At 38.5% G+C, this 72,089-nt stretch overlaps 1 long non-coding RNA gene across 1 annotated transcript; it reads right to left on the bottom strand.

Annotated features, from left to right (window-relative positions):
* Window positions 1-38,755: 38,755 nt before the first annotated feature.
* LOC132646788 (uncharacterized) lies at window positions 38,756-46,851 on the bottom strand. The gene is made up of 2 exons (XR_009585041.1): window positions 46,581-46,851; window positions 38,756-42,475 (listed from the first exon to the last, which is right to left on the bottom strand). It is a non-coding gene; the product is annotated as an uncharacterized LOC132646788 (long non-coding RNA).
* Between the last annotated feature and the right edge of the window lie 25,238 nt (window positions 46,852-72,089).

Below are 72,089 nucleotides of genomic sequence, written 5' to 3'. Positions count from 1 at the left end.
AAGGAGGAAGTAGCCACACATATACCTAATTTTGGAATAAAAATGAAAATATGTGCCTGCAAGTGCATATGTCGTGAGTTTGTATGTGTGTGTGTGTGAGAGAGAGATAGAGAGAGACAAAGGGACAGAAAGACAGAGGGACTAAGAGAGAGTGAGATAAAGAGGATCAGGGAAAGTAAGTAGAGCAGAAGAGAAGGGAGGTAAGGCAGGTAAAGTCGGGTAGATGGGGAAGAGGGCCGCACCAGAGTTTCTAGGAATTTTACGATTTATTCTAAATGATGCAGGGAATGGCATGAGGGACTTCAGAAGAAAAGTGATATGATTTGATCCATGTTTCAAAAAAAAAAACAAAAACAAAAAACAAAACAAAACAACAACAACAAAAAAAAACCTGACCAACTGGTATTTAAAATAAAACTGGAAAAGTGTAGACATGAGTTAAGTTGGTGAGGTGGTCCATGGGACATAGTAACTCCTCATACAGGAGCATCTGAGAAGGGGTGGGAAAAGCCAGATTCCAGTTAACATTTTCAGATACAATCAGAGAAGTTTTTGATATGAAGGATATGATCAATGAAAGAAAATTATAGAAAGGAACAATTTTAACTTTCTTGCTTTGAGAAATGCAAAGATTTTCTTGTTATTCAAGTAAAATGGCGATGATATTGGTTGTATTTTAAGTTGGTGAGGGTTTTTTTGAAACACAGGTCAAATCATATCACTTCTTTTCTGAAGTCCCTCATGCCATTCCCTGTATCATTCAAAATGAAGTGTGAAATTCCTAGAAGCCCTGTTTTTGAGATGTGGGATGTTGTGTTTGTGTTTAGACATGTTAATTTGAAATGACTCGGGTCCATGCCACCCCAAATGGAAGGTAGCCTATACTGTGCTTGGTCCAATAGTGTGCTTCCAAATATGTCCACTTCCAAAGATTGAATATGACTCTCTTTGCAATGAGAATATTCAGATATATTATCATTTAAGATGAAATCATATTGTATTAAGATAGATAAATATACCTATATGTGTATATGTATAAGATGGACATATACATATTTCTCTGTTCTTATTTCTAACATACAACTCAAAAAGCCTATGGAATTTCAGTGTGATTGTAGAAGTTACTTGGTTGGTGGCTGCTGGCTGAAAGTCCCTCAGAGGACCATGGTCAGCCTGACACACAGGGTACCTCATAAGAAAGAAGGTAATAATTTGCAACCTTATTTCACAACCTCCTAAGAGGAGAGAGAGATTAAAGGTTAAGTTTCTCTCCAGTGGCCACTGATTTAATCAGTTATGCCTAGGTAAGTAGGAATCCATAAAGCCCCAAAAGCACAGGGTTCAGAATCCTTCTATTGAGCTCAACCTGGAAGGTGCTATGTCCAGAGAAGGCAGGGAAGGTCTCTTTCCTAAAGAGTACCTAGCCCTCTGTTTATCTGTGTCCTTTTAAATACTATTACGACTGAACATTTGCATTTAACTGGATTCTGGGAGCCACTTAAGCACATTGAACAAATCCAGAATCAGAGTTAAAATAACCATAAGCTAACAACTCTCACAACTAAGGCAGTAAGTGTTTGTTTGGATGACTGAATCTCCAGTGTATAGGTTTTGATCTATGAGATAGTGATAGATCGTGTTTCAGATGAATTGAATTAGCGGTGATCCAGTTGGTGTCTACTATAGAGCTGACAAATTGCTTGGCATGTGGGACAAATATCCACACCGTTCGAGGTCACAGAAATGTTAGTTTGGAAACTCAGGAATAAAACTAGTTAGTTTTTCCTGCACAAGTGAGCCCTAACACTAACACGTATACTGATGTGATGAGAACAGGAGAGTTGGGGCATAGGGAGACAGGGCCACAGTAGAAAAGGACGGGAAAACGGTTAGAAGCAATGGCTCCACAAGAAAGGAGTGCCAGATATTGCTGGAGGAGGCAAAGAAGGATTCTCTACTAGGGACTAAAGAGAGACCTAGGGCTCTCCTGGCCTTGTATTTCAGATTTTTATCCTTGTATGAAAGAATAACTGTCTGGTGTAATAAGACACCCACCCAGCCTACAGAAGCTGGTGATAGCAGTTCAGGCAGCATGTTTTGTGTCACCTGCTCAGCCCTCAGGCTAGATTATTTTATTCTTTTCTGTCACATGTTATATTCTCCTGGGTTCACATGACTCTTATTTTTTTAAGAGACCCTGATTTGGTTTATCTCTGTGGTTAGTCGATTTTTTTATGATTCATGTAGATGATTTTTCTCAACATAATCTATATTTTCAACAAAATCTATATTAGATTTAACTTTTATGTACATGAGACTGATGTACTACCTCCACATATTGAGTATGAAATATAGTTTTAAAAAATAGAGTCCACTAACAGCTGAGCTTATGATATAAAAAATAACAAAATTTCCATAGAGACTGAGAAGAGATTACTAAAGCCAGTCAATTAATTAAAATAAAAATTGAGCTAACATTGCCTCAGGTTCATGAACTGTAACTCATGACAATTTGAACATTTAATTCATAAAACAATCCAATAAAGCTCTTTGGAAAATTCCAACAGCCCTTTTCTCCTCTTCTGATTGCAAGAAGGTCTAAGTTCTCACCCTACAAATGACAGCATCTTATTCAAGAGACCTTTCGTGTCTCCTGTTTTGAAATTCTGTTATCTGAATTTGCTTATGTCTGATAAAAAGGAATAATGCCCATTTATCTTTTCTAGCACATCCTTGTCATTTTATTCTTTGTCATTTATCCTCATCATTTTGAGTTATCTGCAGCTGTGGACAGAATGAAGCAGGAATAGTATCCCAGAAGTGGCAGAAGCTCTCCGAGGGTCAGAATGACAGTAAGCTTTTCGGGATGGTGATGGGGGATTCTCACATGGTGAGGATACAGTGATAGGCTGTGCTGAAAGCTAAGCATCTGGCTTATGAAATTTTTGCTGTCGCTGCTGGAGCCAGTCAGCATTATGTAGTCCCTTGATCACTAGGGACTTTACGATCTGTCTTAAGCTATTTGCACACTAAAAATAACTCTGTCTTTCTTCCATGATTTCTACTGTTTGTAAGAAAAAAATGTAAATGGTGCCTGAAAAATATGAGCATATAGATGTTAAAATAAGGAGTTTGTATGTTAAAGCAACAAACAAACAAACAAGCAAAATGAAAAGAAACACCACTCCATGCAAGAAATCAAGTGCCTTCAGCAGGAGAGAGAGAAAAATAGTCAACACAAAACGGAACTGAAAGATGCCAATAAATAAGTAAATTCCTCATTCAGGATGCATTTAGAGGCTGTGTTTCTTGGCAGTTACTGCTTCGTATTTTCATGTTTCCAGTTCCCCATCTCCTTTTGTCAGTTTATTGAAAGCTTGTTAAAATCTCATTTGCTTTTTTCGTTCTTTTGTTATTGTTGTTATTGGGGTTGTTTTGCTTTAAATTTAGTATTAAATCATAAAGATGTAAAATGTAGTGAGAAAAAGGAAATAAACCCAGATAGTTACTTCAGTAGCTGTGTTTGTACATATTTTATACACTGACCAGCTTAGGTTTTATTCAGATTTGATGAAATGAAATTGGGAAATAAAGAAAAAATGTCTCCCTTACATAGTAACTTGCAACATTGATGTAAAAATAAGCATTTCCTAGAGAGATCTGATAAGGTTTGAAAGGGAGATTAGAATAGAAAAGTAACCTGGCTCTCTGTGGTGGTAAGAAAACAAACCCCCAAAAGTTTGTACCCTAATCCCCTGTTGGTACAAATTATCTCATACATATTTCTATACATATAAAATGTCCTTTCATTTGGCACTTAGCAAACCTCTAATTAAAAGATGGTGATGGTGAACAAGCATGCCAATAAATAAACCAATGAAACCAGTATATCAGCCAACCTGATAAAACTGTTATACTAGATCCTGCAGTTTCTTAAAGGACAGCATCAAAGGCAAACTGCTCATATTCACCGCCTGGCCTTCAGAAGGCAGCAGTTGTGTATTCTGGAAAACAGCACAGCCTCTGAGTTCCCCTTTCTTTACCAAATGCAATACAATCTGAAGATGTGGCTTTGAGGAAAGTGAGTGATAATATGTGTTCTTCATTACTATAAACTCGTGCTACTCCAGCTACTCATAATTGACATCACTGTAAATAATGGTGCTCCATCTGAAGGCAAAGCTCTATTCATGTTTTTGTTGTTGTTGTTTTCTTTCACTTTTCAACTACATCCCTAAAACTTTCTTGATTCCCAGGATCCTCTAGAGATTTTCAAAAAATTATCTCCATTCTTGACTGGCTTTCATTATGTGAGTCCATCATGGAGGACCCTGATTTACTTTATGTGTTCATTCTCTTCTGATTTCAACCCCAGTGAACTCCATATTGCACTGGGACCCTGAGGAGCTGCAATGAAGCCTTCCTGTCCATTTTAATCACACATGTGGGATCCTATTAGAATATTAATGCCTTGCATGTGCTGTGTCTGTGCTCAGGATGTATTATGAATCCTTTTATTGTCTTTACTTTTGTCTACCTTTCAGCAAGTGAAGACTGATTCACATGTCTTATGGATTTTTTGTTTAGTTTTTTATTGTTCTGTTCTTGCTCCATTCTTATCCACCTCTTTTGCAGACCATAAGATAAATTCATTGATCCCTGGTGCTGAGGTCTAAAAATCAGAAATCCCAACCTCATTCTACGAGAACATCTAGGCAGCATCTTACAGTGAAATATTTGCCAATGAGGTGAATTATTTATTTTACTAGGATAATGCCAGGATGGGTTTTTAGAAAATAAACAGTAAATACCTTTTCTTACTGAAACTCAATAGAGTTAGGCCTAGCCTTCCTAATGTAATTGGAGGAAATGAATCTAGCAACTTAAGATTTCTTCTGCCTCACCTTTCCCTGGCTCCATCACCATTCCCTGCAGCCTGCTACATTGGTACTAAATATAATCTCTTACCAGTGTGTGTGCTGAATGCCTGAAAGTCATACAGTTGTGATCCTTAAGGTATCCTCCTTCTTTTCTTTATTAATGAAAAGGTTTTGATTTGTACCCTCTGTTACTCCCAGAAGTACAACACAAAACAAAATAGGAAATCATGATTTATCTTCTATTTGATAAAAACATCTGCAGAATAAAATGAGCCTCTTGATGCCGGAATTGTCATCAATGATGACTTTGACAAAATGAGCAATACATAATTTGCTAGCTCCCTTGTGAAGCTGAAACAGATTGTCAAATAAAACACTAGAGGAGATGCATATGGGCTGAGCAGAGCAGCTCTGAATAGGAACACACGCAGGTGGTAGTTTAGTAGTGGCTTGAAGAAGGAGGACTGCCCTAATTTGGAGGGTCATTTGCATTTGAAAATGCTCATTGCTAAATAGTGAGTATTCCCTATAGCAAAAGAGAATGGATCCTGCCAAGACCTCAGCTATTTTTGTTCCTGGGTAACTTGAATAAACGCAAAAGCCCAAGGCAAAGGAGAGCATGGGTAACACTCAAACCCGCCTGTAATGGTGGCCTGATAGAATACAGATCAGTAATACATGAAAGAAACACTTCTGAAATCAGTTGCTTTATGGCTAAGGATGGAAATCCCGTTGACACAAAGCATGAGAAGTGTACTAATGGGCATGTGCTTTGTGCATTTTAAGAAATAGTGATCAAATGCTTTAACTGTCCTTGTTTCTGAAAAGTAGGCTAAATTTGTATATTGTCTTATAATGAAATTTTATGTGCAATACCTATTGCTCACATAAAGCAAAGTTTTTATTATATAACATGAAGATTTGGGTTCTCTGAGAGATCCTGTTTCTGAGGATTCCTTGTTGAATATTAGACAGAAGGCATTTCAATTGGAGTTTGAAATTTTCTCAGTTAGACTGGGGTTATAGGAAATTAGGAGGAGGAACATGAAACAAAAGGACAATTTTCATCAAACACATCAGCAAGACATGCTACTAGCAAACATGGCTTATGCTGAATTCTATTTATTTTCAGTGGGTTAGTTAATGCTCATCAGCACCCTCCACTGTAGAATCACTATTTCTTCTCTCTTCATTCACTGCTATGTAGAAACAAGTCACTTGTACTGTCCATGTGCAGAGTAAGGGTTTAAACCTGACTAGCAATGGGAACAGGGGCTGTCCCTAACATGAACTCAGTGGTCAGCTCTTTGATCACTTCCTCCTGGGGGCTGCAGCCTTGCCAGGCCACAGAGGAGATGATACAGTCAGCCTTCATGAGGCCTGATAAGCTAGAGTCAGATAGAGGGATGAGGGAAAGGGGCATAGGGCGAGAAGAGAGATTGTGGGTGGGACTGGGAGGAGACAAGGGAGGGGGCTGCAGTGGGATGATACAAAGTGAATAAATTGTAATAAATATATAAATAAAATTAAATAAAAAAATTAAAAAAACCTTGACCCACCAGGGAGAAAAGTATTAACATCAATTATTTGAAGTTCTCTACTATGAGAGTTTTATATTATCTGTCCACTCCATTTATTTAATTTTTAAATAATTCTATGCATTTATTTATTTAGCACATATTAAGTATACAAAGGAGGTTTTATTTTGATACCTTCATATATGTACGTAATATATTTTGATCATATTCAACCCTGATACACTCTCTTATCTGCCTCCCTCTCCTACTCATACTAGTTTTTCTTTTTCCAACTTGTCAACCCTCTTCAGGTCCTGAAGTGTGCACTGTGTATGACTCGTTGAGTTCCGTCAAGGTTGTTTATGGAAGCCCGGACATCTTGTAAGTGGCCACACCACTGAAGAAAATGTCTTTCTCACCTCTATCAATCATTAACTCTATAGAAATCCTCAGGAAGGAATCAGATCTCATCATCTCCTTACCCATCAATCTTGTGCATGTAATCATAGTTGTTGTGAGTTCAAGAGTACAACAACCATGTAGTGACATCAAATTGATGTTCAATACAGCTTCCCTGCTCCATTCCTCAAGATCATGAATCCTTTCCACCCCTTCTTTTCTTCTCTCTGAGTCTGAGAGTGTGAGATAGGTGTTCCATTTTTGGGTGGAGATTTATTATCAGTTCTTTCCTCAGTTATGGGTCTCTGCAGTCATCAGTGAGCACTTCAAAATTAAGCTTTTTCTTACCAAACTTGACAGCATCACTAGTGTATGAGCATAAAAATAGCTACTTGGAAAGCAATTTGATAGGTGTATCATGTCCACTTAGCAAAAGAACAGCAGTAGCTTCTTCTCCACTAAGCCCAAAGTCTCCCCAGCAGAACCAGGTACAAATTTCTTCCTGTAAAGTAGACATCGAATCCCATGAGAAAGCAGTTGGTTGTCCCATTAGCAGATTTACCTCAGTTGTGCCATTGGCCTCATTTTACTTGGCTGTGTGTGTTTGTGTGTGTGTGTGTGTGTTGGGGGGGGGGTCTCTGCAATAACCATGGCCATGAGAATGTTGATTCGTGAGAGGCAAGCAGGAAGTCTGATTCAACATGACTCAGTAGTCACTGTCAGTTCCAACTTCAAGAGTCTGACCATAGGCAATTTATTTTAGGTGTATTTAGGCACAGCATGATTTAGGAAAAAAAATAAAAAAAAACTTTTCTTGTGATAATTAACTCAATCCTGAGTGTACAACATAGCTTAAGATGTGATTACAGTGAAACTCTTTTCCTAAGTACATTTGCCTTCTTCCAGTTCTATTAACTGAGAAACAGTGCTCAAGATAAGAGTCTAGGGAGTATGATTGAGATAAATGGGAGATTCTCAGGGAGCCAGGTATAGCTTGGCCCTACAGATAGCCCAGAAATCACAAGACTATTAACCATATCCATTCCCAGCCTCTGGACAGAAAACAGGTTATATATCTATTCCTTTGAAGAGGCAACACTGTGTTTAACTTTCCTGGTTTCCCTAGTGCTTATCTGTGTCCCCAACATTGTTATACATGGAGTTCACAACTGAGTAAAACTGTTGATGTCAGTTATTTCCCTTATTTCCCTGTGTAGGAACTGCTAGAACTCTAAGGATTAGCCAGCAGGGAGACAGCTTCCAACTCACTTCTAGCATTATTTCTGTGTCCTGTGACTCAGGCATGTTGTGTCCTCAGCAGTAGGCTCTTACCAACTGGGTCTAATGGGCAACCTACAGCAGGTAGCAATTGTCTATATAATGTGATGACCTCAGAAGCCTTCCTGACCAATGATTCACAAGGAAGCACCACATCCCTGGCACTGCAGTTTTCATTTAATAACATGTGGTTTGGGGCAGGCGTATCTTGCTCCCAGCACAAAGTAAAAAACTTCCATTAAAAAACTTTTTTTAAAAATTAATTTACCAAATGTGAGATTTCCAGGTGGATTTTTCCATACTGTTAGGTTCATTGACTCTCTCTCTGCAAATCTCTTCTTTCTCCCCATTTTCTCTGCCCCCCCAAAACCTTTTTTAATCCTGAATATTCCCCTCTCCACTTTTCTATCATATATATTCTATAACACTTGCCAGCTCTTCAGAGCCTAAGAACCTGTACTTTTTCCCTCTCTGGGACATGTTTTTAGGGTACCATAACACTCATTCATTATACAAAAGAAACTAGGATCTGCATTTGAGAGAGAACATACAATATTTGTCTTTCTGATCCTGAGTTATGTCATTTAATATAATGTTCTAAGGTTCCATCCATTTTCCTGAGTATCTCATAGTGTGGTTTTTGTTGGTGACCTATTAAAATTCCACTGTGTATCTATACCATAATTTCACTATCAGTTTTCTAGTTGGTGGGCATACAGAGCTCATCCTCTTGCCACAGAGAGTAGAGAAGAATTGAATATGGGAATATGGGACATAAAGTCCTTGGTATATATTCCCAGTAGCATAGATGGTCATATCAAAGTTCTACTTTAAGCATTTGAAGAAGCTTATACACTGTTTTCCATAGGAGTTACACCAGTTTACATTCTCACCAATTGAATCATTTTTCCCCTCTCTCCACAGACTCAGCATGCACAGTTAGTTGTCACTTGTTTTCTTGATGAGAACCATTCTAATGGGTGAGATAGAATCTCAAAATACTTTTCATTTGCATGTCCTTGGTGGCTAAGGGTGTTGAACAGTTTAAACAAATATTTGTATTGAAATCCTAACCCCAAAGGTATTTGGGAGGTGGCCTTTGGAGGAGAACTGGGTCGTGAACAACTTACCTCTTATGTGGAATTACTGTGTTTGCTCCAGCTACTGCCCACAGACATTGTAAGATCAAATACATAAGCAAGAGAAGATGGCCCTGGCCAGAAACCAAATTTGCTTATGCCTTCATCTTGTACTTGGTAGCTTTCATTTCTAGAACTAATAAATTCCCTTTGTTTATGAGCATCCCGTTTTTGAGATTTTTGTCACAGCAGGCTGAACGGACCAAGACCAGCCGCTAGCGTTCCAATCTATTTGATTCTTTAAGGCATCTGCTCCCAGTGAGCAGGTCCAGGCTGTGTCTTTGCAGATTCATCTTCCTCTGAGAAGTACAGAGTGGAGTGTTGCCCTGCAAACCCAGTTAAAGCTTGAGTTGCCCGAATGCCTCTTGTAAGGATTGTGAGCAACTACATTCAATTACTTCATATATCAGGGCGGAAGCTGGCAATCTGTATCGTCAAGACTAGATATAAACTTTACTGATATTTTGTGTAATTCACACTGCTCTTCCAACCTTGAATTTTTGAATGACCATGTCATCGAAATTGCCTATTACCTTCCTCTTCAGATTCACTCTTGCTGTGAGTGCTTATCTAGCAGTGTTCCATCCCTGTCACTCTATCTTTAGCTACTTTCGATAACTTCTTCCCTTCTCTTCATCTACTACATGAGTCATGCCAGTTCGCCACTGACAACCAAGGTTTAAAGATATTGATTCTGGGTGAGAGTTGAGATATAGCTCAGTAGGAAAAAAATGTTTGACACAAAAACAGAACATAAATTGGATCCCCACAAGCCATGTCAAAAATGCTCAGTGCTTCCACATGGACTTGTAACCCCTATGCTGAGAGGTGGCAAGAGGAATATTACTGGGGTTTGGTGTTCAGCCAATCTAATCTACTTGGTAAGCTCCAGGGAAGTGAGAGACCCTGTCTCAAAAACAGAGTGATGGGTAATGCCTAAACAATGATGCTCAACAGATGCACACAATGAGGATAGGATTTTGGGTGTCATTCTCTAGTCTTATTGCAAGTTGGTATACTATATTTGGTTGATATTCCTGGGAGACATGCTCTTTCCTGAAAGGAAACAGAAGAGGAATGGATCTGGGAAAGAAGGGGGCGGAGCTGAGACTGAAAAAAGATAAAGGAGGGGAAACTGTGGTTTAGATGTCATATATAAGAGAAGAATGAAAAAAAAATGAGAATGACACCCAAAGTTGACCTCTAGCCTCCATTACATCCATACAAAACACAAACACATACATTACAAGATACCAATCCTGGCTTTCTTATGGCATAGTGAATAATCAAGCCAGGTAACTAATGACTAACATTATTCCAGGTGTCGCTCACCAACAGGACACACTATACTAGGCAAACTATAATTACAAGCAAGGAATCTTTTTAAAGGCATCGCGTACTCCCTGGATGTTGCTACTGCTGTATCCCGTTCCTCCTCCTTCTCCTCCTCCTCTTCCTCCTCTTCCTCCTCCCCCTTCTCTACCTCCTCATCTTCTTCTTCTCTACTTTCAACTGTTCTGTTGTCAGCTTTGGTGTCACACCTCTTTCTGCATCTCACTGTGTGTCTCTGTATATTTGTGTGTCTTTGTCTCTCTGTCACTGTCTTTTTTATGGTTTCTCTTTGTTTCTCTCCCCCTCTCTCTCTCTCTCTCCCCCCCCCTCTCTCTCTCGCTGCCTGTCTCTCTGATATGTCAGTGATGTTTTATAAATTCTGAAATTGAAAGCTGAGTCTAGACTAACAAATGTGTCCAAGCACAGGACAAAGTGCAACCTGATGCTTCCTGACAATAAAGATTTAATCTTCATTCCTTGGAGACTTCAGAAAACTCTAGTAATTGAGGAAACAAGGATATCTAACCCTGGAGTCCAACTCGTTATACACACTGTGTACTGTATGGCACACAAGGGCTCTTTTAAGAGAAGACATCAGTTCAGTAAGATTACCCTTTGACAAATGATTGCTTTACTGTATGCAATCCTCCCTACAAAAATTTTACTACTATTACACAAAAGGGTAATAAAATGAGATACACCTTCCCCCTCTCTATTTGCTTGACTGTAACCAAATATAATGTTTACCTGAGAGGAAAGTAATAATTCCTAAGAAGCCCTATGTGGCTTGGATGAACTGATCACTGAGCCTGTCTAAAGTGCAGTTTACTGTCTTGATGCTGAAGGAGCAGTGCCTTTTCAGTGTCTGTCACACCTACCCCACCCATAATCTGTCAGTCTGTACTCAGACATCAAGGGACAATGACCTTGCTGAAAGGATTATTACTCAAACTCAATAAGAAATTCTCTGTATGAAGATCAAGGGGTATTTCCTTTTAATTATTATTTGACTTCACATTCTATTAGAAAAATTATTCAGTACTGATGCAGAAATTTAGCAGTGTCGCTCCCCTGCTTTTTTCACTCCCACACTGTTTGCCCAAAACAAAATTCGTCCTGAGATGATATCAGATGGAAACAACAATACACCCCATTAATTACTCTCTCTAAGGAAGAGGCATGTGACACATCTTACAGAATCAGCTCAAAAGACAGAAAATCCAGAGCACTCATTATATGTTTTCTCCTGACACAGCACATTAAAATTTGAAGAAAGAAGACCATCTCATAAAGTCAGCAAAAAGGAAAACAAAACAAAGCTCCTATTTGCACACCTCTGGCCCTTGGAAGATTATGCATTATGCTACAAATATTGCTTTCCAAAGATCCCACAGTGTGGTGGAGGGAACACTGAATCACTAAATGAAAACCAATCAAGTCTCTCATGACTTCCTCTTGTTGCTTGAGCCTCTCTTTCCCTTATATGTAAAATGCCACCTCCCAAGAAGGGGTACAAATAAATTACTTATGAGACTAAGAAAGACCACTTTGCAATGATGTAGAATCACCCCTCTCTCTTTACCAGCAGTGTAGTACAGCCCACAGACACTAATTGCAGGTTTCAAAACACGGCCTATCTCAAGGTGGCGACCTGTGACATCTGAGCACATCTCATTTTAAGTAACTCTCCTTTGTTTGCTTGCTTGTTTGTTTGTTTGAGACAGGGTTTCAGTGTGTCCCCTTGGCTGTCTTGGAACTTATCCTGTAGACCAGAGTTGCCTGGATATCACAGACATCCTCCTATCTCTGTCTCTCAAGTGCTGGGATTAAAGGTGTGAGCCCCCACATTCAGGCTCCCTTTTGCAGGAACCTACAGTTGTTACCACCATGCCTATAGCTCCATCTCCATGTGTCTTTGAGGTTGTCCCCATTCATCTAGTCAAGATCTGATGCTTTAAATACATCTATGTTTCTCTTTGCATCTATTTCTACCTTCCAAGTTGACTGCAGATCAAACAGCAAAACAATCTTAGGATAAATTATATAAGTCCACGTGATCCTAAAAGTCTCTATTCACATACATACAAGTTATTAAAAGGGCTGAAGAAGTGCTACAGTGATCCTGGAAGCGTGTCTCATTTATGAAAACTGATCATGTTTGTTTGTCTTAATTATGAAAGCAAGCACTTCAACGCACACATAAAATATCACAGGTAAAATGCCAGAGTTCAAGGAAAGTTACAGTCTCTTTACACTTTAATTAAGCAGAATTTTTTTCTCTCTTTAGGTACTCATACTGTTAAATGTTCAGGGTTTTTAATTGAAATCAAGTGACCCTACAAGAGAAATGATTTTTGTACTCTCTAAACTTCCCTCCAAAAAACAGCAATCAAAAGCCAAACCCAGAGGTGCCTCAGGCAAGTAGTGCTTTGAAAAGAAGTGAGAAATTTTCTTAAGATGGAATGAAGAGGTGGCTCGGGTTCATATTTTTTTTCAAGGTCTTTACTAATTCTCCTGTAGAGCTAAGCTTCCTAAAAACTGTATATGATAATCCTACCTAGGGTTGAATAGCAGAATGTAGGATCCACAACGTATTTGTCAACAGCAACTGACTTCTGAACTCACATTGAGGAAAACTCAACTCAAAATCAAATGGAAAATGAAGAGCGGTGTGTCTGAAAGTCTTTCCATTGTGCCACTTCCCAGAAGCCTTGATTCTGAACACAAAACACATACACTTGGCAATATTCGTGCCTCCCACCAGACTCCTGAAACACCTTGGCTCCCATCAGTGATGACTATATATAAGGAATGGCAGTGTCCTTGCATATACGAAAAGGTTCTGCATAATTACAGAAAAACAAGGTTCTGGTATAATTACAGAAAGCAAAGATCTCTAATCTTTCCCAAATATCATTGCTCAGCATGCAGGAACTTAACTCTTGTATTTTCAAGTTGTGTTTTGTTAGAATGTTTGGTTTTACATTTTTCTGTTTGAATTACTGACTTGATTTTGATTCAAAATCATTAAATGAATTTTGGCTTGGGATTAGGACAGAATTTCCAGCAGTCTCTGAAATGGCTCTACATACACTTCTGCCTTTTTAAAATGTGTATTTATGTGAAGTTGTATTCTCAGCACTGACAGTTATAAATCAAAATATTAATCAACTCAGAAAAACAGTGAATCTTCTCTGTATTCTTCAGTATCAAGTATTCAACCAACATTTAATTCTGTATGCAAATTTGGTTCATATTTAATAAGTGTGAGATTATATGTATGCCAAAGAACTAATAAATTGATTTGTGATTTAGTATGAGTAAATAAATTATTTATTTAAATGCCTACTTTGTATGCCTATATACCCCAAGTTGCATAGAAATTGCTCACAAAGTCCTGGGCCCTTCACGAGGTGGTTAGCAACTTGAATCTTGCTCCTAGATTGAAAAATGCTCAAAATGCCTCAAAGCCCATGCATGTTCAGTACTCAACTCTAAGGACAGTGGGAGCAGATTGGCTTTAAAGGCAAAGAACAAAAAAAAAAAAAAAAAAAACTCATGTTACAGTGCACCAACTCCATGCTGTAGGCATCAAGTTATTGTATAATTCAAATGCTGACTTCTGCATCCCCTGTGTGTATCTAGTTGCAAACCTTCTTCTGAGAATCTCCTATCTCATTGTTGTATAAGCACTGCTTGCTGATGTTTCCCTGCTGTGTCATTAAAGCAGCTTAAAGCCAATCACTAAGCAGAGTAGAGAAAGGAGTTGGATTTCCTGCCAGCCAGGAGAAGAGGAGTTAGAGGATTGGTGTAGGGGATTCAGCAGGGGATTCACCCTCAGGCAAAGGTCAAGGAGACATCAGAAGAGCTCAGCAGGAAAACTACAAAGTACAAGTAATCTGGGATATGCACAGGTAGGAAACCACGTTGGCCTGGAGGGTTAAGAATAGAGTAATAACTGCTCAGTTCTTGTGTTGTGAAGCAAATTATAAACAAATATGGAGTCTCAATTATTTATATGCTACCTGGGTTAAGAAAAAAAAAACTAAGAGAAACACAGTTCAATAAAATAAATATAATACCATGCTGTGATCTTCTGCACAGATCTGTGTTCCTAAGCTTCACTTTAGCTGTATAACAACTGCAGCTAACCCCAGCTTCTCCATGTTTTTAATAGAATGTATGATCTGTGTATAAAGAATGCAGTGCAGTTTGTGACATATAGGAGGTACTCAATAAAAGCAGTTGTGACTCAACAAGCAACATTAAGCATTTGTGTGTGCTGGGTGCCATCCTAAACGCCAGGCTTGAGGACAAGTTTTTTTTCTCTATAAGACCTTATCTTCTGGAGGCAAAACTAGCTAACAAGTTAACAAGGAACAAATGAATGCATGAAGGCCTGAATGAATACATGCATGCATGAATGAATGAATGCTTACAGATTGTGGAAAAGCCCATGAAAGAGTACAATAAGACTAACACATTGGCAAGGAAAAGAGATGATTTACTTTTGCATTGACAAATGATAAGGATTGGCGTCTAGACAGTAATACAACTCAGACAGGAAAGAAAGATAGTTATAAAAGCCCCAAGACGCGTAAAAGCTTGGCTTCTAAAGAGCCCTGAGACAACTAACATTAAAACTCAACTTTAATGAACAGGCATATTTGGGGAAAAAAGATTGAATATGAACAATAGAAATGGGAAGCAATAGTTAAGAGCCTGACAGAGTTCTGAACAATATAAACAAAACTATAATCTGTTCTGAGTAAGCTGATGTGTGTCAAATGAATATAAGGGAGTGAGGTTGAAACAGGTTCAACCAGCTGAAAAGTTTCCATTGTAGGCAGTCAGAAAAGATGGTGACTTACATTAATGTAGAAGTCATGAAATTAGTCTCTTTGGACAAACACACCCTTATGTATTTTACCTTATGTCATCATTAGTGTCAGTCATACCACATCAAGTTCTTAGCTATTAGCACCTTCAACTTTCAACTGCTCCTACTTTTATCTTGTTTGTTCACATTTCTCTTCTTAGATCCAAAGCGCTTGTGATAGCCAAGGAATACAACACCTATCTCTTGTCATTTTTTTTCATCACTTCATTTTTATCCTCATAACAAATGTATTACATTTGTGCCGCAGCAACAACAATTCAAATAAATAAATGACAAGCCTCCAGCAAAGCAATCTGCAAGAACAATAATCCTCTGGGATTGTCTTCTTCTCTAGAGAAGTGTTTATCTAAGACTGACTTGGGGGTGTCCTTGGCATTCTTCGTAATTCTGCCTGTGTCAGTGTGTGGAAAGTTCTGCCCCATTGTTCTCCTGTTCAGAGAGAGCTTCTTTGTATATCCCATCATGATCAGAGGTGAGCTTCCAGCTTGGGAACCACGGCTGGCCATAATTAGCTCTAGTTAAACTGCCTCTGTTCATCCTGGCAGGCAGATCACCTACATCAATACTGCAGCCAGCTTAAGCTTGCTCTGGGGAGAGATTGTGTGTGACAGACTTTATCTTCAGGGCAAGCTGCCATTGGATGCAGTTGCAGAATCCATTGCTCTGCCCAGTTCAGCTGGAACAGTCTATGATGGATGAGCTTTATGGGTGAATGTCAAAATAATAAGGACACTAATCATTTTCAGTCACATGGTACAACTCATCCTGGGATCTCATAGAACTTCATCAGAGTTTATTAGTTCTGACAGTATCCCTGTGAGTGAGATGTTATTATTCCCACTTTACAGATAAGGACACTGAGTAGTGGAGAAATTATGCAGGATCCCTAAGGTCACTTGACAGGGAGAGGAAAGTTTGTAGAACACCTCTAATCCCAATCAATTACCACTGCCTCTTTTTTGTTTGTTTGTTTGTTTTTAATGTGTATTTTAAAGCAGAAGTCACTTATCATCCAAGATATGGTCACCTGTCAATCAAAGAGAGTAAATGCAGTTTACAGCAAAGGCAAGAGCTACTTTAAAAGGAAAATAAGGATGCTTCTCATTGCATCATACATCCTTGTTTAGAAGACTTATTTAGGCTATTTTTGTTTTTGTGTATGTTTGTCTCTCTGTGTGTATGTGTGAAAATGTGTGCAGGTGCCTGAGGAGGCCAAAAGAAGAGTTCCTACTCCTTACAGCTTGAGTTACAGGCTGCTATAAGATGCTTAATATGGATCCTGAGAACCAAACTCCAATCATATGGAAAAGCATTTGTAGAAGGAATATCTTGTGTATTCTATGGATGTACCACCTCTCAAACAAACAAGCAAGCAAGCAAACAAATGGCCTGTAGAAGAGAAGGTGGTATATCCAGTAGGCAGAAAGGAGTCTGGGATAGAGCAGGCGTGGGAGGTTCGCCCTGGAAAATGTGAGGAAGGTAGGCTAGACACATGGTACCTGAACACAGGTAACTAGCCAGGATAGCAGAATTTAGATGAGAATAAATGGGTTATTTTAAGTTATGCGCTAATCAGAGAAGAGCCTAGCTATATAGTCAAGGTATTTGTAAATACATTTTGAGTCTCATGAGTCATTATTCCAGGAGCTTAGGACCAGGAGGAAAAACCACCATAGCAAGCACTAATTTCTCTTAACCACTGGTCCATAGGCCCAGCCTCTAGATGACTCCTTACTCAGAAAAAAACTCTAGTCCGAAATGTTTGGTAAGATATGTTAATCTCAGAGTACTTGCTGTTAACTACATGTGACATGGGCAACCAACATGTAGTTGGAACGTTATTCAATATAAGAGACAACTGGCTTGCTAACACAAAACAAAATGAAAAAGTAACTCATTATTTTTTATACCCAGAATAGTACAGTTACTGTTTTAAAAAATGTGGAAATTTCCATCTTCATTTCTAAGGATGCTGAGTAACAAATTTAGAAATTTTGAAATGAAGAAAAGTGCCTGGCTAGGAAGTTTTAAAGCCCTTACTATGGTCAGCATGTGATCACATTTCTGTTCTTTGTAGGATTACAGAGTTAATGGAAAGGTGAAGGGCAGAGAGAACAAGCCTGAGACAGATGTGAAGAAAGAGAAATTTGTTTTCAAGGCCCTGCTTGACCTTCTCTCCATTTGCTTTCTTGTACTCCTATAGCATGTGGATCCAAAATATCTGAAGCTTAGGGGTAGGAAAATATTTTGCCATTTAAAAAAATTATTTAATTTTTTTTTCTAAATGCCCTTGTCCTGGTCAGTGAATGCAGGATATTAACCATATTCTCAGAGTAGAGAGCTAATGTGAAAGTGTATATGAGTGTCTAGTATGCAAATTAACCCCTGACAGATCCTAAAAGATAGGCAGGCAAGTTATCTGGCTTGGTTGGGTGTATCACTCAATGCCCTAAACTGCCCTGATATCCTCAACCCTCCTTGCATACTGCCCTAAACTGCCCTGATATCCTCAACCCTCCTTGTATACTGCCCTAAATTGCCCTGATATCCTCAACCCTCCTTGTATACTTTCTTTAGTATGCCCTTTATTGGTCCAAAGAAAACAAATTCTCCCATAGGCTATACCCACTTCCTACTTTCCCTTTTCTCTACTCTCCTCCTATAACTCAGTCCTCTAGTATGTCCCTGAACTACCCATTGACAACTCAGAGCACCCGAGTTTCCCTCTGTTCAATAAGAATATCAGCTTCCTTCTACCTTCCTCATCTTTTAAGATTATTAAACAGAACAAATAAGGGGAAAAACCAAATTGCACTGGAAATGTTAGCATGCAAGAAATTTTAAGTGTCTCAACATTGCTTCTATTATCTCTTAAGGCTTCACTGAAGGAAGAAGACTTATTTTAATTACTCACAGTAAGATATTAGCGACAAAGAGTAAATGCTTTACCCCTGCTAGGTAACATTGATTTCTTTTAATGAAAGCCTTTAATGCTTTAATCCAAAATTAGAAATAATAGTGAAAATTTAAGGCACAGGAATGAACAGGGAGGGGAATTCATATGAATGAGGACACCTCTAAATTATCCTCTGTGAGTTTAATTTTCAAACAAGGATCATCTTGTCCCATTTCTGCATGTTTCACAGCATTCAAAGTTGAATCTGATGAAGGGAGTGTAAAAGAGAAGTTGAGTACACACCATGTGTGTCTTTCTGGGTCTGAGTTATCTATCTACTCACTTATAAGTAGATTTTGCCATATAGTACAGGATAAACACACCACAATTCATAGACCGAAAGAAGATAAGTAACAAGAAGGACCCAAAGGAGGATGCTTAAGTCTCTCAGAAGGGGAAATAGAATAGACAATGGAAGTGGTTGAAGAGAGGAAACAAGGTAGGAGACAGAGTACAGAGAGAAATGAGGGTGATGATCAGACCTTGGGAGAGTGGGGGCTGGAGGACAGAGGACTGGTAAGAAAGATTCCCCTTTTTCTGAGGAATATGAGATAGGGAAGATGGAGGGAGGGTGGGGTGGGAGAGAGAGGAGAGGAGGGAGAGGGCTATGATCTATAATTGGGATGTAGAGAGAGTAAATAAATTAAGTAAAAAAAAGAGAGAGAAGTTGATTTTTTTTGTCACTAAATAGCTTGTCCTGTTTCTGCTTGCAATATTAAGAAGATTCTCCCAAACAGCAACCTTCATGTATGCCTGTTATTGTTCTACCTCCACAGTTAAAGCAAGCTGTCTGTTGCAAGTTTCAGGGTCTGGGAAAAGATGCTGGTCCTTGTCATTTGCAGCATGGTAGCTTTGCTGAGTAGTGCAAAATATGCTAAGAGCCATCCTTTCTCCAACAGAAAATGCTATCCAGCAAAGGTCTTCTATCATAAAAGAAAAATGAAAAACAATTTTCTTGGTGTTTCAGAGGAAGCACAATACAAATTTAAAGTCTAGGTGCTAATGGGCTGATAAAGGGTTAAGATCTTGGTGCTGATTTTCAGTACCTTCAAAGATGTGCTAAGGAATGCCAAGTCATGCTCAGGAAGAACATTAGGCTTTTCCTATAAATGGCACCAAAGGATCAGCTAAAGCAATAGAGCTTAATTACTATTATTAATAATAGGAAGACTATATTAATTTCACCAATCAGCAAACCAGTGTAATGCTGACCTTTCTTTCAAAGACAGCTACCATGATATTACTTACTATCCTAAGCATTTTATTATATTGTAATAATCACAAAACCGTTTCGTGATGCACTAATTTTCTTTATTTCTGTTGCACAAAAGGGTGGCCATGTACAATAATTGAAAAACATTGGGGTCAACTCATAAGGAAAATGGGGTGTGAACAAATGGTTAGTATCTAAGAAGACTAACTCCAGCAATTAGTTATTTTTCTTTCGCTGTGAAAAGGCATTGTGACTAAGGCAACTTAGAGAAGAGAAAATTATTTAGAGCTTATGGTCAGAGGCAAAGAGGATGGATGGTGGAAGGGAGGAAGGTGGCAGAAGGCTGGAGCAGCAGGTGAAAGCCACAAATAGGAGGCAGAAAGAGCACATTGGGAATGATGGGAAGCTTCTGAAGCCTCCAACCCATGTCCAGTGGCATACTTCCTCCAGCAGGGCCATACCTCCTAAACCTTCTAAAAATAGCCACCAATTAGAGACCAAATATGCAAGTTACCAAGATTTATGGATACATCCTATTTAAACTATCATAATTATCAATGCGGTATCTCACATTTATCCATCCATTCATCCATCCATCCATCCATCCATCCATCCATCCAATCTCTTTCCTTCTTGCTATTTTTTCTTTGTTTTGTTTTTGTTCTTTGAAACAGGGTCTTCTGTATAGCCCTGTTTGGACTGGAACTCACAGATACCTACCTGCTTCAGGCTTCTCAGTATATGACTACACCCAAAGTAATCCATCTTTCTTAACATGAATTTGGGCTCTTATGCCACCAACATATATATTGAAAATAACTCTTTGACACTACATCCAGTGTTCTTCAACAAATATGAGTATAGAAGAGATAGTTTGGACCCATTAACTATTCTATATTCTCATATATTTCTCATGGTGCAACAATAAAATTTGTGTGTATCAATAAATTGAAAAAAAATAATTTTTTTTTTTTGCTCCAAAGTTAAGGCACATAGAAGGCATCAATCCTATGTTAACTTTCTGTTGCTACAATGAACTGGTGAAAATAGTTTACTTATAAAAAGGAAAGCTTTATTTTAGGCTTATAATTCTGAAGCTTCCAGTCCACTACATGTTAGCTCTATTGTTTTTGTTTGTGTCACAGCAACAGGTTTTGGTAAGACTCTATCTTGAAAGAAAATCACTTGTCTCATGGCCAGGGAGCAAGGATAACAAGGAGATGGTGGGGGGTCCACAATTCCCTGGCAAAGCATAATTCTGGTGACCTGAGAATTCCACACATTATCCCAGCTTTCAAAAGAACAAGAGTACTACCATGGAGTCCAAGCCTTTAATATATGGGCCTAAGGGGCTCGCTCATTCAACATCCAAACTAAAGCAATCTCAAACATCTTCACCTGCTAAAACAGTTTTAGAAGCTATGTTTTTCTAATAACAAGCTTCCACTATGATAAAGAAGACCTGATACCCAGTTTCACATGGAAGAAAAAGGACCCGCCGTCCCACATGGAGTCACAGATATTCTGTTCATCTATCTAACAATTACCCTCAATTTTCCAGGCCAACATACATTCTCAGCAGTGGCTTCACTTTGACCTTTGGACTCTTTCCTTACATACAAAACAGATCAGCCTACTCTCTGTCATTCCTCAGCTCAATATAAGTTCTTTGTACATATAGGGAAAAAAAAACTTTAATTACTGAGCCTAGAATATACTTTTTTTCACCTGTACACAGCTATATTTTCCCATCATTGATATTCTCAGACTTTTGATGGATGTATCTTCTGTAGAGTTTTTTCCCCCACTGCATTGTAAATACATGTTTATACATCTTTCTGGTTTTGCATATGATTAGGATCTCCTTTGGGGGAAGGAATGATCATTTTTGATCACTTTATCATAAGAACCTGGGACAGTGTTTAGCAATCAATATTTTTTTGTGGTTGTTGAAATGTAGTTGTAAGTCTTGAAAAGAAACTTTGCAATAGCTCATCTGTCTCTTCCTTGCCACCATGAGGAAAAATAGCCATATAGGCTGTATCAGGGGTGTTAGAGAATGGAAGTACATACGAAAGAGGAACAGGGGCTGAGGCAGAAGAAATGAAAATTCAATTGAGAATACTGGCAAAGAGAATGGAGATAACTTATTGATGTCAGAGGGAGCACAGGGAAAACTTGAGGGAGTTAAGCCACATAACGTGCTCTAAAAGTTCAGTTCAGAGCACAGGGGTCACTCCATAGCAGAACACATAATCACTTTTTGAAGCAGAAAATCAAAAGTGGCTGGGAATTGAAGGTTCACAGATTGGATGATCATGTCTCCAATATTGTGGGTTTCTTTTCTTTTCCTTATAACCAGGGCCATGCATTGTTGGGACTTAGGGAGAATGAAAATTTGAGTTTTAACGGCAGGGCCTCAACTCTCCAGATGTCTGGGCCAAGAAAGACATGGCAGGGTGAATTGGTCAGGATGCTGGTGACAGTTTCAAACTTGTTTGACAAGTAGAACAAGACAGAATGATAGGCCTAGGTGCCAAGTGGAGAATTGGGCCTCTGGTATTGTCTCAACTAATGTAATCAGTGGAAGAAAACATCCTATTCAGTCCATCACTGCAAATCTCTAACCAAGGTTAAGAATCCCAATAAAGCAGCTACCTTTCTCCATCATGGTCCTAAGAAGGCCATTTCTTCTCCTAGTGGTTAGCAAGTGGGCTTTACCTGAGGCTTCCTGCCAATGAAAAACAAACCCTAGAGAATAATTCCTACCAGTCTCTACTTGCTGATCCTCTGTTGAAATCTCACCTTCATTAGGACTAACTCAAGCCAGACCAAGCCATGGATCTCCCTCCAGACTGAGTGTTAAGTTGTAAGGTTACAAAACAAAACCAATGAGCAAACAAAAAACAGTCTATTAGAGAAAAAAGTGTTTATGAAGTGCTGTTGTGCTGAAACACAGATGTATGCCCTGAACCCAGAGGCAGAAATAATAAATAAAATTCAAAGTCAGGAGACAGTGGCACTAGAACAGATGAGAAGGGGTCAGGATGGGCTTATTTCCCTAGATGTTACAACAGAGATGGGTCTTTTTAAAGTTCTGTCTCATTGGGCAGAGCTGTGCATGACTGTCATTGCAGGAATTACAACACAGAAGCAGGAGGATAACAAGTTTGAAGCTAACACATGCTTAATAATTAGATGCTAGATTAAAAAAGAAAGTTTTGCTTCTGTATATTAGTTCCAAAAATCTTGTGGAATTTATTTTTGAAATAAATTTTGAAATTGTCAATCTCTATTTTTGCAATTTTTATTCTTGAGAATTTCATGCATATATGCAATGAAATATGATTATATTCATCCCATGTCTGCATCCAGTTTCCTTCATATCATTCAGACACATCTCCCTCCCAATTTCATGTATTCCTTGTGTGTGCATGTGTTTATGTGTGTGTTTGAAAATTTCATCCATAGTTATAGTTATTATAGTTATATAATTCTGACTCCTCCTTCATTTCCTTCCACCCTTTCTGTGTCGCCTCCTTCAAATCCATAACCTCATCTTTTAAAATTATTGTTGACATTCGTACACATGTGCATTAATACATACTGCTGAGTCACTTTAATATGGCGCATATGCATACACGCAATATATGCATTTAAAGACAACATGAAATGTTTCCCTATGGCCTTTTCATACAGACTTAATATTGTTTATTCTTGATGTCCTTTCCTCCTCTCCCTTCCCTCCTCCAGTTAAAGTGTCTCCTTTTACCCATTTTCCTCTTACCCACTTTTCTAGACCCCTTTCCCTTATGGTGTATTTTTGCTTAGTTACAAGTTATAAGCACACATCTATAGTTTACAGTCATACCACCTGGAACAGGACTAATTTAAAATCTCATTCTTATTTGAGTTTTAGAAACTGGATAGTTTAAACTTCTCTATAAGTTACCCTGCAGGGATGTCTAGGTGTTGCCTGATTCTCTATCTTTCATATATTAGCAGAAGCTTCTGGGACCTCTTAGCCGTCTTCAATTTGACTCAACTATTCTATTCCAGAATTGTTCCCTTTGATGCAGCTGGCTCAGTGAGTTTTTCTGTCCCAAAGAATTAATTTCAAAAACTCAAGTGATAACACATGCTGGAGAGGTTGTAGAGAAAGTGGAACCCTCCTCCATTGCTAGTGAGAATAGAAACTTGTACAACCACTTTGGTAATCAATCTGGTGCTTTTTCAGACAATTAAGAATAGTGCTTCCTTAAGATCCAGCTATACCACTCCTAGGCATATATTCAAAAGATGCTCAAGTACACAACAAGGACATTTGTTCAACCACAATTGTAGTAGCTTTATTTGTAACAGCCAGAACCTGGAAACAACCCACATGTCCATCAATGGAGGAATGGATACAGAAATTGTGGTACTTTTACACAATGGAATACTACTCAGCAATTGAAAACAAGGAAATCATGAAATTTGTAGGCAAATGGTGGGATCTAGAAAAGATCCTGAGTGAAGTATCCCAGGAGCAGAAAGACACACACAGTATATACTCACTTGTAAGTGGGTACTAGATCTATAAGATAGGATAAACATACTAAAATCTGTACACCTAAAGAAGATAAACAAGAGAGAGGACCCTGGGGTAAGATGATCAATCCTCGCTTAGAAAGACAAATGGGATGGACATTGGAAGTAGGAGAAAACAAGGAACAGGACAGGAGCCTACAATAGAGGGCCTCTGAAAGACTTTACCTAGTAGTGTATCAAAGCAGATGCTGAGACTCATAAACAAACCTTCAGCAGAAGGGGGTGTTAGTATTACCTGAAGAGGACAGGAGCTCACAAAGACAAATATATCAAGGCACAGGGGTCTTTTATGAGACTGTATCTCCAAACAAGGACCATGTATGGACATAACCTAGAACCCCTGCTCTGATGTAGCCCATGGTAGCTCAGTGTCAAAGTGGGTTCCCTAGTAAGGAGAATAGGGACTTTTTCTGACATGAACTGAATGGCTGGCTCTTTGACCTTCCCCCACCCCCTGAGGGAGGAGCAGCCGTGCTATGCCACAGAGAACATTGCAGCCAGTCCTGAAGATACCTGATAAACTAGGGTCAGATGGAAGGGGAGGAGAACCTCCCCTATCCGTGGACTTGGAAAGAGGCAGGAAGGAGATGAGGGAGGGATGGTGGGATTGGGAGGGAATGAGGGAGGGGGCTACAGCTGGGATACAAAGTAAATAACCTGTGATTAATATAAAAATAAATAAAAATTATTATAAAAAGAATTAAGTTGTGGTAGCTCTGTTCCTTGTTACTTTGATTAAATGGAGATATTACTAGGATATCAGTACGTCTGGATATGTCTATAGAGTGTTTTCAGAGATACTGAGTAATTAGGAAAAACTCACCGTAAACATGGCAGAAATAACGGAAACCTCTTCTGTAACACAGAAGACATTCCTGTCTTCCAGGAGGTAGATAACTTCCTCTCCCTTACACTTCTCTCATTATGGTAGTCAATCCCCACAAAAGACTGTGACTTTTGAAACTTTTGAGCCAAATAAGCCCATCCTTGATATGTTTTTTTTTTTTATAAATGTTTGTTACAGTGACACAAATTTGCTAACATATAAACTTTATTTTTTTCCTTTCTAGCTAATTTCCATTTTTAAATTCTGATTGCTATTGTCATTTGAAATGGCTCAATTTATGGTTCCTAGGCCATTAGTCTATTATTTCTGATTTCTACATCATTTAAAAATATTTTTCCATTTGTTTAACCACATTTGATAGTATAATGAACTTTTCAAGTTTAATTTGGAAAGGAAAATATGCAGCCAACAGCATCTTGAGTTCTCCTGTTGTTTAACTGTCCACAGTGTGTTTGACAATGGGATATGATGTAATGATTGGCTTGTAGCTCCGTGATCCATTCTGAGATAAATACTTAATTCCAAAACAGCAAAGTAGAATTTGTTAGCAGAGAACAAAGGATTCACCGTGGAAGAAACAATGGGAGACACTAGCTATCTGTTTATTTAAACACTATCAAGTAAGTCAAACAAGAAAATTATGTAAATTAAAACTGTGGTTTCATTAGTCTTCCAACAAAGTTATATGTTGTTACTCTAGGAACAACACAGAAAAACTCGTTTGACCATTTGAACACCTATTATAGATTAAGAGCTGAAATTGACGCTCTGTTCCTGTTCCACAGTGGGGGGATAACTAAGTAGTATAGTATAATTCTGGAAGTACTGGATATGAGGGTAAAAGAAGGTGAGAGACTCAAATTCAAACTAGCTCACCTTGTAGCTTCAGAGGAACTTACAAGCTACTGGCTAGTTTTTGGATATGGTTTAGGATTTTGTTTCCCTCAAGTTTCCATCATTGCCTTCCTGTTTCTGTGAAAGAGTTGGTGTGCTTCAATAGCATATGTTTGTGTGGCTGAATATTAGAAGACCCGGCTTCCTGTGAAGCTTGGTATCTGAGGAAAATATGGGTTCCTTGTCTGTGAGTATCCTTTAAGGGAGAATTTGAGCCCTGAAGCCCTTTGTCCTCAGATCTATTTCTACAAATGTTAAGAGTCATCTCTGGCTCCATTCTCAGCCATGAGAAAAGTGATGTCCCCATCCTACAGTTTGGTGAATTGCTTTCCTGTGCTTCTGCTTTCGTGTGGTAACTCCACTCACATTTCTACTAATACTGGTCCTCCTGGAGAGCAAATGGTGGGAGCTTCCAGGAATTGCAAAACCAGAGAGACAATCTCACACTTGGTAGCTTAAAAAATTAGCTCTTTTTCTAGGCCTGTTATAGAAATTGCACCCTATTGACCTTCGAGTCCTCATGCGGTCCTCTCTTTCCTTGAAGGATATCTCTATCTGTGTCTGGTTTCTCTGTTTCTGTTAGCTTCAGCTGGCACGGTTTATGCTGGTATAATCTTTCTCTGCACCTAGCTCCTGCTATAACAGATGATGAGGTTCTTAGTTCCCAATTATACTACTTTTATTAATGGTTGCTTAGCTACATACGTAGAGCAGTCTTCAGACATGCCTGTTTTATCATTCTGCACTATAAATTGCCTGAGAGATTTCCAAGTCTTTAACATTTTTCTTAATAATGCCTTCTTCAAAGCAGTTTTCTTTTCTTACTTTCTACTGTAAGCAGTCAGGAAAACTCAAGCCCCTCTTTTAACATAGTGTTTGGAAATCTTCTAAAAAATATTCAACTTTATTGCCTATGTTCTGTACATCCCAGAACAAACCAGAACAGTAGCACAATTGATTTAAGTTCTTCCTTGATTTACAATAAGGCTTGTCTTTTCTGTACAGCTAGTAAAATGTTCATGATTTCTGTCTTAAGCTGTCAGAACCATCCTTCATGTCTACCTTTATACTGATATCCTGTACAAAAAAAAAAGTATGTCTTGTAAAAAATTAGAAATGTTGTACTGAGTGTTCCATCTTTCTTGAACCCTCTGTTAATGCAAAATCAGCTTTTATGTCCCCCATAGAAGTATCAAGCTCTGTTATGTCCCTCAATACTCATATAGCCCCTGAGCAGTGAAGAGAGAAGAGAGGAAAGGAAAGGTTCAGAAGATGACTGGTTCAAGCTCTCCATGTGCTAGGAGTCTTTGATAGGGTTGCTCTTCTAGATTTCATGGAGTTGCCATTGCACTAGGTTTCTATATCATCGTCGAAAATGCCCCCCAATTCTAGTCCTTTCTTTCATTTTTCTCCCTCCTCCCTCCAAACCTGGTCCCTCCTGTTCCCCACCCCACTGACGTCCAGTCCACCTTCAAAATCTATTCTATTTCCCTTTCTAAAGTAAACCCTTGCATATCCACTTAGTCCTTTTTGTTACTTAGCCCCTCTGGGTCTATGGACCCACGGTTGTCTTTTAGTTTAAAGCTAATATCCACTTACAAATGAATACATATGATGTTTGTCTAACCAAGCAAGTAAAAGACCCGTATGATAAAAACCTCAAGTTTTTGAAGAAGAAAAATAAAGACGCTATCAGAACATGGAAAGAACCTCCATGCTCATAGACCAGTAGAATTAACATAGTAAAAATGGTCACCCTCCCAAAAGAAATCTACAGGTTCAGTGCAATCCCCATCAAAATCCCAACACAATTCTTTACAGTTGAGTATTGAAGGAACAATACTCAACTTACAGAAAGACAAAAAAACAGAATAGCTAAAACAATTCTGTACAAGAATTTTCAGAGGTATAAGCATCCCTGATTTCAAGCTGTACTACAGAGAGATAGTTTTAAAAACCACATGGTATTGGTATAAAAACAGGCAGGTTGATCAGTGGAATTGAATCCACATACCTATAGACACCTGATTTTTTTATTAAAAAAATATCCAGAAACACACAATGAAAAAAAAAAAAGTGTATCCTCTTTCTGTTACTTTATAGCCTTCGGCTGCCAGAGTAAAGGGATAGAGCAAGCTTTCTCAAGGAAATCACTCCATTTCTCTGTCATATTATGCTAACGATATCAGATTAGAAACAGTACGTTATCACATTAGAAACAGTATGTTCAGACTCCTCAGTTGTTGGTGTGTACACACACGTTGGTGTGTGTGTCTAGATGTGTCTGTATAAGTACTTGGAAAAGATGAATAGAGTAGAAAAGCAGGCACTAAAGAAAACATTTGAAGATCATTCCCAATTTTAGCCTTTGTGATTTTCATGTTACAATATCTAGGAAAACACAGAAAGACACAAGAGTGCATAATAAACCAAGAAAGTAAGATTGACAAGTAATCTACTGCCAAAATCTTAGAGGAATTTCCTCTAATTACAATATTCATGAAGTGGAAAAGAGAAACACAATTGTCAGCTGACATTAGCACATAACTTGTCACTTGCAGAAGACCAAAACTGCCAATGTGAAGGACAGAGCAGAAGCAGGACTCCACGTTTTCTTTGCTTTGGATCAGAAATGCAGAATCCACGACAGGCAGCAGGCACAGAATGGGTGTCAAACCATAGCTGTACTAGACAGAATGTGAGCACTGGTCCTAAAGCAGCCTGGGCATTTTATATGTGTATGTGTATCTATGTATTTTTGCATATATGCATTAGAAATGAACAAGCTCACACATTTGTATCCATGCATATGCATAGATATGTATGTACATTTTATTTCAGAATCCCCAATTTGTATTGCTTCTTCCAAATACAAACGTAATAATTTTCAGGAATGCTTTAAACCTGAGGGCAGCAGAGTTTTATGATGACATATTTATATTTTGGAGTAAAACCTCAATAATAATTGGCAATATTGATTCAGAAAAGAAAAACAACTCACTATTTTAGATCATCCACAAATAAATTTTTTTTCAGGTCATAATTATAACAAATATTTACTATAAACGTTGAAAATGGAGAACTTGATGGCAGTCATTATGCTTTAATTCTAAACCTTCTCCTACAATTTACAAGCCATGTGTCCCTGCATGATTAACTTATTATAGAAATCTGTCAATTCTTTCATGTGCAACATACAAATGTATGTTGTCAGGCCAGGTGTAGTGTCACATATCCATAATCTCAATGGAACCTGAAATGAGAAGATGGTGAGTTCAAGTCTGAGCATGGTGACATAGCTAGAACTTGCTCAAACATAGTTTTATAACCAGGGAAATCTGCATGTTGATGTGTTTAAAGCCCTTCAGTCTGTCATATGCGTGATATTAATATCAAATCTGCATGTTTGATGGAGAATTAAAAAGCAATTAAGATTCAGAAAGCAAACACTTAAAAAGTTACAAAGGGAAACAGAAATTGGAAATGTCTTCTTTGTAATCTCAATAAAATATAAAAACTAGTCTCTAAGTAAAGAGATGAAAGATGAGATTATATGAAAATAAGTTGAGATAAGAAGGGAGGGGCCTAAGAGGCAGCTAGAAGCAAAATAGGTTGGGATGATAAAGATTATAAGGAGATTAAAATTGCAATAAAAGAATAGAAATCTGCATTAAACGCAATAAAGAGAAACATTAAGACTGTAGAATTAATGATGATGAGTTTAAACTTCAGAATAAACAGAAGAAATGCAGAACCAAGAAGAAAATCTCACAGACACACTTATTGCTGATAAGGATGAAGGGCTGCAAGAAAGACCAAGTATACTTGTCTCTTATAAAGGCACACAGTTACAAGAAAAGCGATTAGTAAAGATTTGATCATTCATATTATATGAATGCAAAGAGGCAGTGTTTGCAATAAAAGGGTTATTAATGTGTGATATGTATGTGACTGGCATTTTTATTTTCAATATGTTTGATCACTGTTCTTGAAAAATTCAGTGAAAGAAAAATACTTTTAAATTTCCCACATTATGTTGCAGAGGAACAATATTAAGTGTACTACTAATTAATACTACATTTGAGACAGAACATGAATGTTAATGAAATCATTCAAACATAGGAAATATTAATGAGATTTAATAATGAATAACTAGTCTATAATTTTGCTTGTATACTTTCTCCTCAAAAGCAGGATTTAGGACTGGTGATATGCCTTAGCAGCAGCATGTCTACTTACCATGTTCACGATGGTAAGATTTTGGGTTTGTTATACAATAAACAAGCCAGAAACACAGGTATCATCAGCTGTAGTCTGAAGCAAAGTACTGACCATTTAAAAATGTCAAATAATTGCAGAAACTTATGAAAACTGGAATTTTTTTACATCATTCCATTTCTTATTAATACAAAAACAAACTCTACCATCATTCTGAAGAATATTCTTGAAGATATCTTTCTATGCAAATAGAAATCAATACAAACAGGATGATATAGAATTGACCAATGGTAAATATCGAAACAACTTGACATGAAAATATATTTAGTGATATCTTTTTATATAATCAATTCTACATTAATAAATTTAAAAATTTTAAAGTAGTGTATAATTTTCATGCCAAATAATATAGATTTATGTTGTCATATAACATTATGTTATCATGTAGGTCTGGGCCTTGATTTTCTTAATTCATAGCTTAATAATGAAAAAAAAAAAACTTATTTATTGGTAGAGCTCCCACCATCAGTTTTCCCATGTTTTAATATGGATAAATAATACTACACTTGGGTTAAATGGAAACCTGAAGTGGTATGCTAAGAGCACATGTGTAAGACATAAAAAGCATTGAGAACAATGTAAGAGCTACATTAAGTAGCTGACATTTTCTCACATTTAGATTATACTTTATCTTTTCAACAAAAAATATGACCATTCTGAAGAGAATGAAGATTTATTTTGTAAATTAAGGTTTTTTTTGTTTGTTTGTTTCTCAACAATGTGAGAATAAAGGGCTGAAAATGTCATCTTTAAGAAATAAAATTTAAAATTAGGCAATGAAGTATCTAAGATTCGTGAAGACCACACAAGCGAGGAAAGGAAAGCAGTGACAATACCATGTATATTTAAGATCTCTCTTAGCACCATCACAGGAGCATGTCAAACTCTTGGTAAATGCTACATGTGCAGTCCCAGAGGGCTGGGATAGGAGAGAAAGAACGTCTGAAATAATGCAGCTGGAAACTGAATGCTGAGATTTATACCGATATAAGGTCCTCTCTGAAATGAACAAAGGTACTCACGTTTGCATAGTGTGCACGTTTCATTTCCTCACTTTTGTTTTACAACACTGAAATTGATGAAGAATCAAGTCTTCAACCTCCCCCCTTCTTAAATTGAAAACAGTTGTTTTTCATACGGTATATTCTGATCATAACTTCCTCTCTCCCCCAGTTCCTCCCAGCTCCTCTCTACCTGCCCACTTACCCAAATCCACAACCTTTCTCGCTCTCTCTCATTAGGAAGTAGCAGGAAACTAGAGACAAACAAGCAAACCGAATAGAACGAAACAAATAAACACACTGTAAATCAAAAACAAGAACAAACAAAACACAAGAAACACAGATATGTACATACAGATGCATGAGCACATGCACACACACATATACACACATATACACATACACACACACCCAGAAATTCCACAAAAACACAAAATTGGAAACCACAATATATAAGAAAACAAACAGCAGTGTTTCTTTTTTTTTTTTAGTACCTCGACAAAGCATCAGGAGACAACATCCTTCCAAAACTGACATTGACTTTCTCTTTTGTTGGGCAAAAAAAGAATCCCCATTGCTGGGCATGGGGATTTTCTTAAGTGTGGTTTGTATGCCCACCAACACTCCATTGAAAAAACTACTGTTTTCCTTTGTGAGTGCCTGTCAATTGGAGATAGCTTCTGGGGTAAGGATGGGGAATTGTGTCCTTCTTAGCATTGGGACTTCACCTGGCTTAGACCTGTGCAGGACTGGATCATGCTGCCACCGTCTATCTGAGTTTATATGCACGTTGTCCACACGGTCCAGCTGTGGGTCTCTGTATTTGTTTTTATCTATTGCATGAGGAAGCTTCTCTAATGATGGGTGAGCAAGGCACTCATCTGTGAGTATAGCAGAATGTCATTAGGAGAAATTTTATTGCTATGTCTATGGCCTATTTAGTCTTCTGTTCTTGGACATCAGAGCAGTTCCAGGCATGGATTCAATCTTGGGGGGTGGGCCGGAAATCCAATCAGATAGTGATTGGTTACCTCCATAGCTTTTATGCCACTCTTGCACCAATGTATCATGCAGGTAGTTCACCATTGTAGATCAAAAGATTTGTAGCTAAGTTAGTGTCTACTTTTCTCTTCTGGAAATGTGCAGAATGCCTTTCAGGTACTAGTCAGTAAGACGGAAAACTCTAGATAGGCATTCTGAATTCACTGAATTATATAGGTGTTCTTTTCAGCAATATAACCTTACCCTCAGCTTTGAAAGAGCAACCATTAAAGTTGGTAATAGCCTGGGCTTTCGGGGGTTTCTATGGGGCCTGTTTGGCCAACAACTTAAATATATGTAACCCAGTTCTGGCACTGAGGTTTCCTTTAGTGGAGAGATGTCTAGTTAGGGCTTTTCTTCCCCGTTATTTGGTGATTCCATTGATAAATTTCTTTATTTTATATTCATAGATTTTCATTTGATTGTATATGTTTATTTTTATTAGGTGTGATCTTTTGTTTTAACAAATGGTCTTTCACATATTTTCAAGTATATAAGACAGAAGAAAGCAAAAAACAAATTGCCCAACATCATCTTAACCATCAGAAATATGCATAGATTCTCAGTGGGAAGTAAGTTAATATAACTACAAAACAGAGCTGCCTTATAACACAGCTATCTCAGCTTCAGGTGCACATTTTTATGAAAATGAAAATAAAGTCAACATACCAAAGAAATACCTGCTGTCTAAATTTATTTCAGCCTTATTCACAGTAGCTAAACTATGGATTCAAGTAGAGTGAAAATCATCAGATGAATGCTATTTCACCATAAAGAAGAATTAAATCCTGTCACTTTAGCAAAATAAATAGAACCCAGTGTGTTAAGTGAACTAAGCCAGACACAGAAAGATAAAGTCTGAATGTTCTAACTTGTGTTTGAGACCTTCATGAAGGGTTCCTTGCGTGACCGGGAAAGGCTGCATGGATAAAACACTGCTGGTTTGATTACAGCATGCTATAGGCCATGGTAAAATATGATGCTAAACCCTAATAACATGTATAATTTGTGTACATTAGTCACATTTAAAATAAGATAGGTTTAAAACCTGACATTTATTTAATCTACTTAAACAGGAAATAAAGGAAGGCTAAACATACTGATACTAGCATGTTCATGATAAATTTTGAAAGATTTAGTTTAACTTTATCTAAATTTACAGACGCTAGCAGGGGTGGAGAAGTGGGATGGGAGGTAGTGTGAGTGAATACGAGCAAAGTCCAAGTGTAAATACATATATTTACATGTGCATATATGCATCATATAAATGAAAATATCATAGTGTAGCCTACTGTTTTGTATGCCGAGCAAAAAAAATTAACAAACTGGTAAAGTAACAGGGAAAAAGAAAAGGAGTCAATTTAAAGGAATTAATATACTTTAAATATTTTATTTGATTTTTAAATTATGAGACATTGAAACTTTTGATTCTTTGGGGTAAAGCAGAAAACACCGACAATCTTCAAGAGCTGAGGTTGTGCTTCATCTGAGAGCATGGCTGATGAGGAAACCTTTGTGAACTGCTTGCTATGAAGGATAACATAGCGTTTGCTATGAAGTATAACATAGCGTAGCAGAGTTTCCCACAAGACATCCATTTTTAGTGTTTGTTTTAGATGCGTATCCTTTGTTTCAGACTCGGTAGCATTTACGCCGTGCTCTGTCATCGCACTTCGCAATCAACTTTATTTGTACATTTAATTATCCCATGTATGTTCTTGAATGTTTTTATTATCATGTAACTATTGCATCTTGGATCAGAAAGGAGACAGATGAGTGCAGGCACTTGGCTTCCTTTCTTCTGTTAATCCAGTCCTGTATTCTAAACTGAACCCATGGAATAGTACTATCTATCTCACTGCTGTGTCAGTTACTTTGCTCTCCTGTCACTAAAACACCAGATGAGCAGCTTACAGAGGAACAATTTATTTTGGCTCATAGTTTTAGAGGGATCAGTCTAGCATCACATGCCTTCTTGTTTCTGGCCCCAGCTTGAGGGCAAACTCCACAGGGGTGGAAGCAAGCGACTGAGTAGACTGCTTAGTTCACAGTCGACAGGAAGATGCAAACAAGACGAAAAGGAGGCAGGACAGTACCTCCCTCCAAGGATTCACCTTTACTGGCTTATTTCCTCCAGCAGGCCTGAGTCTGAAACTTTCCAGAACATCCTGAAAACACCCTAGCTGGGGACTAAAACGTTGGCCAGATGAAACTGTGACTACTATTTCACATGTAAACCACAACTGTGTCCAAACAAATGTGTATTCATTCCTTTTGCTTTTCATTTTTTCCTCTGGAATACCTTACAGTGCAACCCAGGCAGTCCAAAGTAAGAGTGTTGAATATCTCTGTCTTTCTAGTGCTTAGGTGAATATTAATGCTGAGAAGATGAATATTCAGATGCTCACATTCCATGTATGATCTGAATGACATCTGAAAACCTCATATCCTAAACTCAGGAATCTGGCCTTTAAAACAAGCACCCCTACCTCAAATCTGCAGCCCTTCTAAATTGTTCTTTCTAAAGAAAGTTAATTGATATATTCAAGACGCACTATAGAAGAACTTTATCGTTCAAGGTTGCTCAGATTTGTGTAAGACACTGCTCTGGAACCTAGAAACACAACATGGAAGAGGCCAACCAAGATCCTGACTTTCACTGAACTTTTAATTCACTGAAGAAAAGGAATGATGCAGGAACATATCAAGTGAATTTTAAAAAAAGCTCTAATATACACTCATACCTCAGATTAAAAACAATAAAATATCCCATTTAAAAGTAAAATATAAATAAAATTGGAGTTGAAAATAATAATCAAGTGGATTTTCATATAAGCAAAGAAACAACCTAAATATCTAGAAGAGGGAGCAAGGGAGAGAAAGAAAGAGTGAGAGAGATTCATATGAATGATGGTGTCCTCATACAATGAAAAATTATGCAGTCTTTGCCTCTCACGGAACAAGAGATTAAGTAGTCACAGGATTCTACCCTCTGGGCATATCAATAGTAGCATTATGAATTGGATATCATTTCAGCACATTTAAGGCTGAAACAAGGAATAGATCTTCTCAGCCACCATGAGTCACCTGATCCTATTTGGGAGGCTCTTGAACACTAAATGGCTCTTTGAAAATAGTCTTTTTATACCTTAAGTACAGCTCAAATCAGAAACATATATATATTTTGCAGCTATTTGAATCACAAAATGATTGAGTTTTTTGTCAGTTTAAGAGGGATTATCAACCCTGCATATCATATCTTTAAAATTCTGGTAGGTTTTCCTCTGTTAAAGGATTTGGACTGGGAGAAACACACTGTGCTATCTGACACAACTGAGTTTTGACCATGCATTATCTTGTAAATTTGCACATTCTCTTTACATATTTTAGTTACCTATAAATAAGGATTATAAAAAAAGTAGTCTTAATGTATTGAATGTGCTCAGAATTATAAAATGCACAGATTTATCTCACATGGCTGGGACTGTAAAAAAAAAATGAGTTCTGATTTCTGCTTCTCCTTCTTTTCTTTGCCTTGTTATTCTTTCTGTATACTAGAAGGCTTAGGTGAAAAGTAAAGGAAGAATCAAGGGAGTATTGTGGAATGGGGGGATGGCTCTTTAAGCTTGGCAGAGAATGGAAGACCTAATTCCAGTCTCTGTAACCACAAAGGCTACATGTTACCCAAGATGAACTTCAAGCTGCTTCACAGACTCATCTGAGAATAAAGAAGTTCTTAGCAATAACAGGAATGCCAGGCAAATATAAAGAGGCAGAGACCATTTTCGGCTCAGACCATCTGGGTGACCTAAGATCATAATAAAGGCAGACAGGATATAAAAACCCCAATATGTCATTCAAATAGTCTGAAATTGAGCTAAGGATGCTAAGCCTTGTACAAGTAAAGTAGGGACAAAGGCTACTTGTGACATAGAATACAATTAATACTTCATAAAATTTTAATTAATCTTTAATAGTTATATTATTTGGTAAGGGAAATGATTCATGAAATAATAAAATGTATAACAAATTGAAATGAATCTGTTTTAAAGATCATTCTTATTTTCTAAATTATGTGTGCGCATGTGTTTGTGTGTTGAGGGCTTGCACGTGAGTGCGGTGGCCCATGGCAGCCAAAAGAGAGAGCTAGATCTCCTGCTGTTAGAGGGGTTGTGAGCTTCCCAGTGAGGGTGAAGGTGCTGGGAATGAAACTCAGCACCTCTGCAACAGTGTGCACCCTTAATTGCTAAGTCATCTCTCTAGCTCCATATAGTCTTAGAAACTACATGATGACCCCAGCTTGTTTTGGCAGTAAGAACCAAGCATAATAAACTAAGCCAGGTACAAAGAAAAGGAAATTGTTCTGGCATTCTTGAAGCTTTGAAGTTTACGATTATGGCTCTAGCAGATTTAAGTCAGCATCCTGGGCACAGGTGCTGTCTTCTTACTAGGTTTGTTCTTGGAACAAGGGAAAGGAAGGTACCTTTTCAGGAAGGCAGACATCTCACTCGGGAAGTCCTTACACCCATTCATTGTCTGTAACATCCCAAAGTACCACCACGGTCACAGTGTTGCTTACCCTTAAACCTGTAGATTTGGAGGCAGCACAAACATTCAGCCCATAGCACAGGATTTTAGTAGCAAAGTACAAGTAAGCAATAGTAAAGCAGAGTGCAGAATGAACAAAGACATCACATTATCAACCCGTATATCTGAAACTCCCAGACAAGGTCAAGAAGAAGGGTTCCCCAGGATTGCTGGTGCAGGTCAGTAATCCCAGCTCTCTGGAGGGGTGGAGTATGGGGTGTAGACAGGGTATGGAAATGATTAGCTTGTGGATAATGAGGGTTATATAGCCAGACCCTGTCCAAAGGAACAAAAGCAACCACCACCACAACAGAATAACTAAAACAGAAACATGGTTTAGAAGAGAAAAGCCATGGACTCTCCTATGCTGACCTTTATTCCGAGCTGAGAGGCATTTATTGCTCTGAAAGCTACTTACGTGTTTCAGAGCTAGCACTCAGTAGAGTGCCGTGTGCACAATTTATAGCTGGTGAATGTTGGTTCACTCTTTTGTCTTTTGACACTTGCCCTGCTCTGTGGCTTTTATAAGGCCATGATCTAATGATTAGACCCTCTAATCATGTTTGTAAAATTGTCCTAACTACAGAGGCCAACTTCTATGTCTTCCTCTGATCCCGACTGCTGCAGCCTTGACAACACATTGGAATGTCAAGTTTGGTTAGACACTTTCCAAGATGACACACATCTCTACACTTTCTGTTGTATAGACAATTATCTACCTCGATCTCAGACAACTGACTCTGAAAAATATGGAAGAAAATTTGAGGCTACCAGGATATTTCCAAGAGAAGAACATAGATAGAAGTTCGTTTTATTTGAAATTACCAATATGAAGTCTCAATTGACTCTGTGATAACTACCAAGGCAGATGCTGCTCCAAGTTGGAACTCTCATTGTGCAAAGCAAGCACGGAGAGGAGGAACTTCTGCAGGGATCTAGAAAGCAAGCGCTCCAGATTTAATGCAACACAGGGGTGTATCCAGGACATAAGAAATCAGCATTACTAAAGCCAAGGAAGGGTATTTTAAAAGCTCATGACCTTCAGTCGACTGGAGAGCAGAATGGCTTGAGTGTGCAGAACATACCACTCAAAACATGCAAGTCAAAAAAATGAAGTCACTTAAGAGTTTAAGAATCCAGTGTGTCTATTAATGATGCTCTGCTATGCTTACAGATTTGAATTTAACATGATTGTCATCCGGGAGGCTCCACCCAGCAGCAAAAGGAGACAGATGCTGGGACTTGCAGCCAAGCATGGAGTGGAGCTCCAGGGGATTTTGTGGAAGTGTATGGGGAAAGATGGAAGGAACTTTAGGGGACAGGAACTCTACAAGCAGACCAACAGAGACAAGTAACCCATGGGAGATTACAGAGACTGAGACATCAACTAAGGAGCATGCACTGTCTGGACCTAAGGCCCCCTGCACAGATGTGGCTAATGGGTGGCTTGGTCTTCATATAGGGCACATGGTGAGTGGAGTGGAAGGATGTTCCTAACATGGACTCTATTGACTGTTTTTGGATCACTGCCCCTGGCAGGGATGCTTTGCCTGGCCTCAGGGGATGAGAATATGCTCAGTCCAGATGTGACTTGATGTGCTGGAAAGGCTTGATATGGGGGAGTAGGAGGGGCCTGCCCTTTTCTGGAGGGAAGGGGAGAGGGGTAAATAAGAAGAATGGGGAAGGAGGAATGGGAAGAAAGGAGAGATGGGGATGGGGCCACCCTTGTGAGCTAAAGTAAATAAACTTAAATTTAAAAAAATGGAAAAAAGGAAAAGACTACAGTGTGTAAGAAGCAAAGAGAGTATGTTTAGTGGGTTTTTCTAATGTAACGACAGCAAAAGTCACTGGAATAAAAATTAATGGAAAAGAAATCATTCATTAAATTATTATCAGGTGTCAATTTTATGCAAATGATGTCATTCATTTATTCAATCAAAAATTATTTGTAAAGCACTTAGCACAATGTTATATACCAGAGGATGTCAAGGTAAAAAAAGACAACTGTTGGTGGCTTTATATAGCTTAAAGCATGAGAGACACTGCATGAAATGATAAACATGATATATATTAGCCATAACTTGCTATAAAGAAAATTAAATCAAGAATAAAGTCTGGGGAGAGTGTGAGAAACATTTTTATAACTTTATGTCAACATGAAGAAAAAAATTGAGTAAAACCATTACGGTAAAACCATTATAAATGTACCAACTTCCATGTCAAACTGAAGACATGATTACATGATTATGATGACATTTGGATTCAAATGACTTTAAAACACAGATTCTCAAGCACACATCTTCTGCACTATTAATAGTTCAGAGGCTGCAGGACTGAAACACACGTAATAATCTTCCATAATCAAAACAAATATTAGTTTTAAAATTATTTTATGCAAGCTATAAGGTAATGGAAGTTAAGTAATTTCATTAATATCATCTTACAAAGTCACTTATTTTGAGAATAAGTGAAAATAAACAAGAATTTACTTATAGAAATATTTTAAAATCTTTGTAATACATATCTGAATTGGAAATATCATATATAATTTTATTTGCTATTACAGAATATGTGCTGCATAGAAGGAAAGCAATGCTCCTTACTGTCCTCAGTTTAGATCCCTATATGATTCATCAGTGACATTATGACCCTTTGACCAATAAGAGTGAGGCACTTGTGTGTGTGTGTGTGTGTGTGTGTGTGTGTACCAAAAATAAAGAACACTACAAAAGGCTAAATGTGCCTCCATCAATGTGTCCTAGAGCGTTCAAAGCATTTTGATTTAATTTAAAAACAAAATCTTTATTTTTCCCCAACCCCCACCCAGGATTACCTGGCTATGTCATTTATATGTTACATTCAGCCAAGTAATATTATACTATTCACCCATCTAATGCATACCTATATGTCCATATATACATTCATACATGCATATGCATATATAATTTTTCAGACTGAATTTCTAGGACATATTAACTCCTTGAATTCTACCAGACCATACATACAGTACAGGTATTTATGTATGAGGTTTTACTTCACTGCTGAGTCACTGAAGTACGAACAATAACCCACAAGAGTGACATTCAAAATACACAAAATATACATCTTTACACCAGAATGATTTCACACATACAAACTGCAGAAACTTAGGAGATCAAGGCTTCCAGAATGGAATGCAGAATGTGACATAACACAATCTCTAGTAGAATCCTCAGCAAACATCACTAAAGGGGTAGAAAGTGGGAGCAGGCAGGAGGGAGATGCTAATGTAAGTAGCAGGAAATGAGCACAGACTGTAAGACTAAAGGCAAAAGAAACTAGACATGAGGACTGTACTCTAGTTGATGAAGCTGTGTCTCCTGGGCTTAGAGGTTAATAACTCGGGTACGTCTGTATGTGTACACAGTAATTGAAAAGTTAAACGTTGGCAGATGGTAGGAGCCAGGTTTCTCACTGTTAGAGGATATAGATAAGCAAGTAGAAAAGTCTCGAATGATCTAAATTGCAAAATTCACAGACATCAGTATGAATTTATATCCAATGTAATATAGATACAGACTGATGTGCATAGAAATGCATATGGATACCTAAGCATGCACATGTTGGCATGTATGACCACATATTCCCTGGGTATGTCAGATGACAAGACTCCCTGGCAGCAAGGAGTTCATCTGGAGACAAGACCTTGATTTTTAACACCGTTCTCCATTGAATGGAACCAGGGTGCCTAGGGAGAAATGTCTGATTTGAAAGCAGGGGCTGGAAAGTGTACCAACGCCTTAGTAAAATAGTGTCAGAAATTAGAAACATGAGATGGAAAATGATAAGGAGTTAGCCGTAAGAGTGAAGCTCAGTGATGCAGCTAGCATGATGGGAGACCTTGCCTTCTATCTCCATGCTGAAAAGTGAGTATGTAAGTGCATACACAAAGTGAAAAGAGGATGAAAAGGGATCATGGAGAAAACTGAAGGAGTTTAGTAGAAACAAATAGAAAAATTGTAAAGCAGGATGGCATGTTAAAGCATAAAGAATACACATGAGTCCATACTAAGTCAAAGGGAAGGCAAAGAGACAAATCATTTTCAGAATTCCAAACAACTCCCTTACTCTGTAGTGCACCAGCTACCTACATTGTAACTCCCCATCCTTAAGTGAACTTTGCACACTTTTTTTTTTATTTTAATAAAATGCAGACAGTTTAAGTAAAGAAAGAAAATGCTTAGAGTGGAGACGTCAATGGCAAACTCCCTTAACTTGACGGCCAAGGTCAACAGCAGCACTGGACATGTGCACATGTGGCCTGTGCACACTGTGATGCAGCAAGAATAGTTCTGCTCCTGGGGACTCTATGTAAAACTCGCTAATCCGGTCCAGTCACGAGGCAAAGGTGAGACTAAAATGAGACCTGACTAGCACACTTTGAAGTGTGTCACTGAAACCAAGGGAAACCAAGGAAGTGCCGCAATAAGAAACCTCCTGAGGCATGACTATCTCTTCAAACATACTGTCTTGGATGAGATTCAGAAACCGGAGGAATGGGAGGCAAAAGTTGAGCAAGTCCTAATGGAGTGTTAACATTGGTTAACAATAATGTTTCAATATTTCTTTATTAATTACACTAAACGCCGAATGCCACTCTGAGATAGTAATAATGCATGGATGGTATTTTCTATAATCTCAAATTTCTGTATATCTGTGATAGTTTTAAATAAAAAGCTGAACAAAAAGAAACTATACTTGCTTTCTCACAGGGCTAGAAGCCCGTAGTGTCTCTGCCTCCATGCTCATGTTGCTGCATAGTTAGAATCACCTTAAAAACCTCAGAGAAATACTAATGCCAGAGCCCCACCTCAAAACAGCTGACCCTCAGTGTTTCTGGGAGGCAGAACTCCAGCCATACCACATCCGCACTTATATTTCGCTCCACAGATTCCTGTAGCATGAGACTATAGTTAAAAATCACTAGTTCCATATTCCCTCTACCCAATTACCACGTAGGAAGGCTGCTTTGCTTAGAAACTTTTCTTTTAAATAAACACAGCATGTGGAATGCTAACAAAAAACTCCATACTTTGACAGACAGGTGACACTGGTATATCTGTGTCCACAATGTAAGCTGATGAATTTTCATGTTCAAGTCAAAGAAACATATCTTTACTTATACATAATTCCAAATCATCTTAGGGAAGAAAAGGAATCATATTTCTATCAGAAATCTGAAGTCAGAGCACAGCTCCCCCCAGCATTTCCTAAGTGGGCTGTGAGGCTTTCCATCACTGGGGGATATGAGAGAGAGACTGCAGGAGTCAGGTCTTGATTGGTCTCCTATTATTTCCGGATTCAAAGTGGATCGTTCCTATGCATATAAATGGTCAGTTCTTAATGCAATCCCTTTCCTCTGATGACCAGGTTAGAATCGGGGTCTTGATGGTGGCAGGAGACATTTCCACATGACTCATTCATGGGCTGCATTACTTAGGATACAAAAAAAAAAAAAAAGTTGTCAGCTCTTCCCTTCAGCAAAGTGAGAACAAGGATGAGAGCAAGGTCCAGGGGAGTTTTCTTACTGTTCTTGTCATACATATTTTCTGGATCAGTCTGAGAATAGACACAAGCATCATGTCTGAAAATAATAAAAATAAAAATTTAACATACAGCAATAGAATGGTAGTTTTATGAAAAAAAATAAGTTTTGCAGAAAATGCAACTCTATACAATATCTATTAATACAAAAGCATAGAAGAGGGATCTAAAGTTTTTCATGAAAGCATTAACAGTCTTGTAGTTGGGTACTATAGACTTGGCAATAGCCCAATTTTTTTAAAGTTGGAAGCGCTTCATCTCCTTAGGTGGTCTGGCATGCTCATTTGCTGTTGATGCTAGTGTGATTCGGCACTCAAAGAACAGCTGGGTTTTCCCTATCTAAACGTTGGCAACACCTTACCCGCCATCCATATTTACAAGTACGTTTGCCTCCACCTTTCACGTGTTTTTATTTTTTTCAAGTCTTTGGCTAGGGAGGCATACATAACCTTACTGGCTTTCTACATCCGACTTCATCAGATACATCTGCAGTCTGTCGTACAGATGTCGATCATAAATACATCTGCCTGAATCAAGTATATGTATCATTTCCCCAAAATCATTTTAAGTTTAAATTTTGTTCTACCTTATTGCTTTCAGTATAGTCTCACAGTCTCGTTTTTATCCTATGAAAGGGGTCTGGAAGAACACTTCTCTTTTCTAAAACTTATTGGTTGTGACTTTCATTCCCAAGCTTAGAACTTCTATGAGTTTGAGTGATAGTGTTATTTCAAGACTGGAAGAAAAACAAACAATAAAAAGCAGAGAAAATCACCACATAATACTGTTTTTCCTGGTTCCTAGTCTTTGATAATCTGGGTAATGAGTCAAGATACCATCTATTTCCTGCAAATACTAGCTACATTAAAGATAAAGGAAAGGGAAAATTTTAGGCCTTGACTTGCTCCCACTGATAACTATTAAGAGACCTTTTCTGGGGCTGGAGAGGAAGCTTAGCTGTTAAGAGGGTATACTGTTCTTCCAGATAACCAGAGCTGTGTTCCAGCATTCACAGGGTAGCTCCCAACCACCTCTAACTACCATTCCAAGGGAACTGAGGCCCTCTTCTGATTTACTCAGGCACCAGGCACAACACAAGAAGACAAAACATTCATATACATAAAAATAAATAATTTGGAGAGAGACATAGACAAAAAGAGGCAGACTCAGAGAGAGCCAGAGACTTTGCTACCAATATCACAATATCAGCCAGTGGTAGGAGGAGATAGATAGACAGGAAGAGGAGACAGAGACAGAGGCAGAGACATAACTAGCACAATTAACATTTCTTATTTATTTCATTCTGGCACACAGCTCAGAGAACCACGGTGCTTGTGTTTATTGTCAGTCAGCTCAACAAATGTTCAGCTGAGTTGTACAATTTCTATATGCCAAACGCACTTCAAAGCCTGGAAGAATAAAATCAGAGACACACCCTAGGAAACAAATAAACAAACAAAAAAAGAGTCACAGATGCTGCATTTATCCTTTAATGGAAAAAAGCAGCAGGATAAACATAAAAGAAAAATCAATATGATAAGAACCAATGAAAAACGTACGCAAAAAACATTTTGGTAACATGAGAGTTGCTTGTGGCTTCATCCAAGTGATACTGAAAAGGAGAGACAGGGCCATACACATGAATAAACATTGAAAGCCATGTGCAACAACAACAACAGATTAAAAAAAAAATCAAGCAAGCAAGCAAGCAAACATTTCCGGGTGGTCAGTGCAGGGAGCTGTGAGGAATTGAACCAGGTAATGGTGGCTGCTGCCGGATGCAGAGGACACGTAAAGCTGTAGAAGAGTTTGAAGATGGTCCTTTGCAACCAAAGACTTCAGATTCATTCTTTAAATGACAAGGAGCTCCCGGAAGGATTTAAGGCTTAAGATTATTTTTCCAGATTTCTACTAAGAGTATCAGAAAGAAAATAAGTGGCCTTTATTGTGTAATAAAGTGCAGGAGGAGGGAGGACATATGCAGGAAGTGGTGTTGAGGCTGGCGTCAGCATGTTACCCACCGAAGTCTGAGAAAAACCCACCCGGATTGTCGCAGCGTTGTCCACTTTCAGAGCTTTAAAGTATGAAAGAGGTAAAAAGAGAGTCATATGAGTCATCCACATAAAGATGCTTCTAAAATTATGAAGATAAAGACTACTGATCAGTGTCAGCCTGTGGCAGGCAATAGGGTCACATGGAGTAGAACTTTGGAGGAGGAATCTATTCATTCATCAAAGAAAGCAAAGCATCCTAGAGGGGATGAAACTGGGAGGTCGACTTCCTGTGGAGGAATCTCAGCACAGTCACTTGTGAGCTCATTCCAATGCATGTTGAGGTCTCATTTCTATCCTCTCAAATCTGAGTCAATACCTTCCAGGAAGGGCCTGGCCATGTGTAATTTGGAAAAGATCCACATTGATTCAGATTCATGCTTCCAGATAAACTGTGAAGTAGAAATTGAGAGTTTGAAATGGCATAGGGACAGATGTCAGTGAGATAGGCTGTAAACGAAAGACCAGAGGCTTATTGTATTGACAATTTGACCACCCTGTTACTTTTGCTAGAATGAATCAGTGGGAGGAAAAAAGTGAAGGGGGTTTGTGTTCAAAATCTCTTCAGTTGGCTGTGTCCCATAAGAAGTTGCCACAGTCTCAGCTGCTCTAAGGAATACATTTACATTGTCATATATTCTGTGTTTATGGGTCTCTTAGCTGGGGTCTCTTCCTACTGAATCTCTTACAAGACCCCAATTAAGGTGTAAATAGCCTGTATTCATGTCTCCTGAATAGGAAGCCTTAATTTCTAAGATCACTTAGGTTCTCAAAAGTGGTTTCCTACAGGTCCCAGCTCATTGCTGACTCCTAGCTGAAAACAACCTATAACTCCCAAAGCCCCTTATTTTCATGAATGCTTCTCTAATATAAACACTAAATTCATCTAGCCAATAAAATTCTCAGGAAATAACCCAATAGCAAAACAGGATGATACATTAATGCATATTGCACCATACTGAAAAATAAAAGTGATGCTTTCTTAGATTTACATACTCAGCAGAAGCAAGGCACTGATCCCTCCCACACGCAGCTACAAGAAGCTGTTTGAGGTTATGGACCAGGAGCTAGAGATCATGGAGGGAATTTCCTATTATTCTCCTATAAAGTCACACACTGACATGTATATTTTCTGTGATGAATTTAGAGTTAAGGTGAATAGAGAGAAAGAGAAGAGAAACAGAAAAATAGACAAAATAAAACTGATAATGCCCCTTTAAGAAGTTAATGTTAGTCTGTCTTCTGTTGTTGTAATGGAATAGTGGGACTAATTTTAAGGAAATAGTTGGCTTTCTCACAGTTCTGGGATCTGGGAAACCTGACAGCATGCATCCAGCATCTGAGATGGGCCCTCATGTTGCATCAAAATACGAGTAGAAAGCAGAGGAGATATGACAAAGGAAGGAGATTAGATTCAAACTGTTGCTACAACTGTTCTACATCCAGGATTATAGTATTCATTTGCTTAAAGGGGAGGGGCCTCGTGACCTAATCACCTCTTTAAACTCTCACCTTTTTATGTATTTACAATGGTAATTAAATTTCAATATGACTTTTATAGGAGACTTGTGAGCTACTGCAAAGTGCCACTGCCAAAGGTACTGGCATGACACCACCCTCTCCCTTAGAGTGCTCTGTGCCTCTAGGACTAAGTGAGTCTGCAAAGGTAAACACTGTCTGTCTGTAAAGCAGCAACATGTGAGAAGTCGCAGTGCACAAAGGAAAGGAGACACTTCTTTTTCAAAGAAGTTTCTGTTGTCAAAAACTTTTGTTATTGTTTCCTTTGTTGGTTTGTTTTTGTTTTTGGTTTTGCCTGCTGCCCTGCCTTAATAAAAATAAGATGGATGAATTTTGTAAGCTACTTCAAGTCTCCCTAAAGTAACGGTTTTCTTTAGTCTTTCTATTTCTCCATTATTACTTCTCTCAATATCATCCTCTTGCCCTCCTCCACACACACCCAATATAACTTCTCATATTCCTTCTCTTCTAAAACTACCTACTCTGGAATCGATACTGATTTCTCTATCTGCCCAGCTATGTAACAACTAGTCTTGAATTTAAAACTGTGGTAGTGGAAATACAACCAGCACTTACCTGAAAGGGTTGTTTTGAAAGTGTAATAAGCTTCGTTGAGTCCCGCTACTAACACAGGGCATAGCGCCTGGCATGAGCAGCATGCTGTCATGGACACCTGTAGTTATGATAAATGGTGAGAAGAATAATGAGATATGGGCACAGACATGTAATTGTAACTTTGATGCATGGATTTGTGGAATACCAGCTACTACAGAAGCTTTTTCAACAAGAAAGGAAGCACATCAAATAGCTAGCACAAGGTGTCCTAACCCTTACTTTCACCCAAATAAAGGGAAATTTTAGGACAAATGACGACTGACAAAATCAATAGCTCACAGTGTGAGGTACTTATGTGTTGCCCAATGAAAGGAGTCAATAAGGCGGGGAGTGGATTCATCCAACTCATGTTAGCTTTTGACATTTGTTTATGTGTTAAGGGAACATCGATCAATAAATCAGCCAGGAACATTTACTAATCACTTGCGAATGTCATTTCTAAAGACAGTGCCATGTCTTTGGAATCTGCATTTCACCATCTGGGGGCAGTCACTAATTCCAACCTCACACAAATGATGCAGAATGTTTGCAGGACATGCCCCACCTCTTCCAGGAGAGTGTTAAGAAGGCAATTCTGGTTTGGAGGCATGAACAAGACGGATTATTGGGTGACCACAGGAGTGAGAGAAACCAAAAGGGACTCGTGTAGAAAAACCAAATGAGCCATGAAAATGTTTTTGAAAGCTTTAATGGAGTGAGACAAAGCCAATGTACAATTATAAGTTTAAAAAAGCACAAAATTGAAAAGTGTATATGCAGCAAATATCCTGAGACATTTATAGTCTAGCTCATCTTTAGATTACCGTCAGGTCATCTATCCCAGTGCACACCCATCATTAGAAAAAAAGTACCATCATTATAATGGTTTATGATATTTGGATGGTAGAATCCAAGATAATTTCTTCACTTGTTTTTTGTCTTTTATTATCCCAACACTCCACAATATAGATGAATCAGTTCTACAACTGACAAAAAAAAAAATGGAAATAATAAAGCTTGTTTTCTTGGCTTGTTTTCTTATCTGACACACCTAATTGACCTTTACTTGCTCATTTTATCTTTACTATATCTGGGAGGACATTTCAATCCAGACATGGGAAGCTCGGAGCCCTTTCTGTCATCCCCACAGCTCTTCTCTTCACCTCCACCACTTGTCCTATACAATGTAATTAATTTGCTGTTGCCATACTAAACTGTAAATTTGGAAGACAGAAAGCCTGTGTGACCTCATTATTGTTGTGGGCCTTCTCCAGTGTTTATATTTTTTGGCACAAAGTAAGAACAGGCAGAAGACAAAAGAGAATGTATAACAAAGTTATTATTTGTACAATAGAGAGTAAAGGGCTGGGTTCACTTTAATGATGAGAAAAGGTTGGGACACAATGTTATTAAGTGAAAGGATCAGGAGTGTGCCTGAGGAGAACCTGGTAAGTCCGGGCAGGACAAGAATGGTCTGCTCCAGACAGTCACAGCCTGCTGAGAGAAAGGAAGGGTGACACCCTGTGACCTCTGAACTTTGATAATATGTAGTCCCTTGATACAACGGGTAAAAGAGGTATTTTCCAGAAGAACAGAAAAGAGAATTGGCCTGGGGAAAAGAAACCAGGAGGAGGAGTTTCCTCTATGCTACTAGAGAATGTTTTAAAGAGATAATTCATGCCTGTCACCTCTACTCCAGGAGGAAGCACACTTTCACTCTTTGTTTCTCTGGAGTCCTTAAAGTGCTGTGTCATCCTGCTGCAACCTCTGTGGCAGCAAGCCTGACAACAATTTCCTCTCCACTTTCTCCAGGTGAGCTAGGATCAGAGGACCACCATGAAGGGAGCCTGAGCTAAGGGAATGCTGAATCTAAGCAAACATAGTCCTCTGGACCCACCATCCTCACATCCCTACCCCTGCCCTCTCACCAAACCTGAGTACCTCCTTATGGAGGGGGAGTGTGTCTGTTTGCATTCTTTTGTAGAAATATGTTTACAAGTCAAATGTATTATTAGGATTTACCCTCTAATAAGTGAATAGGAGCAGAGAGCAGTCTTTCCTAAGGACAGAACTCAAATTCAGTTTTGCCAGTTTCTTCTTTGAAGGGTTCTAAAGGAGAGTGTTTTCCTCAATGAGGTGCTTATAGGTGCTTGAATGATCAGAATGCTTGTCATGGGGAAGGTCATTATGTAAAAGACTATAAGGAAGTGACTGACATTTGGGGTCTGCTTTGCCTCCGCTGTCATCAGAGTTATTATAAATCCAGTGTACCCCTTCAGAGGGACTTGAATCATGAGGACATTGGAAAATCAGCCTCTCCTCTTTACAATTTTAGAGGTGTTTTTGAATGGCCAAAAGATAAATTCTTCTCAACAAAAGGTCATGAATAGTCAGGATAACAGCAGGAGGAAGAAACAAAAAAAGACAAAGAAAGAAAGTCTGTACATCTAAGAATCTGGGCAATTCAGGAACATCAGATAATTAAAGATTCTACAACCCACTGCAGTTTTCAACTTCAATTTACAAAGTGACATTTTATCCCCAGAGTCCACCTGTCTCTGGTCATATGAGAATATTAATTCTTAATTCTGACTAGAGCCTAAAATGTGTTTATGACACTAAAAACACACTTTAAAGTTTAGAATTGTTATATTGTGGTCATTGGTGTTTTTGTTGTTTTTGTAGATAAGGTGACTTTATAGAATTTATCCTTTATGTTTATCTAGATGTTGAAATTGCTTCCTTTCATTGAGTGAGTAGAAAATGTTGTCCAGTGATTACAAGGCAGAATGACTGTCAATGTGGGTATCATTAGCTTTTTGTGGGAAAGCAATGGGTACTTAGTCTAGATGAAATTAGTGGAACATGATTCATTTGAAGAGTAAGAAAAAAATTTACAAAGCTAATGGAAACTGGAGAGGTTGAGTTTACAAATAAACATATCAAAAAAACTTCACAATGTTGTTGATTATTACTATTTACTGTTGCTTTATCTTTTAGTTAAACAGATGTTATGCCTAAACCTTAGCTGTAAACCCAAATCACCACACACAGACTAGAATTTATTTAATTAACCTAGAGCACAATGCTGGGCAATTATTTCTTTATCCAAAACCTCCAAACCCTCATGGCTTCCTCCCTTTCAGATTTCCCACGTTTATACTTGTTTTTTAGTCATATCTTAGGTCTGGTTGGTTCATCACTCCTGGTGTTTCCAGCTCCTCTCCTCTCAGATATCTCTCTCCAACTCTCCTCTCACTCACTTCTTTCTCCTCCCCTCCAGACCAGTATGTCCCACACTATTCTCTCCATTGCTCAGCATTGGCTGGTGGTTTTATTGGCACTGCAGAGAACAAATGGTAGCATGTTTACCATGTGTCTTACAAACTTAAGACACATGATGCTTACAATAAGCATTACAATGCAATGTCCAGATTGAAACTAAATAGTGGGGTAGAGAAAACAGCATGTGAATGAACAAGGGTAAATTGTATACATTCCACAAAAGCCTTACACCAACAACACAGTATTTAGTAGGCTGAGACATTGTAATCACTTCGTTACAGTGTCCTGTTCAGAGTTCCTTAGAGAGGAAATGTTCCCTGCAGGACAACAGACTGAGTTTCCTGATACTCAAGAAGTAATTATCTCCTAAATCTTAGGAAGTTTCTGAGACTAGTCAGATTTACTATGTCCCTCTTCAGTGCTACGTAAGAAGCAAATAACTGATAAGGAATAAGAGAATTTTCAGCCAGGTGACTGCTTAGAGAAGATTCCCAAACCTGTCTGTCTGCTTATGAATCTTACAGAGAACTACAAAAATATGTATTCAGTGAGTTCTCAACTGTTCTAGGTGGACATTTCACTAATGCAGCTAAATTTGAAATCTCCATAGTCTTGTGTGTGACCCATTGTTGATACACCTTCAGTAAACCCAGAGAACTCATTGGTTTGGCAAAGGGACTTTGGAGGAAATATTACTTTTATCTGTTGTATCTAGGGTCAGAAGATATTTGTTCAAGGCTTTCCAGGGAAAGTCTTATAAAACAGGCTGGAAATACATAGCAAACTAGAGAGAAAATTATTTCTGGTATATTCTACCATCACTTGGTAAAGATTAGTAGCCTCATCTTTTAATTATGTTGTACCCAGTTCACAAGACTCCAAAAGGAGTCAGAAATCATCTGTAAAAGCAAAAAAACCTTTATTTCAGGCTTAAGCTCAGTCTACCAGCATGAACTGACATAGCAGTCAGAAACCAGGAGCACCTAGCCTAGAAAGAAGCTGATTTTATAGGGTTTTTAGCAAGGGGAAGGGGCTTCCAGACTTAGCAATTACACGATTGGGTGAGATTTAGCAAGATCAGCCTTGTTATATAGTGGTTGGCTATAGGCAAGTTGGAGTTACTATTTTGGCAACCACAAGGAAAACAGTCATTTTAACCTGTATCCTGATTGACTGGTTTCAGTGTGGGCACACTGTGTCTTCTGGAATGTTATAGTTTCCTGCAAGTATAGACACGTTTTTCAGGTTCTGGATGTGAGAGCTATGTCAATTACAAGATGGAGGCTAGTAGCAAAATGGAGTCTATTGTGCTAAGATTCTTCAATTATAAATGAAGAATGGATATATTTTTATTTGTTTTTGCATTCAAAATAGTTTTTCACTGATACTTTGTAGTTTTCTGTATATTAAATCTATTTTTTCAGATTTATTTTGTTTTTATTTATATGCATGTATGTGTATCTTTGTGAATGTGTGCACATGTGTGTGGGTACCCATTGAGGTCAGAAGAAGAGTCCAGATACCTTGAAGCTAGAATTGCAAGCAGCTGTGAACTGTCTGAGATGGATCCTGGGATCTTAGCTACCTGAGTTCTCTGGAAAAATAGCAAGCACTCTTTTGATTTTGGTTGTTGTTGTTGGTTGATTGGTTGGTTGGTTTTGTTATTTGATTGTTTTGCTTTTCAAGACAGTATTTCTCTGTGTATCCTTAGCTGTTGTAGACAGTTTGTAAACCAGACTTGTCTTGAACTCACAGTGATCAGTCTGCCTTTGCCTCTCAGAGTGCTGGGATTACAGGCATGTAATTGCCTGGCTCAGCAAGCAGTCTTAAACGCTGAGCCATCTCTCCATCCCTGAAAAGTCTTCACTTCTTTAGTAAGGAAACCTCAGCATTTTGTTTTTCTGAGTAGTAGACTAAATAGGATTGTTTTCCATTTATACCGTTGTTTCATTGTTATTGTACACAAGTGCAACTGATTTTTACATTTGATATGTATCCTCAGCTTTCCTAACAAAAGTTTTGGTGGAATTTTTAGGTTTCATAAATATAAAGTCACATGATTTGCCAAAAGTGAGAAATAATTTTGCTGAATTCTCATTTTTAATGTGAATATCTTTATTTTCTCCCCCCCCAATTTCTCTGGCTAGAACTTTTATTAGTAAGAGGAATATTAGTGACAATAATTGACACCTGAAACAACCCATGTTGAGTCATAAAACAGAATTCCTTCAAGAGGCAAGCACCATTAGGGATCTCCACATTCTGCTTTTCTCGAGCTAGTCTAAGAACTGCAGGGTCACTACCACGTAGGATACTTTCCTTCTAAAGTCAGGTGGCCTAGATTCCAATCAAAGGATCTCTTTTTAAGAAATATATGACCTCAGGAAATGTGCAACATGCAAAGTAATTTTCATTTCACTTGAATGTATATGCCTGTGCATCTGAAGACAAGCAAATGTGTTCCAACAAATGTGAAGTGTGTGCTTGTGTGTGTGCATGTGTGTGTGTTTACAACTGAAGATCAGAACATGACATTAGGTGCCATTTATGAGTTAACAGTTCACATTTTCCTTCTGAGCAAAATTTTAGTACCACATTACAAATAGGATAACCAAGTCTTACGTGATCTCGCTCATAATCTCATCCATGAGTTAATTCCACAGGACATTAAAAGTAGGATGCTTATGGCCTGGGGAACATCAGGAGGAAGAGAAGATCAGGGGCAGCTTGATCAATAGATAAAAAGTTACAGGTGGCCATAAGCAAGAAGTCCTAGTGTGCTATTACACAATCGAAATGCATTTGAATGGAATTGAAATGGAAAATCTGGAAACTCAGAACCCTACCAATTATGACCTGATCGATGCCATAATTGGTAGTGTTGTTATCCTACCTTGGAGTGTATTTATCTCCATGACAAATCACTATGTGTCAGTGTGTGTGTGTGTGTGTGTGTGTGTGTGTGTGTGTGTGATGACTACAGGTGAAAATGAAGCAAACATAGTGAGTCATCCAGCTTCTTGGGAGTAGGAAGATGGCCTGGTTGTGATAACTATCCTGTTTCTGCTCCTATCTATGGTGGCAGGGAACATGCTCTCCTATGCACTCTACATCCCTCAGAAAAAAGATTTTCTCTGGTGAAGCTTTACAAATTTTTCTTTTGTATAGGGTTTCTCATTTAGAGAATCCCCAAAGCCTAACACAAATGTCTTTCTTGGTGATGTTTGTGTGTACCATGTAACTCTTTGTTGTTTGGATGACCAAAATAAGTTTCTTGTGCTTTACTTTTAAATATGCTAGGGTGATCCAATGTCATTTTCAGTTAAATAAGTGAAAAAGAGACAAGTTTTCTTTCTACCTATTTAATCCTGGTGTTCATTATGAACTAGCTTGAGCCAGGCTGCAGAGAAATACCAACATCTTTACCTGACACTGTTGCTACTAGCTGAAGAGATTCTTAAGAGGTTTTCTGAGAAAGACAGGTTAGCTCAGACCTGTGACACTGATATTTTTTGTCCCAACATCTAGGTCCAGTGATTACTCGATACTTGTAACTTTTTGATACCAGAGATAGTCTACATTCCTTGTTAGCTTATCAATATGCAATGTGCTGTAAAAGTTTTTTTTTTAACTTTTGTTAGACATTCCTTTTCATGAAGGTACTACTAATTATTCCAGGTATAATTCATAGAATGAATGTTTTAATGACCCTATACTGAGCCTCTGCCCAAAAGTGATTGAAAGAAATAAACAGGATATGATCTTTATGTCACTAATGTTGTGGTCACTCTGTATCTTTTGTGGTTGTAAATAAGGAAAAATTATCAGAGAACAAAACCTTTGGAAAATCTGGAAACTCAGAACCCTATCAATTATGACCTGATCGATGCCATAATTGGTAGTGTTTTTAGCCTACCTTGGAGTATATTTATCTCCATGACCAATCACTGTGTCATTGTGTGTGTGTGTGTGTGTGTGATGAGTCTTTCAGTAACCATGAGAATAGGTACAAACAGTACTAAAAAATAAATGATTGATAAAATATTTTAGAGATCCATTGAACTGTGGGTCTAAGTCCAGGACAGATAGCATAAGGCATAGAAAGTTAGTCAGTGATGTTTGGTGTGATCAAAGCAGTAAGATTTGGTTTCGGTGTGTAATGGCCTACAAGCTTATTTTTTCTCAAGCTTGGCTTCTAACCCAGCCTGACTGTGGCCTTTCATCATGGCTCTGTGGTTAGTGACATGATGCTGAAAATCCCAACAATCATCCCTTCCTACTCTTCTTTTGTGGATAATTTGTACATAGATTCAAAGTTGTCTTTTCCATAAAAGCGGATTGGAGTGATTCTATACTTTGATCTTAAATGTACCCTAGAGGTCTATAGGCTACAATCTTAGTTTCCAAGTTTGTAGTCCTACTGGGAGATGATGTAGACATTAAGAAGAGTCTAGATCTTTAGGTCATGGGGATTCAATTCTTGATGGGATTATGGCACCTTATTCTTCTCTCATGCTTCCTGGTAACAAAATCATGTGCTCTTGCCATTATATGCTTGTTTGCACAAACTAATATGGCCACTTAATCATAGGCCAAATCTTTCAAAACTATGAGCCAATTAAATACATTCTCATAATCTGATTATCTCAAACATTTGTTGTAGTGATAAACTATTACTAATACAGATCATTTAATTTTTTTCATAGACTGTGACTACTTGCACCTACATATTCATGAGTGAATATTTGTCTTTTATGTGGTTCTATCAAGAGGTCTTGAGCACTTAATATTCAGTGTCTGCATTTCTGTTGATTCCCATTCCATTTCAGCATTCAGTACAATGCTGAGCATGCTTGATATGCAATAAATGCCGGTGGAATAGAAAAATGAATAAATATCTTGTATAACCTAGTCATATCCTGAATACATCATGCCAGCTCACAAGTCCGAGATGTTGTACCCCATAAACCATTTCTAATTTCTCTGCCTCCAAAGTTTTTGGCTTATGTGTTGTGACCACCACCAACTGTTTCCATTCTTGTCATTCTTTCCAAGACTTACCATTCCCCATCAGAAAAAGTCTTCCTCTGTGTGACCCTGATTTCCTTGGGCATATTTCATAGCAGCAAGGCACTGCACTTCATTGTAAATCATACTGCTGTTGCCTACTCTCCCTGTTCTGAGTTCCTGATGGTGATGTTGCATAGAGCCAGCAACTACTAGCAGAGGGCAGCTAACACAGTAGGCATTTATTACATATTTCTGAAATGGGTGCATGAAATGAAAAATAATATTTCGTTGCTAAATGGAGATATATGTAGATGGCTCTATTTTATAAATGAGAAACCAGGAGCATGAATTATTGATATTTAAATTCCCAAACCCTAGAAAGTGAATTGTATATCTGTCTTGTCCATCATTACATCCTAATGCTTTATGTTTGGCGCAGTCTGTCTGTCAAATGAACAATGCTTTTTAAAAATCTCTAATCAACTATAGAGAAAGTTATAGAACATTAAATATTCTTAAATATGTATTCATCTTCTGGATCCACAGATGTCCACCATAAACGGGTGTTGACTGCCCTCTATTTGTTTGCATCTCAAACTTCGTAAAATCTCTTGTTGACTGTTTCCCCCTGATGCCTGTGTTTTCTCTATTCTAAGTTCAGTTCCCTCCTTTGAAAGACTTGCATAAGCCAGGCTCTCCAAAGACTCACTTCAAATCCAAATCAAATAGTCAGCCATGAGCAAAGAGTAGTCACAGCTGTGGTTCTTGGGAAAGCACCCAGCTCAGTGGATATTGACACAGAGTGGGTATAGGAGCACTTGTACTCCCTTGTCCATTTGTAAAAATGCCCTCACATCTTTCCTAATCCATCTCTAGGATCATGTGCAGTGCTGCTCAAATAAATTGCAGCAGTTCGACACACTAAGATAGTTTGCAGCCATTTGAAATATTTCTAAGCATTTTCAATGAATGGGTAAAACTGTATATGATATTACACAGTGATTTTAGAGAGAAAATTGTATCTAGCGTATGATTTTGATTTTGAGATAAGTGGGTAAGAAAAAGAAGTGTTTTTTAAAAAGGCCTATATCAAAATATTGAGTGCTTTTCAAGAGTGGTAATTCTCTGATGACTTAAAATGTCTTCTCTTTTTTCAGTTCTCCAAAAAATCTTCTAGTAAGCATTTGAAACTCCTATATCTACACAAAGGTAGTGAGACAATATTTGATCCCAAGCAGTGACATGAAATTAGTCACACATCAGCATAGTTTCATTACTTTGCCCCCTCTAGGGGCAATTTTTCTCAAGCTCTTTCTCATCGTGAAATAAAAGGCTTTGTCTCCTGTTGAAAACTTTCAAAAGTAAGACAGAGAATGGTGCTGAAGTACAAATTGCTTTGGGGAAAAGAGAGTGAGACTTCTGCAGCAAGAAACATACAAGATGATGCCAGATTTGCCTCTTATCAGAAAGGTGATCTTCACCATGTCAGCTGAAGTCTCTCAGTCCAATTCATTCATGTGCAAACTGATGAGAAAGAGCAATTGACACAGAAAACTGACATGGGTGTTGATGCTAAAGATAGTATGGGCTGGTTTAACTGGTTAGCATATGAAGACACAGAGGTGATAAACACAGACTTCAGATGAATCCATAACTTTCAAAGTCCATTCAAAAGTATGATGTCAAGCAGCAAGCTTGGCTTTGAACATGCGCTTTCCCCAAGTGAACAGGACTCAAGCTATGGTTTTCATAAATGGCATGGCAAAAGTTGTGCTTGGGCAAGAAATTCAAAGCTGAAGTGCTCATGAATAGGGGCTTAGTTATGGATATCAATGCTCCATGTAGGTGATACCAATGAGCATTTAAAACCTACGTATGCCTGGGACCTCTCTGGAATCACTGGAATTGAAGAGGTAAGATTTGAAGATTTATCCTTAAAAAAAATCTGTCAGGTGATTCTAAGATATTGTAAGAATTAAACTTGTCTTCTTTTCATTTTCAAAGGTGATAGACTGGTCATTCTTTTTCATCCCTGTGATTTCAGGATGTTCACACTATCCTCAGAGCTATTGCCTGTAAATCATCAAGGGCATACGAAGGAGCAGAATAAAACGGACAGTGCATGCCTGTTTTAAAGGGCATCTGCTACACTGAGCTCATCTCAACTGCTGTGTGAGGGAAGGCAGGCCCAATGTTGATGAGCTTTTTCTTTATAAGGATTTCTTTGTATTTTATGTGTATGCATGAGTTTCAGTTTGTGTACCACATGTATGTATATGCCCATGGAAACCAGAACAGAGTGACAGATCCCCTGGAACATTACAGGTGGAAGACTGGATGGTTGTGAGATGCCATGAGGGTGCTAGGGATTAAAACAAGATCTTCTGCCACAGCAACGAGTATTAGTAGCCACTGAATGATCTTCTTTTTAAATTAGAAACCAGAACTCAAGATTTTATACTCAGGCATGGTGCCTTTTATGCTTGTAATCTTGGCTCCTAGGAAGCTGAGGCAGGAAGATGGTTATGAATTCAAGCCCAATGGGGGTTATGTAGTAACTTCTATCTTTACTAGCCTGAGCTGTGAGAGTCCTTATCATATAATGAAGAAAAAAAAAGAAAACGTGAAAAAATATTTAATAGATTTTGTATAAAATTTTCTTAAATTTTGCATATTGGCTCAATATTTTCCTAAGAAATAAGGCAGCCAAATAAGCCACCTCTGTGGATCCCTCCAACCTTCTAGTCTGTAGTTTGGGACTTTGGGTTTAAAATGAATTTTAGGCATCTGTCATAGAACTCTGTGTGGGGCTGACAGAATGGGCTATTTTGTTGACATATGCCAGTTATGAACAGAGACCATCTTCAGGCTGCTGAAGAGGTGCCACTTGGTCTGCAAGAGGGAAGCTGCACCTGCACTGATGTTGGCAGAGTTCAGGTTTTAAATAAGCCTGCTCACCTGGTTTGGGTTCCTGCCCAGAGAGCTCAGCCAATGCCTGCCGAGGCTACAGTGATAATTCCTATCCCACTGGAGCTAACACTTGTAAAGTGCGTGTCCCAGCACCTGGACATGGAGAATGTGTAGTAAACGCCTGTGTTCTCCTCACCTCCTACTTCGTCATTGCTTTTCCCTCTATCCTTTTCCTTGTGCCTTGAAATGGCTGTTGACATGCTACTTCCTTTTCCAGGAGAGTTTTACTCATGGCAGTGGATGGCTATGTCGTTATCTTCTCCCATTTCAAATGTGTGATCTGAACACTTATTGAGATTTGTCTTGTCTCCTCCACTCGATGATCAGAAGTGAGTTCTAACAGAGTAGAGCTAAAGCAAAGTAAAAATTATATACAAAAAGTACAATGGGCTATTGCCTGCTCAAATATAAAATGTGTAACCCTTTGACATAGGAACTAATTTAGAAATTATCTTATTAATAGGCCCCTCACTTACTCAAAGACGTGGATTTAAAATGCTCAGTGTGAATTGCTTTGTGATTTCTAAAATTAGTACCAACTTAAGTGTGAATTAAAAGGGAGTACATATTTTTATAATAGGATCCCTCTAAAACAGTAGCAACCTAACTATGAATTGAAAGGGACTATGTAATTTTATAATCCTAAATATGAATTAAAGGGAAATGCATAGTTTTAAGATGAAGATTGCTCTAAAACAGTGCTTTTCAACCAGGAGGCTCTCTGTACCCCAGGAGAGATCTGGTAATGTTTGGAACCATTTTGGTTGTCACAGAGATGTTATGGTGTGCCATGAATAGAGGACAAGAATGCCATTAAATGATTTATAGAACCTGGGACTACCTTTCCAAATAAATGATAGTCTGGTGAAAATGTTCATGGTGGCAAGAATGGGAAGTCAGCCTTGAAAGGAAAGAAGTAAATTCTGCATGTGCAGAGAGGGAGGGGTTTTTCTCATGCAGCCAAAAGAAGTAAAACACTCATAACCAAACCCTCGGCAGAGTGCAGGGAATCATATGAAAGAAGGGGGAGTTAGTATGATGTGGAAAGGATAGGAGCTCCACAAGGACCAAATATATCTGGGCACAGGGTCTTTTCTGAGACTGATACTCCACCAAGCACCATGTTTGGATATAACCTAGAACCTCTGCTCAGATGGAGCCCATGGTAGCTCAGTAACCAATTGGTTTCCCATAGTAAGGGGAACAGGGACTATTTCTGACAGGAACTCAATGGCAGATTCTTTGACCTCCCCCCCCCCCCAGGGAAGAGTAGTCCTGCTAGGCCACAGAGGAGGACTTTGCAGGCAGTCCTGAAGATACCTGATAAAACAGGGTCAGATGAAAGGGGAGGAGATCCTCCCTAATCAGTGGACTTGGAGAGGGGCAGGGAGGAGATGAAGGAGGGAGGGAGGGGTTGGGAGGAAATGAGGGAGCGGGATACAGCTGGGATACAGAGTTATTAAAATGTAACTAATAATAAATTTAAAAAATTACAAAGAAGAAGTAAAGCACTGTCTACTCTCAGTAGCATAATTGAGAACTACGCATATTAGTTTTTCATTGTTATTAGAATACCTGGCGAAAACACCCTTAACAATCATTGGTTTATTTGGGTTCATGGCTGACTGCACAGTCCATCACAGTGAGGAAGTTATGGTGGCAGGAACTTGAAGGGCTCATCATATTACAGGCAACAGAGGGCAATGCAGGATAGCATTCAGTTCACTTTCTCCTTTTCATTCGTCCTGGGCCTCCAACCCATAGAATGGTGTCACCTAGGTTTAGGATATGTTCTCCTACTACAACTAAACATAGATATTGCCTGTCAGGCCTGCTCAAAGGTTGTGTTCCTAGTCACTTTTGATCCAGTCAGACTGATAATCAGTCTTAGCCACCACAATACACTGGCTATTCTAGTAGGGATAAAATATCTATGTATATACTCTGAGAGTATTCCTAGGAAAGTATTCAAAACTTCCTTAACAGTGGTCTCCAGGGAGGGAGCAAGACAAACAGAGATTCACTTTTGGGAAAATAATTGAATTTTATTTCACTTCATATATTTTTCTGCTGTTTTGAGATTCTATCAAACTGAATTGCTTTATTGGTAGTTAATATTTACATTTTTATAGTTGTGTTTAGCGTGTATGAGCAAAGGTAGAAAGGGAGTGGGGGCGATGTGGCTCTTTTTCTCCACTTTTCACATCTCTCAATATGGCATCACCAAATTGGAACAGAACATCCCTCTTGATATGGAGTCTCCCAGGCAAAGCTCAGCTACCAGCAATTTTTGCTTTAATAAAAATTTAATTAAAATGTAAACTCTCTTAGGAAGATTTATGTGTTAAACCTTGTTTTCCAAATTCTGTTATGTAATAAAAGACTGTGTGGTGTGTAGTGGGATTTTTAAGTATAGTCTATTCTGGAAGGCAATTTTGGAGCTTCTGAAATGAGGCCTCATATGGAAGCAAGACTCTCTCCTGTTTGGTTTTCGTTTGTTTTTTATAAATAAGTTATGTTGTGTGTTTCTGTATATATGTGACACATATATCTGTTTTTTTATATGCGTGTGCATATGCAGGTGTGCCTAATATGTGTGTAACTCTATGGAGACCAGAGGTGGATGTCAAGTGTGTTCTTCAGTTACTTTCCATCTTGCTTTTCAGGAATGTTTCTCAATAAATCGTAAACTCACCCATTCAGTTTTCTGGCAGATGAGTAAGAACTAGAGATTTTCCTGTTTCCATTTCCTTGGCGCTGGAATTACAAACATTCAGCATCGTACCCAGCTTTTACATGGCTGCTAGAAGTCAAAACTCAAATATTCAGCCTGTGCAGAAAGCACTTTACTGAGTCCTCTCTCCAGCCTTTATGGGTAATACTAAAGGTATAAATGTGATGCTATGGGATGCCTGCAGATAGAAAAGAGGCAAGTAGTTGAATGAAAAAAAGAAATAGGAAAGGAAAGGACATGCCTGCTTCCACATGTGCTGTAGGAGAAAGCTTATTATAGATATGTGGGAGGGCATAGCCAGAGTCAAGGCATCTGGGAGAGTCCGGAGTGGTAACAACCCTGAGCCATGTGGGAAGACAGAGAGAGGAAAGGAGAAGAGAGACGGGAGAACCAGGTGTAGCAACCAGAAGACCAAAGGCACAAAAAGTGTGGGTAACCGAAATGTCTAGATTATATGGGGAAGAGCCTCTATGGAAGGACAACACAGTCCCTGGGGCTGGAGAGTTCAGGGTAGGGGACAGGGCATGCTAGCCATGCCTTGTAAAGGGTAGGGACTGAGGAATGCTGGGAGAACCTGGAGGCCAGTTCCACTTTGATACACTGAATGAGCACCTCAGCTATTTGTCAAGGGTTTGAAACTTAACCGCAGTGAAGCAAATTAATACCCTCATTGCCTCACAACAAAATTACCCTTCTTTTGTCCTTTAGCTGAAATCTACTCAAATTGCATATTCGTGAGTTTCACCAAAAACCTTCATACAGTGCATTACATCTCTAGACTTGGTCATCCCTCCTACCTGCTTCTCTGTCAGACCCACTCTGAGTACACTGGGTTTTTTTTTTCCATCTCTATATCTGATTTTTATTTTATATTACACATATAGATGAGGTTGCGCATCATTTTCTGTCTTACTTGTTTTATTTAGCATAATGCTCTCCAGAATGACTCATATTGTCTCAAATGTCAAGATCTTACCCCTGCGAGAGCCCAATATTATCTTTAGAGACAAGATCTCACCTGTGTCATCTCCACTGCCTTGGAATGCAAACTGATGATCAAACTGCCCTCAAAACTAAACAGCCATACCTTGTAAAGGGTAGGGACTGAGGGATGCTGGAAGAGCCTATACGAAAGTTTGGCTTTGATACATTAAATGGACACCACAGTTGTTTGTCCAGAGTTTGAAACCTAACAGCAATGAAGCAAATTAACATACAGAAACAACAAAATCTGTGCCTGGGGGATCCTGTGAAGACTGATGCACCAGCTAAGGATCATGTATGGAGAGGACCCAGGTTCCTGGCTCAGACAGGCAGCTCAGTCTCCATGTAGGTTCCCTAGTAAGGGGACCAGGGGCTGTCTCTCACATGAACTCTGTTGCCTGCTCTTTGATCATTTCCCTCTGGGTGAGGCAGCCTTGCCAGTCCACATAGAAAGAGGATGCAGGCAGTCCTAAAGAGACATGATAATCTAGGATCAGCTGGTGAAGGAGGAGGGCTTCCCCTTTCTGAGGCTAGGGCATAAGGATGAGGTGGGGAGAAAGGGAGGGTGGGACAGGGAGGAGATGAGAGAAGGGAATATGATGGTGATTTAAAATGAATAAATTAATATCGGAAAATGCCTGCCTCTTCCCCCCATGCCAAATGCCATTCTATTGCTTATAAGTATTACACTTTCCTTGTCCTTTTTCTCAAAAGTCACTCGAGCTTTGAGAGTGCAGATGAGCATGCCAAAGAGATGATTTTCTCCGTTGTTTCTAATTTCATTAGGGATCTCTGTAGTGCTTTCTGTCATGGTTGTTGCCATGTTTACATCACCAGTATTCTGTCTTTCTCTCACAGCAGCACTTGTTCTTCTTGACATCTTGGTGGCAGCCATCATTTTGCTGGTAGCCTTTGGAAAAGGTATGGGCCTTTCACGGCTGTTGTCATGCATTTCCCTTCTCCCTTGCTTCAGGATTTAACCTATGAGGAGTGTCTTGTGGGAGCTGAACCTCCTTATTCACAAGTCCAGAGAAGTCATAAAGCTCTCCCAAGGGATGAATTTGGCAAGATTTCCTCCAGATTCACAGGGTACACAGAGATGTCATTCCCCACCTATCCTGACAAACCTGCCCCCAATTCCAAGAACCAATCATGACAGTTAATTGATAACCATTCTTCATGATAAGCAGCACAACACAGAAGCTTTGCCCTAATTAAAAAAGAAAAGCCTCAATAAATAAAATAAATTGGAGCTTTTGGTTTTTATCTACAAAGGATAAAACAATCTGGGATGGGTAAAAGTTATGTAATTTAAACTATAAAAAAAAAGCTAAATGATGGTTATGCAGGAAAGGGGGTTGGTATCTGACATCCTAAATAACATTGACACATAAAATGGCTCTATGATTCCATCAGCATTTATTTTTTTGCATATTTAAAATCTTCAAGGCAGTAAATACTTTTTTAATATGCTTCTTCTTTACTATGTAAAAGAGCCTTTTATAGATTGGCCTCCTGGTTAATATCAGCCCTTCCAATCAACCATCCAATTGTAATCCTGGCTCCCTCCTTTGAATCGTTCTTGCTAGTTGTATATTAAATATACAGCCAATACCATATAGTTATGATCTCCATCTGCAGACTCTGATATTTTCAACAGCCCTAGCAAGATTTCCTTTGGGTACTTTGAACAGAGACAAAATGGGCAATCGGCTGTCCTGAAGCAATTATAAAGCTGGGCTGTTCAATTTTGTATGGTGAGAATTCATTTGCCTTACTACTAACCTAACATCACTGCATATAAATGTAATAAAAGCTATAGGCTCAGACTCAATCCTGGCATCATATATCAGAACATCATATCTTATCAAAAACATTTTCTCAGGTGAAATAAGCTGCCTATAGTTATGAAATGCTTCAGGTGTAAATGTGATTGTCATTAAAAAACAAACTAGCATTTAGAGAGTCAAAAAATACCTTCCAGAAGCAATCCCTAAAAATAATATTTTAATGCAATATTTTAAAAATCAAAATTTAAAAAATCTATAATGAATCATAATCTAAAGCACATGTAACATTGTAAATATGAAAATACCAACTGATAATTAGCCCCTCTGCTTTTACATGTCTGTCCTTTATTTGTTAATTTTGTCCATCTCCTTCATCTCTTCAAGAAAAACCTCTTCTAAGGAAAGCCACATGTGATTTCATCTAGAAAAAAATATTGAAGACAAACCATTAATGAATGTATTACCTCATTCATGCCTCTGTCTGAGCACTCACTGCTGTGTAGTTAATTCTCAGGTTAAATTGCTTTCTAACACCGTACTAAGATACACACCTGTGAAAGGTGTTCTACAGGCCCTGCTTGAGTGCCTTGGTAGATGGAAAGCAGAATTCCAAGACACCATATAATCTGCACTCTCTAGAGCAGCCTGTCCATGAAAAAGTTATATTATCTGGGAAAGGTAAAGAAAGGGACTGACTCATTGGCTAGATTAGGCTCCACTGTAACCCAAGGATAGACGAATACTGTAGGTGTAATAAAGATTCCAAATCAATTGAATTTAATCTAAAGGGATAGTTTTCCTAGATGATGCTAGCTTAAGAAAAGCCTTTAAAAAGAAGGTCTGGGTTTTTCCCGAAGACAGACTTTCCTGTAGCTCTGAAGAATAAACTGCCATCATATCAACAGAGCATGAATTCTGCTAGAGTATTGGGTGAAGCCACAAGTGAGTCCTTAGCACTAGTTAATCTCTTGATCTTAGCTTTCTCTGACACCAAGAGAAAACCCAAAGCCTTCTGTGTTCCAAGGCACACTCAGAATCCTGCACCACTGACATTATTTTAAGTTTCCCAATCTCCACACAAACTACTATGTAAATACAGAAAATGAATGCAGAAACTAGTATAACACCCTTTAAAAGAAATCCCTCAATACACTATACCCCTCAACCTGTTGAAAAAAAATAGCCTAGATTATTCTCTCTAAACACAAATAGTATATGCAGACCTTTATTCAATAGTTCTTGATTGCTTACAAAATAGAGTATACCTCTACATTGTAAATTCTCAATGACTTTCCCCAAACCCGTCTTTCAAAACTGTCTTCCTCCTACTCTACACAATATTCTACTTCTCTTTTTATATTTGCCCCAGGTAGCTTTTCCTTTCATGTAGTTTTACATATGCAAGTGGACTGATAAGGCTGCTTCCCCCTTAGGTGGAGGTGATCAAAGAGCCAGCTACTGAGTTCATGTCAGAGACAGTCCCTGTTACTATTACTCGGATACCCTCTTGGACACTGAGCTGGGGTTACATCTGAGCAGGGGTTCTAGGTTTTCTCCATGCATGGTCCTTGTTTGGAGTATCAGTTTCACAAAAGACCTCTGTGCCCAGATTTTTTGGTTCTGTTGATCTTCTTGTGGAGCTCCTGTCTTCTCCAGGTGTTTCTATCTCTGCCTTCTTTCATAAGATTCCCTGAACTCTGCCCAAAATTTGGCTATGAGTCTCAGCATATGTTTTGATACCCTGTTGGGCAGAGTCTTTCAGAGGCCCTCTGCAATAGGCTCCTGTCCTGTTCCCTGTTTTCTCCTTCCAATGTCCATCCTTTTTGCCTTCCTGAATAAAGATTGAGCATCTTACCCAGTGTCCTTCTACTTGATTAGCTTCCTTAGGTGTACAGATTTTAGTATGTTTATCCTATATTATATGTCTAATATCTACTTATAAGTGAGTATATACCATGTATATCTTTCTGCTTCTGGGTTACTTCACTCAAGATAATTTCTTCTAGATCCCACTATTTGCCTACAAGTTTCAGAATTTCCTTGTTTTTAATTGCTGAGTAGTATTCCATTGTGTAAAAGTACCACAATTTCTGTATCCATTCCTCTGTTGAGGGATATCTCGGTTGTTTTCAGTATCTGGCTATTACATTTAAATCTGCTACGAGCATGGTTGAGCAAATGTCCTTGTTTTATACGTTTTACCTCACTTCTTCTTCCATTTAACCAGCAGAAAAACAACCACTATAAACAAACAACAGAACACAAGTACCTACTGTATTGGAGGTAACATGTATCTATCCTGCCAATCTAAAAACTCCAAATAAACTTTGTAAAGTGTTTTAAAATGTGGTAAAGTTGAAGGAAGACTTAAGGAACAGATAAATGCCCCGGCAGATGTTTAGGAAACTAAAGTTGAATATTTCTTCCTAGTTGGGTGGTTTGTTGTGAGGGGTGAATTAAAGGCTACTTCTGCAATGCATGACGACATTTAAGAGTCTGAATGAGCTTTTTTAAATATTTAAGGCGTAGGCATAGAGAAGGCACCAAATACCAAATACAGACGATCACTACAATGAGTATTTATTCAGTAAAGAATCGAGTCAAACAATTTCTTGGGGCTGCAATGTACCATAGTCTATTCTACAAGTTAGAGCCCAAAGAACTAATTCAATCTGGGTCCCAGCTCTTGATACCCTGAGGTGCCCAAAACTTAAATCCAAGAGTACAAGAGTGTAAGTTATGTCTGGAAAATAAGACAAATTTCTCATTCTCCTTTTTTTTTTTTTTTTTTAGTCCTTCTGGGAATTAGAGATTGCCCACCTACTTGAAGGAGATCATCTGCTTGAGTGACTCCATCAATTCAAATAATCAAATGTTAATTGTATTTAGAAACAACCTCAGACATGCCCAGAAATAATGTTAAAATTGGGAACCCTCTGGTAGTCAAATGTTTACCACAAATGCATATACTGACATTGGGAAAAGCTGGTTGCTACTGTGGCAAAATGGGTGGAAAAAAGAAAGGAAGGAAGGGGGGGAAGAAAGGAAGGAAAGAAAAAAAAAGGATGGAAGGAAAAGAAAAAAGAAAAGAAAGAAAGAAAGAAAGAAAGAAAGAAAGAAAGAAAGAAAGAAAGAAAGAGTTGGAAATCAGACCTGAACCTTCTGACCTTCACAGGCAATGCCTCAGGAATGATAATCCAACTAAAATGACTGGAGCACAGGTTGTTTTGCTGCAGGATTATCTGAATTCTCTTGGCTAGGAGTAAACACATACTCCAAGATCCAAGGTGCTTTGAGTTTGCTTACCATACCTCCTGATACTCATTATGAGTCTTAAGAAAACTGCTGTCTCAGAATAGCTAACATACAAAAAAATATATGAAAGAATTTAACACCATAATTATACAAAAAAATTGAGATTTAAATAAAAAGAAGCTGCAAATACCACCATAGCTCCCACAAAAGGTGCCTGCAGAGACTGATGCTCCAGCCAAGGACCATGCTCAGATGAAGCTCATAGACAGCTCAGTATCCAAGTGGGTTCCCTAGTAAGGGGAACAGGGGCTGTCTCTGACATAAACTTTGTGGCAAGCTATTTGATCACCTTCTCCTGGGTGGTGCAGCCTTACCAGGCCACAGAGGAAGATGATGCAGCCAGTTCTGATGAGATCTGATAGACTAGGGTCAGATAGAAGGGGAGGAGGACCACCCCTATCAGTGGACTAAGGGAAGGACGTAAGGGGAGAAGAGGGAGGTTGGATGTGACTAGAAAATGACGAGAGAGGTGGCTACAAAAGGGATACAAAGTGAATAAATTGTAATAAATAATAAATAAGATGATTAAAAACAAGTTATAAATTTAAAAAATCAAATTTAACATTATTGTTGTTCTGAGAGAACTGTAAAGTAGCCTCAGTTACAATAATTTTATTAAAAGCCATGAAGGCAAGAGTAGATATTGCTGAAAACAGCGGTCATGGACAAAGAGAGAGGAGTCTCAATAAATGAACAAAGTGATGTGGAGAAAGGGGAATCCTCCTCTCTTACTGGTAGGAATGCAAACTTGTACTACTATTTTGGAAATCAATCTGGCATTTTCTTAGAAAACTGGGAATAGTGCTACCTCAGGATCCAGCTATACCACTCCTAGGCATATATCTGAACGATGCTCAACTGCACAACAAGGATATTTGTTCAACTGTGTTCATGGCAGCTTTATTTGTAATGGCCAGAATCTGGAAACAACTTAGATGTCACCCAACCAAAGAATGGATACAGAAATTATAGTACATTTAAACAATAAAATACTACTCAGCTATTAAAAACAAGGAAGTCATGAAATTTGCAGGCAAATGGATGAAACTCAAAAAGATCATCCTGAGTGAGGTAGCCCAGAAGCAGAAAGGCACGCATGGTATATACTCATTTGTAAGTAGATATTAGTAATATAATATAGGATAAACATACTAAAATCTACATACCTAAGGAAGCCAAATAAAAAGGAGGATCCTATGGAAGATGCTTAATTCTCATTCAGAAGGGAAAATAGGATCGACACTGGAAATGGTAGAGGACAGAAAACAGGACTAGATCCTACCACAGATGTCTTCTAAAGAAGCAGGAAAAAATAAAAGGACAAGAACCACGAAAGGAGACCAACAAAGCCCATCCAACCAAAAAAGTAGGGCCCAGAGGGCACTGCAGAGACTGATGCATCAACCTGTGACCATACCTAGAAATGACCTGACTCCCTGCTCAGATGTAAACAGCTCAGACAATCTCTGACATGACCTTAGTTGCATTAGTTGGTGGGGCAACCTAGCCAGCACACAGAGGAAGAAAATCCAAATTGATAAACTCTAGGTTCAATGAGCGACCCTGACTCAAAAATTAAGGTGGAGAATGATCCAGTAAGACAGACAACATTGACCTCTTCAACATACACATGTTTGTGAGCACCAGTAAACACGTGTGTATATATGCATACACATTTGTATTTCATGTTGTATAGAGGATATGTACACGAGTCCTGATAGTTGTATGGCAAGTACTTTACTGTCTGAGCCATCCCTTAAGCCAACAGGACATTTTATCTTATTTATTTATTTTGTATACTTCCTGTCATTCCCCTTTACAATATTTGGTACATGTGTGCCATATATCTTATAGGTAACTAATAGCCATCTAGTTTGTGGATATAAGAAGTGGACGTTCATCTGATGGCAGACATTCTACCTCTCCTATCACAAAGCAGGCTAATGTAGAAGCTCCGTCACTAGGTACTATAAACTCTGCTAAACAGTTCAAGATTTTCTAAGTTCCCAACTACCTTAAGTGTTATTTCTTAAAATTAATTTTCTTGGAAGATGTTAGACATCCTCTAATAAGACAATATCATTTATCTCACTTTAGTAAAGAAAAAGTAGCTATTGCTGACTAGAATCCACCTCTGGTGAAGTGGCATGGGACATATAAACCAAGACACTAGGCCAAAGGAGGAGCATTACTGGAGATGCAGAAAAAGTGAATGACTAACAGCGACACAACAAACTGTGTTTGAAAGTCAGGTAGTTTCCTAATCTTTGTTTTCAGCAAACAGAACCTGGTGTAATCGGGCTGCTACCTAGTAGATGAAGAGTAATTTATGATGTGAGATTATGATATAAACCAGGGCAGGTGTTGGCAAAGAAGTTCAAATTGAGTGACAGTGGTCCTGCCTACCCCACACAGTAATATGGCTGACTTCTCAGTGCTCACAACTACATAAACCAAAACCAGAAGTATAAGTCAGGCAGGGTCTGGATAACCCCAGCAATAAGTAGCATTCATGTGTAATACATGAACCAAGGGAAAATGAACACAAAGATATATATGCCATTAGAAAAAAAAGAGCTAATAAAATATCACTTTTATGCTTAATAATTATTAATAAAATTTGAAATATAACATGTTGTTTTGATAAATGGTGTGTCTATGTCAATTACTATAACTCATCATGGAAGATATTAATACTTAACAGACTTATGGTTACAGGAAACATTTAAAAAATTACATCTCAATTCATATATATGGCTTATTGTAGAGATGTGTGGTAAGGCAATCAATAAAATCTTTCCAAGCATAAAACACATGATATTAGGATAAAATTTTTTGGATGAAGTAGAATAAACGTACAAGTTTGAATAGTGAAATTAATGCCTTTGTATTTAAAACTGTTCCCCTATTCTCAATGAGTGCAAGTGAATACTTAATCATTGTGATCATTAAATTGCATTGGAAACATTTAAAGTACAATCTAAGTGTTTTATTTTTAAATGTCAATATTTGCACTGTGCTAGGAATGACATCTCTGAAAGTTCTTAGATACATGATAAACATTTTCAGCTGCCTGCTGAAAATGCACAGCATTGTATAGAAACCCGCTAAATTCTTTTCAGATGCTCAAGCAGAAGCACGTCAAGGCTGCACTTGTCAACGGTTATACTTTCACCATGCTCCCTGTTACTAAGCAGTACACACACACACACGCTTGTTCCCCACTGAGTGCCTCTTCGTGCCCAACACATAGCCAGCAGTAGTCACACTCCCAAATCTTATCCTAGTCAGCTCTGGAGCATTGCCTCAGTGGTTAAGAGCACCGACTTCTCTTCCAGACAGACCTGGGTTTAATTCCCAGGACTCACATGGCAGCTCACAACTGTCTGTAACTCCAGGTCAAACACTCTCACAGACATGTGTACAGGCAAAATATCAGTGTACATAAAGTGATAGAAAGGGGGATGACCCCTCCTCTCAGTGGACTAGGGAGGGGACAAAGGGGAAGAAGAGGGAGAGAAGGTGGGACTGGGAAGAGACAGGGGAGGGGGCTTCAGCTGGGATACCGATGGAATAAATTATAATAATTAAAAACAGTATCCCATTCAAAGCACCCAAATCATCTCTTCCTTTCACCTCATTGGCTAATTTACATATAGCTTTCAAGAGTACCCAATGAGCCATTAGTGGAGAAACAGGGAGTTCGCCATGGGGTTGTTTCTTGTAGTAATGTCAGAAGCTGCACTGTAATGTTGCAACATGACTGCCTGAGCATGAACAGCTGAACAAGGACAGCAACAACACACGTGCTAAAGTGTGCAGGGGCTGGGGGAGTCCTGGAAGCTCAAACCTACACAAACAACCATAGGCAACTAAGAAATGCTAAGCCTTAGAGAAGACCGCGCACACTATTTATCCAATACCAAATGTTCATTCCCGAAAACAGACAGAGCAGGTATTATGCATTTAGGAATACACACACACACACTCTCTCACACACACACACACACACACACACACACACACACACATGTATATGTATGTATAAAAAGGCCATGGATTTGAAAGGATGCAAAGAGGGTTTTATGGAAGTGTTTGCAGGAAGGAAAAGAAAGGAGTAAGTAATAAAATCATATTATAATCTCCAGAAAATAAAAAAAAAGAGAAATTACATTGATGCTGGGATTTTCTTCTTTAGTAAAATGAGATCCAAATATTTTCAAATGAATTCAAGGCTCTGTCAAATCAAGTATCTTTTTGCCTAGAAATGAGTCCTGCTGCTCTAAACACTACCTGTCCTGTGGTTCCTCCTTTTCAGGGCCATGGCTATACTGGATGCGGTTATATTACTCAAGCCTTCATCTTCAGGAAATACTTAGGCTCAGAGCCATCTTCTTCAGTTCTTTCAACCATGCAACATGTCTGTTACATGATAAAATGTTCCTGGTTGAAGGAGAAAGACACACATGGTATGCACTCACTTATATAGACCTATAAGATATAATAAACATAATGAAATCTATACACCTAAAGAAGACAAACAAGAGAGAGGACACAGGGTAAGATGATCAATCCTTACTTAGAAAGACAAATGGGATGTGCATTGGATGTAGGAGAAAACAAGTAACAGGACATGAGCCTACAGCAGAGGGCCTCTGAAAGACTCTACCTAGCAGTGTATCAAAGCAGATACTAAGACTCATGACCAAACCTTTGGCAGAGTACAGGGAATCATATGAAAGAAGGGGGAGTTAGTATGTTGTGGAAAGGATAGGAGCTCCACAAGGACCAAATATAGCTGGGCACAGGGCTCTTTTCTGAGACGGCCACTCCACCAAGGACCTTGTATGGATATAACCTAGAACCTCTACTCGGATGTAGCCCATGGTAGCTCAGTAACCAATTGGTACCCCATAGTAAGGGGAACAGGGACTCTTTATAACAGGAACTCAATGGCTTTGACCTCCCCACCCCCCAAGGGAGGAGCGGTCCTGCTAGGCCACAGAGGAGGACTTTGCAGGCAGCCCTGAAGATACCTGATAAAACAGGGTCAGATGAAAGGGGAAGAGGTCCTCACCAATCACTGAAATTGGAAAGAGGCAGGGAGGAGATGAGGGAGAGAGGGTGGCGTTCAGAGGGAATGAGAGAGCAGGATATAGCTGGGATACAGAGTTAATAAAATGTAGCTAATAATAAAAATAAAAATAAATATATAACAAAAAACAGCAAAAAATGTTCCTGGTTTACTTTCTTTAGCTTTTCAAAGCTCATCTTAATTTTTCCTTGTGAGGACCTCTGGCTTTCCAGGCCCATGGGTTATTGGAAACTTTGGAAACAAAACCAAGCCAAACAAAACAAAAATGGCTGTCATAAAACACCATGTTCAAAACTGTCTTAGAGAAG

The sequence above is a fragment of the Meriones unguiculatus genome, chromosome 12 (assembly GCF_030254825.1).
Source record: "Meriones unguiculatus strain TT.TT164.6M chromosome 12, Bangor_MerUng_6.1, whole genome shotgun sequence".
NCBI lineage: Eukaryota > Metazoa > Chordata > Mammalia > Rodentia > Muridae > Meriones > Meriones unguiculatus.
The sequence above is the reverse complement of the archived record's forward strand: the minus strand, read 5'-3'. Positions and strand labels throughout refer to the sequence as shown.